At 36.2% G+C, this 72,089-nt stretch overlaps 1 protein-coding gene across 1 annotated transcript; it reads left to right on the forward strand.

Moving 5' to 3' along the window:
• Positions 1 to 27,060: 27,060 nt before the first annotated feature.
• LOC130812795 (uncharacterized) lies at positions 27,061 to 57,277 on the forward strand. Its single transcript, XM_057678402.1, has 6 exons — positions 27,061 to 29,011; positions 36,311 to 38,287; positions 45,210 to 47,186; positions 53,506 to 54,861; positions 54,985 to 55,097; positions 57,188 to 57,277. The coding sequence occupies exons 1-6, from the start codon at positions 27,061 to 27,063 to the stop codon at positions 57,275 to 57,277; spliced, it is 7,464 nt and encodes a 2,487-aa protein (XP_057534385.1).
• The last annotated feature ends 14,812 nt before the right edge of the window (positions 57,278 to 72,089 follow it).

Below are 72,089 nucleotides of genomic sequence, written 5' to 3' on the forward strand. Positions count from 1 at the left end.
TTAGCCAAAAGTATGAAAAGCATAGGAACTTCAAATTACTTAAACTAATCCAAGTTAAAGTAAATTGCAAATAAGAACAAGGAAAATTGCTCAAAGGGTTGTGTTTGTATTATGCAAGCTGAATGCCTTCATTACATGAACTACAAGCCTATTTATACTAAAAGGAAATCAGCCCAACAAAAAATAAATAAAAAAAAAAAAAAAAAAATTAAATTAAAAAGCAAAAAAATCAGAATGTTGCTTGTTTCTTAACGGCTAGGAATCCACTTGCAAGTCCACTTGCAAGTTGCATCTTACAATCTTCTATGGAAATAATTAGGCTATTTTGTAGTGCATAGCTATATCTTACAAAGTCTTCATAGGCTATTTTCTAGGCTGATTTGTTTTTTGTAGAAAAGATCTTCATGTAATAATGAACCAAAATCAGATTTCCCAACGGCTGAATTCTTGTATGATTTGCAAATATCTTCATATGTCCTTGGTTTATTTGCTGTCTCAAACAACTTGATTTTGCTAAATATATTTTTTTAATCTTCCACTTGCTGAACCTTCATATTTATATTCTTCATATTTCCTTGGTTTATTTGCTTGATATTTTCAGCTGCTTGCTTGCGTTTCAATCGCATAATATTCGACCCATGAGCAAAATTAAATACTAAACTCAAATAAAAGAAAAGTACAACTCGACTAACTAAGCATGAGAAATGATTAAGCTTGATCCTAAACCTGGCTTAAATCATTTCGAAGAAAACAAAAGACCCAAATACTCGAAATAAAATAAACGACTTAAATAATAAAACGACCCAAAAAAAAAAAAGAAGACTTAGTTTATGACTACGAAATTAAAGGATTTCAGTTTTGGACCTTGAATTTTAGCGTCTTCCATTTGATGCATCATTATATTGATCTTGGCTAGCTCAGCAGAACTAGATGTAGGTGATCCTACATCAACGATGAAGAATGAACAAGGATCAATGATCAATGACGAATGAACAATGAAGAATGAACAAGGATCAACGATCAATGAAGAATGAACGATGAAGAATGAACAAGGATCAATGATCAATGACGAATGAACGATGAAGAATGAACAAGGATCAATGATCAATGAAGAATGAACAAGGATCAATGATCAAAGAAGAATGAACGATGAAGAATGAACAAGGATCAATGGTCAATGAAGAATGAACGATGAAGAATGAACAAGGATCAATGATCAAAGAAGAATGAACGATGAAGAATGAACAAGGATCAATGATCAATGAAGAATGAACGATGAAGAATGAACAAGGAGTAATGGTCAATCACGAATGAACGATGAAGAATGAACAAGGATCAATGATCAATGACGAATGAACGATGAAGAATGAACAAGGATCAATGATCAATGAAGAATGAATGATGAAGAATGAACAAGGATCAATGATCAATGACGAATGAACGATGAAGAATGAACAAGGATCAATGATCAATGAAGAATGAACAAGGATCAATGATCAAAGAAGAATGAACGATGAAGAATGAACAAGGTTCAATGATCAATGAAGAATGAATGATGAAGAATGAACAAGGATTAATGGTCAATGACGAATGAACGATGAAGAATGAACAAGGATCAATGATCAATGAAGAATGAACGATGAAGAATGAACAAGGAACAATGATCAATGAAGAATGATCGATGAAGAATGAACAAGGATTAATGGTCAATGAAGAATGAACGATGAAGAATGAACAAGGATCAATGGTCAATGAAGAATGAACGATGAAGAATGAACAAGGATCAATGATCAATGAAGAATGAACAAGGATCAATGATCAAAGAAGAATGAACGATGAAGAATGAACAAGGATCAATGATCAATGAAGAATGAACGATGAAGAATGAACAAGGAGTAATGGTCAATGACGAATGAACGATGAAGAATGAACAAGGATCAATGATCAATGACGAATGAACGATGAAGAATGAACAAGGATCAACGATCAATGAAGAATGAACGATGAAGAATGAACAAGGATCAATGATCAATGACGAATGAACGATGAAGAATGAACAAGGATCAATGATCAATGAAGAATGAACAAGGATCAATGATCAAAGAAGAATGAACGATGAAGAATGAACAAGGATCAATGGTCAATGAAGAATGAACGATGAAGAATGAACAAGGATCAATGATCAAAGAAGAATGAACGATGAAGAATGAACAAGGATCAATGATCAATGAAGAATGAACGATGAAGAATGAACAAGGAGTAATGGTCAATCACGAATGAACGATGAAGAATGAACAAGGATCAATGATCAATGACGAATGAACGATGAAGAATGAACAAGGATCAATGATCAATGAAGAATGAATGATGAAGAATGAACAAGGATCAATGATCAATGACGAATGAACGATGAAGAATGAACAAGGATCAATGATCAATGAAGAATGAACAAGGATCAATGATCAAAGAAGAATGAACGATGAAGAATGAACAAGGTTCAATGATCAATGAAGAATAAATGATGAAGAATGAACAAGGATTAATGGTCAATGACGAATGAACGATGAAGAATGAACAAGGATCAATGATCAATGAAGAATGAACGATGAAGAATGAACAAGGATTAATGGTCAATGACGAATGAACGATGAAGAATGAACAAGGATTAATGATCAATGAAGAATGAACGATGAAGAATGAACAAGGATCAATGATAAATGAAAAATGAACGATGAAGAATGAATAAGGATCAATGATCAATGACGAATGAACGATGAAGAATGAACAAGGATCAATGATCAATGAAGAATGAACGATGAAGAATGAACAAGGAGTAATGGTCAATGACGAATGAACGATGAAGAATGAACAAGGATCAATGATCAATGACGAATGAACGATGAAGAATGAACAAGGATCAATGATCAATGAAGAATGAACGATGAAGAATGAACAAGGATCAATGATCAATGAAGAATGAACGATGAAGAATGAACAAGGAACAATGATCAATGAAGAATGATCGATGAAGAATGAACAAGGATCAATGATCAATGAAGAATGAACGATGAAGAATGAACAAGGATCAATGATAAATGAAAAATGAACGATGAAGAATGAATAAGGATCAATGATCAATGACGAATGAACGATGAAGAATGAACAAGGAGTAATGGTCAATGACGAATGAACGATGAAGAATGAACAAGGATCAATGATCAATGACGAATGAACGATGAAGAATGAACAAGGATCAATGATCAAAGAAGAATGAACGATGAAGAATGAACAAGGATCAATGATCAATGAAGAATGAACGATGAAGAATGAACAAGGAACAATGATCAATGAAGAATGATCGATGAAGAATGAACAAGGATCAATGATCAATGAAGAATGAACGATGAAGAATGAACAAGGATCAATGATAAATGAAAAATGAACGATGAAGAATGAATAAGGATCAATGATCAATGACGAATGAACGATGAAGAATGAACAAGGATCAATGATCAATGAAGAATGAACGATGAAGAATGAACAAGGAGTAATGGTCAATGACGAATGAACGATGAAGAATGAACAAGGATCAATGATCAATGACGAATGAACGATGAAGAATGAACAAGGATCAATGATCAATGAAGAATGAACGATGAAGAATGAACAAGGATCAATGATAAATGAAAAATGAACGATGAAGAATGAATAAGGATCAATGATCAATGACGAATGAACGATGAAGAATGAACATGGATCAATGATCAATGAAGAATGAACGATGAAGAATGAACAAGGAGTAATGGTCAATGACGAATGAACGATGAAGAATGAACAAGGATCAATGATCAATGACGAATGAACGATGAAGAATGAACAAGGATCAATGATCAATGAAGAATGAACGATGAAGAATGAACAAGGATCAATGATCAATGAAGAATGAACGATGAAGAATGAACAAGGAACAATGATCAATGAAGAATGATCGATGAAGAATGAACAAGGATCAATGATCAATGAAGAATGAACGATGAAGAATGAACAAGGATCAATGATAAATGAAAAATGAACGATGAAGAATGAATAAGGATCAATGATCAATGACGAATGAACGATGAAGAATGAACAAGGATCAATGATCAATGAAGAATGAACGATGAAGAATGAACAAGGAGTAATGGTCAATGACGAATGAACGATGAAGAATGAACAAGGATCAATGATCAATGACGAATGAACGATGAAGAATGAACAAGGATCAATGATCAATGAAGAATGAACGATGAAGAATGAACAAGGATCAATGATCAATGAAGAATGAACGATGAAGAATGAACAAGGAACAATGATCAATGAAGAATGATCGATGAAGAATGAACAAGGATTAATGGTCAATGAAGAATGAACGATGAAGAATGAACAAGGATCAATGGTCAATGAAGAATGAACGATGAAGAATGAACAAGGATCAATGATCAATGAAGAATGAACAAGGATCAATGATCAAAGAAGAATGAACGATGAAGAATGAACAAGGATCAATGATCAATGAAGAATGAACGTTGAAGAATGAACAAGGAGTAATGGTCAATGACGAATGAACGATGAAGAATGAACAAGGATCAATGATCAATGACGAATGAACAATGAAGAATGAACAAGGATCAACGATCAATGAAGAATGAACGATGAAGAATGAACAAGGATCAATGATCAATGACGAATGAACGATGAAGAATGAACAAGGATCAATGATCAATGAAGAATGAACAAGGATCAATGATCAAAGAAGAATGAACGATGAAGAATGAACAAGGATCAATGGTCAATGAAGAATGAACGATGAAGAATGAACAAGGATCAATGATAAAAGAAGAATGAACGATGAAGAATGAACAAGGATCAATGATCAATGAAGAATGAACGATGAAGAATGAACAAGGAGTAATGGTCAATGACGAATGAACGATGAAGAATGAACAAGGATCAATGATCAATGACGAATGAACGATGAAGAATGAACAAGGATCAATGATCAATGAAGAATGAACGATGAAGAATGAACAAGGATCAATGATCAATGACGAATGAACGATGAAGAATGAACAAGGATCAATGATCAATGAAGAATGAACAAGGATCAATGATCAAAGAAGAATGAACGATGAAGAATGAACAAGGTTCAATGATCAAGGAAGAATGAACGATGAAGAATGAACAAGGATTAATGGTCAATGACGAATGAACGATGAAGAATGAACAAGGATCAATGATCAATGAAGAATGAACGATGAAGAATGAACAAAAATTAATGGTCAATGACAAATGAACGATGAAGAATGAACAAGGATCAATGATCAATGAAGAATGAACGATGAAGAATGAACAAGGATCAATGATAAATGAAAAATGAACGATGAAGAATGAATAAGGATCAATGATCAATGACGAATGAACGATGAAGAATGAACAAGGATCAATGATCAATGAAGAATGAACGATGAAGAATGAACAAGGAGTAATGGTCAATGACGAATGAACGATGAAGAATGAACAAGGATCAATGATCAATGACGAATGAACGATGAAGAATGAACAAGGATCAATGATCAATGAAGAATGAACGATGAAGAATGAACAAGGATCAATGATCAATGAAGAATGAACGATGAAGAATGAACAAGGAACAATGATCAATGAAGAATGATCGATGAAGAATGAACAAGGATTAATGGTCAATGAAGAATGAACGATGAAGAATGAACAAGGATCAATGGTCAATGAAGAATGAACGATGAAGAATGAACAAGGATCAATGATCAATGAAGAATGAACAAGGATTAATGATCAAAGAAGAATGAACGATGAAGAATGAACAAGGATCAATGATCAATGAAGAATGAACGATGAAGAATGAACAAGGAGTAATGGTCAATGACGAATGAACGATGAAGAATGAACAAGGATCAATGATCAATGACGAATGAACGATGAAGAATGAACAAGGATCAACGATCAATGAAGAATGAACGATGAAGAATGAACAAGGATCAATGATCAATGACGAATGAACGATGAAGAATGAACAAGGATCAATGATCAATGAAGAATGAACAAGGATCAATGATCAAAGAAGAATGAACGATGAAGAATGAACAAGGATCAATGGTCAATGAAGAATGAACGATGAAGAATGAACAAGGATCAATGATCAAAGAAGAATGAACGATGAAGAATGAACAAGGATCAATGATCAATGAAGAATGAACGATGAAGAATGAACAAGGAGTAATGGTCAATGACGAATGAACGATGAAGAATGAACAAGGATCAATGATCAATGACGAATGAACGATGAAGAATGAACAAGGATCAATGATCAATGAAGAATGAATGATGAAGAATGAACAAGGATCAATGATCAATGACGAATGAACGATGAAGAATGAACAAGGATCAATGATCAATGAAGAATGAACAAGGATCAATGATCAAAGAAGAATGAACGATGAAGAATGAACAAGGTTCAATGATCAATGAAGAATGAATGATGAAGAATGAACAAGGATTAATGGTCAATGACGAATGAACGATGAAGAATGAACAAGGATCAATGATCAATGAAGAATGAACGATGAAGAATGAACAAGGATTAATGGTCAATGACGAATGAACGATGAAGAATGAACAAGGATCAATGATCAATGAAGAATGAACGATGAAGAATGAACAAGGATCAATGATAAATGAAAAATGAACGATGAAGAATGAATAAGGATCAATGATCAATGACGAATGAACGATGAAGAATGAACAAGGATCAATGATCAATGAAGAATGAACGATGAAGAATGAACAAGGAGTAATGGTCAATGACGAATGAACGATGAAGAATGAACAAGGATCAATGATCAATGACGAATGAACGATGAAGAATGAATAAGGATCAATGATCAATGACGAATGAACGATGAAGAATGAACAAGGATCAATGATCAATGAAGAATGAACGATGAAGAATGAACAAGGAGTAATGGTCAATGACGAATGAACGATGAAGAATGAACAAGGATCAATGATCAATGACGAATGAACGATGAAGAATGAACAAGGATCAATGATCAATGAAGAATGAACAAGGATTAATGGTCAATGACGAATGAACGATGAAGAATGAACAAGGATCAATGATCAATGAAGAATGAACGATGAAGAATGAACAAGGATCAATGATAAATGAAAAATGAACGATGAAGAATGAATAAGGATCAATGATCAATGACGATTGAACGATGAAGAATGAACAAGGATCAATGATCAATGAAGAATGAACGATGAAGAATGAACAAGGAGTAATGGTCAATGACGAATGAACGATGAAGAATGAACAAGGATCAATGATCAATGACGAATGAACGATGAAGAATGAACAAGGATCAATGATCAATGAAGAATGAACGATGAAGAATGAACAAGGATCAATGATCAATGAAGAATGAACGATGAAGAATGAACAAGGAACAATGATCAATGAAGAATGATCGATGAAGAATGAACAAGGATCAATGATCAATGAAGAATGAACGATGAAGAATGAACAAGGATCAATGATAAATGAAAAATGAACGATGAAGAATGAATAAGGATCAATGATCAATGACGAATGAACGATGAAGAATGAACAAGGATCAATGATCAATGAAGAATGAACGATGAAGAATGAACAAGGAGTAATGGTCAATGACGAATGAACGATGAAGAATGAACAAGGATCAATGATCAATGACGAATGAACGATGAAGAATGAACAAGGATCAATGATCAATGAAGAATGAACGATGAAGAATGAACAAGGATCAATGATCAATGAAGAATGAACGATGAAGAATGAACAAGGAACAATGATCAATGAAGAATGATCGATGAAGAATGAACAAGGATTAATGGTCAATGAAGAATGAACGATGAAGAATGAACAAGGATCAATGGTCAATGAAGAATGAACGATGAAGAATGAACAAGGATCAATGATCAATGAAGAATGAACAAGGATCAATGATCAAAGAAGAATGAACGATGAAGAATGAACAAGGATCAATGATCAATGAAGAATGAACGTTGAAGAATGAACAAGGAGTAATGGTCAATGACGAATGAACGATTGATATAGATTGGTATGCCTCAAAACAAAACCAAGCTATAAGCACACGTAGTTTGCTGTTTTCGTTTAATGAATTTGTTTTTGTGATTTTTGTGGTTTTATAACAAGGGAAAAATGAAATGTATGTGTTGATTTTTCAAACTGAAAATGGCTTGCCAAAGGTTGCTTCGATACAGATACACCACGAAACAAATCTAAGGGCTCCTAAGAACACATTCAAACTTTAGCCAAAAGTATGAAAAGCATAGGAACTTCAAATTACTTAAACTAATCCAAGTTAAAGTAAATTGCAAATAAGAACAAGGAAAATTGCTCAAAGGGTTGTGTTTGTATTATGCAAGCTGAATGCCTTCATTACATGAACTACAAGCCTATTTATACTAAAAGGAAATCAGCCCAACAAAAAATAAATAAAAAAAAAAAAAAAAAATTAAATTAAAAAGCAAAAAAATCAGAATGTTGCTTGTTTCTTAACGGCTAGGAATCCACTTGCAAGTCCACTTGCAAGTTGCATCTTACAATCTTCTATGGAAATAATTAGGCTATTTTGTAGTGCATAGCTATATCTTACAAAGTCTTCATAGGCTATTTTCTAGGCTGATTTGTTTTTTGTAGAAAAGATCTTCATGTAATAATGAACCAAAATCAGATTTCCCAACGGCTGAATTCTTGTATGATTTGCAAATATCTTCATATGTCCTTGGTTTATTTGCTGTCTCAAACAACTTGATTTTGCTAAATATATTTTTTTAATCTTCCACTTGCTGAACCTTCATATTTATATTCTTCATATTTCCTTGGTTTATTTGCTTGATATTTTCAGCTGCTTGCTTGCGTTTCAATCGCATAATATTCGACCCATGAGCAAAATTAAATACTAAACTCAAATAAAAGAAAAGTACAACTCGACTAACTAAGCATGAGAAATGATTAAGCTTGATCCTAAACCTGGCTTAAATCATTTCGAAGAAAACAAAAGACCCAAATACTCGAAATAAAATAAACGACTTAAATAATAAAACGACCCAAAAAAAAAAAAAGAAGACTTAGTTTATGACTACGAAATTAAAGGATTTCAGTTTTGGACCTTGAATTTTAGCGTCTTCCATTTGATGCATCATTATATTGATCTTGGCTAGCTCAGCAGAACTAGATGTAGGTGATCCTACATCATCCTCCCCTTCTTTGGAAAAGCTTGACCTCAAGCTTGGTAACATGTCCTCCTCATGAAATGTAATCAAATCTGCAACATTGAAAGTAGAAGACACACCATAGCTACTAGGTAGCTCTAGTTTGTAAGCATTGTCATTTACTTTTTCCAAAATTTCGAACGGTCCATCAATTCTAGCACTTAACTTTGATTTCCTTTGTGTGGGAAACCTATCCTTTCTCAAGTAAATCCATACTAAGTCACCTTCTTTGAAAATCACTTCTTTTCTCTTTTGGTCCACTTTCTCTTTAACCTTATTATTCATTTTCTCAATCTTTTCCACAACTTGTTTATGCAACTTTTGGATCTCATTAGCTCTAGTCTCGGCATCATGGCTAAACTTCAAAGGTGTAGGAAAAGGCGTAAGATCTATAGGGGTTAAAGGATTAAGGCCATAAACTATAAAGAAAGGAGAAAAACCGGTGGTCTTGCTAGGAACTCGATTATAAGCAAATTCAGCATGTGGTAGCAATTGTTCCCATTGTTTAGGATTCTTAGTAATGAGGGCACGCAACAAGGTTCCTAAGGTCCTATTGGTTACTTCGGTTTGTCCATCAGTCTGAGGGTGGCTAGAACTACTAAAGTTAAGCTTGGTTCCCATCTTTTTCCACAAAGTAAGCCAAAAATGACTAAGAAACTTTGAGTCTCTATCACTTACCATACTTCTTGCTATCCCATGTAGTCTTACTATTTCTTTAAAATAAAGATTAGCAATGTTAACAGCATCATGTGTAGTATGACAAGGAATGAAATGGGCCATCTTAGAAAACCTATCAACAACAACCATAATGGAATCCTTATTGTTAGAGGTTCTAGGTAGTCCGGTTATGAAGTCTAAGCTCACATCTTCCCATGGATTTTGTGGTGTAGGAAGAGGTTGGTAAAGACCTTGAGACGTTTTGTGGGCTTTGGCTTTTAGGCATTGCACACACCTCTTAATAATATGAATGACATCTTTAGCAAGTTTCGGCCAAAAGAAGGTCTCACTCACTAGAGCTATGGTCTTTTCTTCCCCAAAATGTCCTCCAAGTCCTCCCTCATGATATTCCTTAATTAAGGTCTCCCTAACACTATGTCTGGGCACACATAATTGATTACCTCGAAAGAGATATCCTTGAAAGAGGTAAAAAAGTCCTTGAGGTTTGTTATGACATTTTTCAAATATTTCTCCAAAATCAACATCATCAATATAACATTCTTTTAACAATTCCATCCCAACAACCTTAGTATTCAAAGTACTCAAAAGCAAGTATCTCCTAGATAAAGCATCAGCTCCGGTGTTTAATTTACCCGCTTTGTGTTTAATGGTGAAATGAAAGGTTTGTAGGAACTCGACCCACTTAGCATGTCTAGATTGAAGTTTGTGTTGGCTTTGAATGAATTTTAAGGCCTCATGGTCAGAATGTAACACAAATTCTTTTGCAATCAAATAATGTCTCCAATGTTCTAAACATCTAATAATAGCATAAAACTCTTTATCATAAGTAGAATACTTCCTTTTAGCATCATTGAGTTTTTCACTAAAGTAAGCAAGGGGTTTGTTGTTTTGAGTAAGAACACCTCCAATACCTACCCCAGATGCGTCACATTCTACTTCAAAGATATCCTCAAAATTAGGCAAAGCTAGAACAGGTGCGGTGGTAAGTTTGTCTTTGATGGTGTCAAAGGCTGCTTGTGCTTTGGAATTCCATTCTATGGTCTTATGTTTTGTGAGTTCGGTGATAGGGGCCATGATTGAACTAAAGTTTGGGACAAACCTCCTATAAAAAGAAGCTAAACCATGAAATGATCTAACTTGGTGAATGGTGGTAGGAACAGGCCAGTCTCTAATAGCTTCAACTTTCTTTTCATCCGCTTTTATCCCCTCAATTGACACAATAAACCCAAGAAATTTTACTGATTCCGAAAAGAATTGACACTTTTCCAAATTACCATACAATTTTTCTTTAGCCAATACACTAAAAACTTGATGCAAATGTTTAACATGCTCGTCTTCACTTTGTGATCCAAATACGCTTGGTAATTGCAACAAAAACGTATGATTATAAAGTGACGAAGGATATTCCAAGATTGTTCTCACAATGCCTTGCCAAGAGTTGGACTACCAAGCCTCTTGTCACTGCAACAATGATAAATTCCGTTGATAAATCAAGGGAATGATCAATTGTTCTTGGATAAGTGCAGCGTGGCCTTGAAGACTGATCAAGGTTCACACACACACCAAGGGCAAAACTGGCCCTAGTAACCCCAATTGCAACGCAATTGTAAAAATTCAAACACTGAATTTTTGAGAAGAAAACTTTCATTAAGCATCAATAATGTTCAATACAATGATGATCACTACTATATATAATGCTAGGAATCAAGGCTAAGTCCAATACAAGGAGGTCTTAACGGTTATAACGGTCATAATCAGGCGCGTGTGCATACTTACGCCTTAATTAACACAAAACAGAATACTCAGCAGCTGGTATGATGCTGCTGGTTTGTTCTTGCGTCTGGGCGACCTTGGGCTTGGATTTCAGCCCTTCTTTGATGACTTCCAATAATGTTCTTGGACCATGGCAGCTGGGTCCATGTGTGGAGATTCCATTTATGCCCTCCACGTCATCACACCGGTTCAGCTTGCATCTGTGGACGTCCATCAAGGTGGCCTGGTCAGCGGGTTCATGGAGTAGCTGCTGATTGTCTGATTTGTCTTGGTCAGTGGCGTATGCTGTGCCTTTTGGGCTTGTTGTTGATATAATTAGTTGCCTTTGATCTTCCTTAATTATTGTATCACTTCCTTGGGTATTGATTTGGAAGTCTTTACTTGATGTTGAAGCTGAATCAGTAAGTGCAGGTGATGATTCAAACACTTCAAGTGTGTTGCTCATGATGTTGCTTGGGTGTTCTTGGCCTGCGTTGTTGCCCTCTGAGCCTGAGTCTTGACTTGGCTCAATCCCCCCTTCTTGAAAACGAATTGTCCTCAATTCGGAGTCTTCATAGTAAGGTGCTAGATCACCGATATTGAATGTGGGTGATACACCATAAGCAGCTGGCAGATCCAATGTATAAGCATTGTCACCTGCTTTGGCTATTATCTGAAATGGACCATCTGCTTTTGGTTTCAACTTGTTGCTTCTTTGTTTGGGAAATCTCTCTTTGCGTAGATGTACCCAGACATAGTCTCCAACTTTGAAATGCCGTTTCTCTTTGAAGGCCCTGTCTGTTTTCCTCTTGTATTGGTCATTAGCATGCATGATGTTCTGCTGTACTTGCGTGTGTATATGCTGTGCTGCAGTGATTTGTTTCTCAGCGTTCCATGCTCCTCTGTCCTGCAATGGCAAATGAACTAAGGTAGTAGGAGTCAAAGGGTTAAAGCCATACACGCATTCAAAAGGTGAGTATTTGGTAGTCAAGCTTGGACATCTATTATATGCAAACTCAGCGTGTGGCAACTTGTCATCCCAATCCTTTGTGTTTTTTTTAACTAATGTGCGTAGTATGTTTCCTAATGTCCTATTCGTTACCTCGGTTTGCCCATCCGTTTGAGGATGGTATGCGGTGCTAAACAACAACTTGGTGCCCATCATATGCCATAAACTAGTCCAAAAAGTGCTCAAGAATTTTGAGTCCCTATCACTAACAATACTTTGAGGTATGCCATGTAATCTAATGATCTCATTAAAGTACAATTTGGCGATATGTCTAGCATCACTAGTCTTGGTGCAAGGTATGAAGTGTGCCATTTTCGAAAATCGATCTACTACAACCATGATGGCATCTTTGCCCCTTGCGGTTCGAGGTAGGGCTACAATAAAATCCATACTTACGTGTTCCCATGGATGATTAGCAACAGGGAGGGGTCTATATTCGCCTTTGTGAAAAGTCAGTTTAGCTCTCACGCAAACCTCACATCTCAATATGTGCTTGCCCACTGTGCCTAGCATTTTAGGCCAAAAGAAATGTTGTGCGAGCATGTCTAATGTTTTTTGAATGCCAAAATGGCCTGCTAATGTGCCCTCATGTACTTCTTTGACCAAGATGTGCCTCAATGGTGATCTAGGTATGCACAACCTATTGTTTTTAAATAGGAATCCATCTTGTATGTAGAAAGGTCCATGTGGCCCCTGTGTGCACTCAACATATAAATCTCTTAACTCAGGGTCCTCGAGGTATAAGGGCTTAATCATCTCGAAGCCTAAAATTTTGGCTTCCAATATAGCTAATAAATGATATCTTCTACTTAGAGCATCAGCTACAATATTTGCCTTCCCTGCCTTATACTTAGCTGAAAATGTGAAAGATTGAAGGAACTCTACCCACTTGCCATGTCTAGAATTTAACTTACTTTGGCCATTGATGTGCTTAAGTGATTCGTGGTCTGAGTGTAGGATAAAGGGTTGAACCTTTAGGTAGTGTGACCATGTTTCTAGTGCCCTTACTATAGCATAAAACTCTCTGTCGTAGGTAGAATAGTTAAGTCTACTCCCATTTAGTTTTTCACTAAAATAAGCGACAGGTCTCCCTTCTTGGAGTAATACAGCCCCTATCCCTTTCCCACTAGCGTCACACTCAACCTCGAAAGGTTTGGTGAAATCGGGTAGTCTCAAAATGGGTGCTTTACACATCAACTCCTTAATATGCTCAAAAGCGGCCTGTGCCTCAGTAGTCCACACAAAGGTACCTTGTTTGGTACATTCAGTTAAGGGTGACATGATGGTGCTAAAATTTTTGATGAATCGTCTATAGAATGATGCTAACCCGTGAAAAGATCTCACTTGTGTAATGGATGTAGGTGTGGGCCAGGTGCTAATTGCCTCTATCTTCACAGGGTCTACCTTAACTCCGTCCTTCCCAATTATAAATCCTAGAAAATTAACCTCAGGCATCATGAAAGCACATTTCTCTAATTTTCCATAAAGTTTTTGTTTCCTCAAAACGTCAAACAATCGCCGAAGGTGCTCAAAGTGTTTGTTGACAGTTACACTATAAATCAAGATATCATCCAAGTATACAACCACAAATTTCCCAAGAAAAGGTCTTAACACCTCGTTCATCAGCCGCATAAATGTGCTTGGGGCTCCGGTTAACCCAAAGGGCATTACCAACCACTCATATAGTCCATATTTGGTTTTAAATGCCGTTTTCCACTCATCACCTTCTCTCATCCGTATCTGGTGATAGCCACTCCTAAGATCGATCTTGCTAAACCAGCATGCTCCTGCTAATTCATCTAGCATGTCATCTAGTCTAGGCATAGGGAATCTATACTTGACAGTAATGTTATTCACACTCCTGCTATCTACACACATTCGCCATGATCCATCTTTTTTTGGGACTAAGAGTGTAGGTACGGCACATGGACTCAGACTTTCCCTTACATATCCCCTGGCTAACAACTCTTCTACTTGTCTTTGTAACTCTGTAGCCTCAGTAGGGTTTGTCCTGTAAGCTGGTCTATTGGGTATAGGTGCCCCGGGTATTAGATCTATTTGATGCTCAATGCCCCTGATAGGTGGTAAACCTTGGGGTAGGTCATCTGGAAACACATCCTTGAACTCCTCTATCAATCTTTGCACAGTTGGATGAACAGATGTGTGTTCAGAAGTGGATTCCTTAGTAAACATTATAAACACTATGTTTCCTGATCGTAGCTCTCTGTCACACTCTTTCCTACCTATCAAGTGTGTAGGTGATGGTTTGGTTTTGGTAGGGGGTATGGCTTTGTGAGGTGGTAGTGGCATTAATTCCTTAGTCTTACCCTCGTGTCGTAGGGAATACACATTGGTGAAGCCATTATGTATAGTTTTCCTATCATGTTGCCATGGTCTTCCGAGCAGAACATGACAAGCGTCCATGGCTAAAACATCGCAAAGCACTTGGTCGTGGTATGTGCCTATGCTAAAACTCACCAAACATTGTTTACTAACCGCATTCCCCTTACTATCATCTAACCACCTTAGCTTGTAAGGTCGAGGGTGAGATCTAGTGGTTAAGCCTAAGGTTTTGACTAGCTCTTTGCTTACACAGTTGGATTCACTGCCTCCATCGATGATCAAATCACACAGTTTATTCCCGATCTTACATTTTGTTTGAAAAATGTTTTCTCTTTGGTCTGAATTCTTGACCTGTGGGACTGTGTGAAGGTTTCTCCTGATCAATAGATTGTGAAGCTCTTCCTCCGGGTAAACATGCTCTATGTCCTCCTCTTCCTCACTTCCCTCAGTGGTATCCTCCAGTCTTTCCATGTATCCATAGCTATTTACTCTAAAGGAGCCCTCATACTCATCCTCAGGTGTGGGTGGTAATATGACTTCCTCCCCTTTGCCTTCTATGTGCACTAGCATAGCCCTTGGTCCTTTCCTACTATTAATTGCTTCCCAATCTCTTTGTGTAAAGGCGCGTGCGTTGGGACAATTTCTCTTATAGTGACCGTGCCCATGACACTTAAAACATATGACATCTCTAGGGTTTACGTCTTTATCCTTGGCATTGGTTGGTCTTTCTATGTGAGAACTAGCTGGAGCAAAATGGGATTGTGTACTCTTACTGTCAGGCAGCTTCTGTGCAGTAGACCTACTGTTAGTAATGGGTGTATATTGTTGTGCTCCCTTATGGTCAGAAAAGTGCTGTGCAGGCTGCCTAAAGCCACTGATTTCCTTGTTTTTGTGGAATGTCTGTGTAGATTGCATATGCTTTCTGCTTGCTGCCTTCTCGAACATCAAAGCACTGTTGCAGGCACTCTCATAGGTCAAGTTTGGCATAACCTCGACTTTCTCCTTAAGGTCTGTTCTCAAGCCACCTAAAAACCTTCCCAACCTTAATTCTGCAGGTTCATCAATATTGCATAGCACTGTTAACCGTTCACCCTCCTGTATGTACTCTGCTACAGACCTAATCCCTTGCCTTAAGGTGCTCCATTTGGTGTACAGTTGCTGTTTGTAATTGGTTGGAATGTATTTCCTTCGAAGGGACTTCCTAAGTTTCTCCCATGTACGGATTTTAGGTCTTTCCTCACGTGTTCTTTGCCTTTGCACACCGTCCAGCCAGGTTGCAGCTAGCTTAGTTAGTTTGACCTTTGCTATCTTATATTGGTGCTCTGGATGTGTGTCCTTAAATTCAAAATAACGTTCCACTCCCCTTTCCCATTCAATATACACCTCTGGATCATGTGTAGTGCCATCAAATTCAGGTACATCAATACGTATGGTTTTATCTTCTCTCCCATGCTCACTGTCAAGGTGTGAATATGCATGTAATGGTTGTGGTGATGTATTATTTTGTATCTCTGTGACAGCCATTTTTAATTGGGATACCATGTTGAACAATGCATCAAATTTTTCCTCGTTATTCATGATGATTATATGAATGTAACACACACAAATATACAAATATGCAAAAGAATGTAGTGCAGCACAACTGTACTGATCACAACAAGCAACTGTTGTGTTCTGAATCTGTACACAAAAGTTCTTTGAATGTCAAGGTAGTAATGTTCTTGCAAAGATAATGAGTTGTGGATTTTTCAACCAACATGCAAAGAAAGAATTGGTGCAGCAATTGATGTATGTAAATGGAATGAAAAATTAATGCAGTAAGCTGGTTCTGTTTTGCAACAGAACTCAGATTGAACAACTTGTTTTGTGCACAACTTGCTCTAAAATGAAACAATATCAATCGCTTTGCCCTTTAGATGAATTTGCTAATGTGAATTCCTTAGTTATTTGTGGATTACAGCCAATTATGCATGAGAAAGAAGAAAAAAAATCAATTATGAACAGCAATGTCACAAAATCAGAATTTGAAGAACTGTTCTGTGATTTGTTATCCAATGCACAGCCACAATCATAAACAATTCGAAATCAAAGATGGGAAGATGATGTAAAATGCAAATCTATTTTAACTAATTCAGAATGAAATTTTAACAGATATGCAAAGAAAAATCGCCAATTTCAGAAACTCCTTCAAGAACTGAGTTCTTTAGGGTTTCAGAACCAATTTCGTGAAATTCAAATGATGTATGCAATGATGATCAATCAAATGTAATGGTAATGCAACGAATTATATGCAGAAACACTAATTCACAAAGTAATTAAACAACAAGGAAGAAAACAACCAGGATTTGGAGAATTGACCACTGAATCGAACACGAACATGAAAATCGCCCTTTTCTCTGAAATTGATTTCTCTGATCATTCAGTCATGATATTGAGAATTCTTCTTTGTGAATGAAACAAGGATGAAATTCAAGCCCTACACGTCCTTGCTCTGATACCAATTGATCCAAATACGCTTGGTAATTGCAACAAAAACGTATGATTATAAAGTGACGAAGGATATTCCAAGATTGTTCTCACAATGCCTTGCCAAGAGTTGGACTACCAAGCCTCTTGTCACTGCAACAATGATAAATTCCGTTGATAAATCAAGGGAATGATCAATTGTTCTTGGATAAGTGCAGCGTGGCCTTGAAGACTGATCAAGGTTCACACACACACCAAGGGCAAAACTGGCCCTAGTAACCCCAATTGCAACGCAATTGTAAAAATTCAAACACTGAATTTTTGAGAAGAAAACTTTCATTAAGCATCAATAATGTTCAATACAATGATGATCACTACTATATATAATGCTAGGAATCAAGGCTAAGTCCAATACAAGGAGGTCTTAACGGTTATAACGGTCATAATCAGGCGCGTGTGCATACTTACGCCTTAATTAACACAAAACAGAATACTCAGCAGCTGGTATGATGCTGCTGGTTTGTTCTTGCGTCTGGGCGACCTTGGGCTTGGATTTCAGCCCTTCTTTGATGACTTCCAATAATGTTCTTGGACCATGGCAGCTGGGTCCATGTGTGGAGATTCCATTTATGCCCTCCACGTCATCACACCGGTTCAGCTTGCATCTGTGGACGTCCATCAAGGTGGCCTGGTCAGCGGGTTCATGGAGTAGCTGCTGATTGTCTGATTTGTCTTGGTCAGTGGCGTATGCTGTGCCTTTTGGGCTTGTTGTTGATATAATTAGTTGCCTTTGATCTTCCTTAATTATTGTATCACTTCCTTGGGTATTGATTTGGAAGTCTTTACTTGATGTTGAAGCTGAATCAGTAAGTGCAGGTGATGATTCAAACACTTCAAGTGTGTTGCTCATGATGTTGCTTGGGTGTTCTTGGCCTGCGTTGTTGCCCTCTGAGCCTGAGTCTTGACTTGGCTCACTTTGACTATACACCAAGATATCATCAAAATAAACCACAACAAATTGACCCAAGAAAGGCTTTAAAGTTTGGTTCATAAGTCTCATAAAGGTAGAAGGTGCATTAGACAACCCAAAGGGCATGACTAACCATTCATAAAGTCCTTCTTTAGTTTTAAATGCGGTTTTCCATTCATCCCCTTCATAAATTCTAACTTGGTGATATCCACTCCTAAGGTCGATTTTAGAAAAAACTTTCGAACCATATAAATCATCTAACAAGTCATTGAGTCTAGGTATTGGAAATCTATACTTGATGGTGATTCTATTAATGGCTCTACTGTCCACACACATCCTCATTTCTCCAGTTTTCTTAGGCACAAGTAAGGTAGGGACGGCACAAGGACTTATGGACTCTCTAATCAAACCTTTAGCTAACAATTCATCAACTTGTCTCCTAATTTCTTCGGTCTCTTTAGGATTAGTTCTATAGGCTGGTTTGTTAGGTAATGTGGAACCGGGAATGAAATCAATCTTATGTTGTATGTCCCTTTTTGGTGGAAGTCCATTAGGTATCTCAATAGGAAAAACATGCGCAAATTCATCAAGTAAAGGCACAAGCAAAGGGTGATCATGCAAAACAGATTCGGTTTCATCATTTAGCAATAACAATTCTTTTCGTTCCACAAATTCATGTTGTTCACTTTTAAGTATAGGAATCAAAGAATGAAAATTTGTTAAAGTTGCTTGTAATTTAGAATTATGGCCAGGTGCATATGGAGCTAACGTGATCTTTTTCTTATTTAAAACAAAAGTATGTGTATTTTTAAAGCCATCATGCATAACTTTTCTATCATATTGCCAAGGTCTTCCTAATAAAACATGACATGCATCCATAGGTATAACATCACATAAAAGACTCTCCTTATAACTATTGCCTATTGAAAACGATAGTAAAACTTGAGAGTTTACAGGAATACCTTTGTTTTGATTCAACCATTGAATCATGTATGGCTCGGGGTGTGGAGTGGCGGTGAGATTAAGCTTGTCCACCATGGTCTTTGAAGCGACATTAGTGCAACTTCCTCCATCAATGATAAGCGAACAGATCTTACCTTTAACCGTACATTTTGTGTGGAATATTGCTTCCCTTTGTGGGTTTGGATCTTTGGCTTTGACCCCACTAAGAGCTCTTCGCATAACCAATAATTCTCCTTCATCTGGATATATCATTTCCTCATCAAGTTCAGCATTGTCACAGAAATCCTCCTCGTTTTCCTCTTGATGATCATCAAATTCAACCAAGTTCACCATTTTTCGGTTTGGGCATTCGGATGAGATATGTCCTAAGCCTTGACACTTAAAACATCTCCTAGGTGTGAATGAATTGGTGTTTGCTTTGGGTGTATTGGGTACGCTTACGGGCTGCTTTAAATGATTATTTTGCAAAGCTTTTGAATCTTGCGAATGGGCTTTAGAATAGGGATGGGGAGTGTTCTTTTGGTAGGAATTGAAATTGGTCGTTCTTGCTGAAGTGAAACGTGAGGTTTCCTTCATTTTAGTTCTTTGTTGTTTTTCCACTTTATGTGCAAGGTTAATTAAATCATCAAGGCAAGCATAAGGTTGTAATTCAACAATGTTTCTGATTTTTGAATCTAAACCATTTAAAAATCTTACCAAAGTTTGATGATCATCCTCCTTAAGGTCGCACCTCATTATCATTGTCTCGAACTCTCGACCATACTCTTCTACACTCCTGCCATCTTGTTGTAGATGTTGAAGTTTGGTGAAATTCTCTTGCATGTAGTATGAAGGCAGAAACTTTTCCTTCATTTGCTTCTTCATCTTTTCCCATGATCTAATCTTGTCTTTCCCTTCTCTTTCTCGTTTTGCACATTTGCTAGCCCACCAAGTAGAAGCATATTTGCGCAATTTTAATGCTACTATCTTTACCTTCTTTTCTTCATCCGTATTCTTGTAATCAAATACTCTTTCAACGGTTCTTACCCATTCAAGGAACTCATCTCCATCTAATCTTCCTTCAAATTCTGGAATGTCGACTCTAAGATCATCTCCACGGCTTGTTTGCCTACTAACTTTAGGACTTTCAGACTCATAATCCCCACCTTCCCTTAAGGTGCGTTTTAGGTCTAGATACTCTTTAAGTTGGGTTTGTAGGTATTTAATGGTGGCATTTTGCTCTTCAACAATTCTGCTCAAATCACTTGTTTCTCCTTCACCACTTTGAGACATGGTGTTATGCTTTGTGAATGAACGAAATTAAGGCTCGGAGCGTAGCCTTGGCTCTGATACCAAGATGATATAGATTGGTATGCCTCAAAACAAAACCAAGCTATAAGCACACGTAGTTTGCTGTTTTCGTTTAATGAATTTGTTTTTGTGATTTTTGTGGTTTTATAACAAGGGAAAAATGAAATGTATGTGTTGATTTTTCAAACTGAAAATGGCTTGCCAAAGGTTGCTTCGATACAGATACACCACGAAACAAATCTAAGGGCTCCTAAGAACACATTCAAACTTTAGCCAAAAGTATGAAAAGCATAGGAACTTCAAATTACTTAAACTAATCCAAGTTAAAGTAAATTGCAAATAAGAACAAGGAAAATTGCTCAAAGGGTTGTGTTTGTATTATGCAAGCTGAATGCCTTCATTACATGAACTACAAGCCTATTTATACTAAAAGGAAATCAGCCCAACAAAAAATAAATAAAAAAAAAAAAAAAAAAATTAAATTAAAAAGCAAAAAAATCAGAATGTTGCTTGTTTCTTAACGGCTAGGAATCCACTTGCAAGTCCACTTGCAAGTTGCATCTTACAATCTTCTATGGAAATAATTAGGCTATTTTGTAGTGCATAGCTATATCTTACAAAGTCTTCATAGGCTATTTTCTAGGCTGATTTGTTTTTTGTAGAAAAGATCTTCATGTAATAATGAACCAAAATCAGATTTCCCAACGGCTGAATTCTTGTATGATTTGCAAATATCTTCATATGTCCTTGGTTTATTTGCTGTCTCAAACAACTTGATTTTGCTAAATATATTTTTTTAATCTTCCACTTGCTGAACCTTCATATTTATATTCTTCATATTTCCTTGGTTTATTTGCTTGATATTTTCAGCTGCTTGCTTGCGTTTCAATCGCATAATATTCGACCCATGAGCAAAATTAAATACTAAACTCAAATAAAAGAAAAGTACAACTCGACTAACTAAGCATGAGAAATGATTAAGCTTGATCCTAAACCTGGCTTAAATCATTTCGAAGAAAACAAAAGACCCAAATACTCGAAATAAAATAAACGACTTAAATAATAAAACGACCCAAAAAAAAAAAAGAAGACTTAGTTTATGACTACGAAATTAAAGGATTTCAGTTTTGGACCTTGAATTTTAGCGTCTTCCATTTGATGCATCATTATATTGATCTTGGCTAGCTCAGCAGAACTAGATGTAGGTGATCCTACATCAACGATGAAGAATGAACAAGGATCAATGATCAATGACGAATGAACAATGAAGAATGAACAAGGATCAACGATCAATGAAGAATGAACGATGAAGAATGAACAAGGATCAATGATCAATGACGAATGAACGATGAAGAATGAACAAGGATCAATGATCAATGAAGAATGAACAAGGATCAATGATCAAAGAAGAATGAACGATGAAGAATGAACAAGGATCAATGGTCAATGAAGAATGAACGATGAAGAATGAACAAGGATCAATGATCAAAGAAGAATGAACGATGAAGAATGAACAAGGATCAATGATCAATGAAGAATGAACGATGAAGAATGAACAAGGAGTAATGGTCAATGACGAATGAACGATGAAGAATGAACAAGGATCAATGATCAATGACGAATGAACGATGAAGAATGAACAAGGATCAATGATCAATGAAGAATGAACGATGAAGAATGAACAAGGATCAATGATCAATGACAAATGAACGATGAAGAATGAACAAGGATCAATGATCATTGAAGAATGAACAAGGATCAATGATCAAAGAAGAATGAACGATGAAGAATGAACAAGGTTCAATGATCAAGGAAGAATGAACGATGAAGAATGAACAAGGATTAATGGTCAATGACGAATGAACGATGAAGAATGAACAAGGATCAATGATCAATGAAGAATGAACGATGAAGAATGAACAAGGGGTCAATGACGAATGAACGATGAAGAATGAACAAGGATCAATGATCAATGAAGAATGAACGATGAAGAATGAACAAGGATCAATGATAAATGAAAAATGAACGATGAAGAATGAATAAGGATCCATGATCAATGACGAATGAACGATGAAGAATGAACAAGGATCAATGATCAATGAAGAATGAACGATGAAGAATGAACAAGGAGTAATGGTCAATGACGAATGAACGATGAAGAATGAACAAGGATCAATGATCAATGACGAATGAACGATGAAGAATGAACAAGGATCAATGATCAATGAAGAATGAACGATGAAGAATGAACAAGGATCAATGATCAATGAAGAATGAACGATGAAGAATGAACAAGGAACAATGATCAATGAAGAATGATCGATGAAGAATGAACAAGGATTAATGGTCAATGAAGAATGAACGATGAAGAATGAACAAGGATCAATGGTCAATGAAGAATGAACGATGAAGAATGAACAAGGATCAATGATCAATGAAGAATGAACAAGGATCAATGATCAAAGAAGAATGAACGATGAAGAATGAACAAGGATCAATGATCAATGAAGAATGAACGATGAAGAATGAACAAGGAGTAATGGTCAATGACGAATGAACGATGAAGAATGAACAAGGATCAATGATAATTGACGAATGAACGATGAAGAATGAACAAGGATCAACGATCAATGAAGAATGAACGATGAAGAATGAACAAGGATCAATGATCAATGACGAATGAACGATGAAGAATGAACAAGGATCAATGATCAATGAAGAATGAACAAGGATCAATGATCAAAGAAGAATGAACGATGAAGAATGAACAAGGATCAATGGTCAATGAAGAATGAACGATGAAGAATGAACAAGGATCAATGATCAAAGAAGAATGAACGATGAAGAATGAACAAGGATCAATGATCAATGAAGAATGAACGATGAAGAATGAACAAGGAGTAATGGTCAATGACGAATGAACGATGAAGAATGAACAAGGATCAATGATCAATGACGAATGAACGATGAAGAATGAACAAGGATCAATGATCAATGAAGAATGAATGATGAAGAATGAACAAGGATCAATGATCAATGACGAATGAACGATGAAGAATGAACAAGGATCAATGATCAATGAAGAATGAACAAGGATCAATGATCAAAGAAGAATGAACGATGAAGAATGAACAAGGTTCAATGATCAATGAAGAATGAATGATGAAGAATGAACAAGGATTAATGGTCAATGACGAATGAACGATGAAGAATGAAAAAGGATCAATGATCAATGAAGAATGAACGATGAAGAATGAACAAGGATTAATGGTCAATGACGAATGAACGATGAAGAATGAACAAGGATCAATGATCAATGAAGAATGAACGATGAAGAATGAACAAGGATCAATGATAAATGAAAAATGAACGATGAAGAATGAATAAGGATCAATGATCAATGACGAATGAACGATGAAGAATGAACAAGGATCAATGATCAATGAAGAATGAACGATGAAGAATGAACAAGGAGTAATGGTCAATGACGAATGAACGATGAAGAATGAACAAGGATCAATGATCAATGATCCAAGATCAAATACGTTATCTCATGAGCCGATTGCTTTAGTTCTTGAAGTACTTGGTTTTAATCCTTTTAAATCTGAATTTGTTACATGTCTAACTTGGGTTGAAGATTAAGTGAAGCTACATATATATTGGTTGGACGTCACTTTGATAGGTCCAAGTTTAGTTATGTTTTTTAATGTCTTTTTACCACTTAAATCTGATTAATTAGCTACTGCATGCTTAGGGAACAACTTAAATCAGCCTAATGCATGCTTTGGAGGCTATTTAATGTTGTTTTGTGAGTTCCAATGCTTGTTCCCCATGCTTGGACGTCCCACCTTAATTTCTCTTGCTTTTTAGCTTCCTTTTGCTGTTGTAACTCTATTTAAAGAGAGCTATTCATGAATGAAAGTTCAGACTTGTTTTATGAATCAACCTTTGTGTTTTCTTCTTGCCTATCTTTGTGTTTGTCCAAGGTTAACAAGAGTTCTTTAATACTTTGAGTGTGTTCTTGAGTATTAAACTAGGGGAGATTGAGTTTGTCTTGTCTCTAGCCTAAATACTATTGCATTGAGTTTGTTCTTGTGCTTTGGTTGTCCTATTTTCATTCAAATATACATTCTGCCCAAATTACTTCTTCTTTCTTTTCTTTTGTCCTTCTCCTTCCTTAATCATTTAGGAAGTCTTGAGTTAGCATTTACATCATTTGGTATCAGAGCTTTGGTATTTTAAAGAGTGTTTCAAAGTGTTAATTCATTCAAAATAAACACAAAAAAAAAAAAAAAAAACTATGGCTGAAGAAAACCTCGCTGAGCTATTGAGATCAATCAATTTGAGGTTAGAAAGAATGGAGAAAAAAAATGAAGAGCGTGAGATTGAAAAACAAAAGCAAGATACAAGAATGGATGCTATGGCTGATATACTTTTAAAAGCTACAAGAAAAATTGGTGAGATTGAAAATGAGGATTCTAGTAGTGGAAATAATTATAAATCTTTTGATGAAGATAGGGGGCTTAGAATTGATCTTCCAGAATTTGATGGAGGTCATGATAGCGAATCATTTCTTGATTGGCTAAGGCAAATTGAAACCGTGTTTGAATATAAGGAGTATGATGATAAAAAGAAGTTTAAGCTTGCTGTTCTTAAACTCACTAAACTTGCTGCCTTATGGTACGAAAATGTTAAAGCAAATAGAAGAAGAGAAGGAAAAAATAAAATGGACTCTTGGGAAAAATTTAAAAAAAAGATGAGGGATAAATGGGTGAGTAAGGAGTATGAGCAGGAGCAATACTTGAAACTTACACATCTTTCACAAGAAAATGAGATGAGTGTGGAAGAATACATTAGAGAGTTTGAAAAACTATGTTTGATTTGTGATTTGCAAGAGAAGGAAGCCTTTAAAATTGCTCGTTTCATTAAAGGGCTGTCCAAAAATATTTGTAGAAAAGTGGAAGTTACTCATTATGCTTCTTTTAGTGATGTTTGCAAATTGGCTTTGAAATATGAAGCACAATCCAAGGAAGAGAAAGAGAAGGAAAAGCCTAAGTTTCCTTACAAAGGTACTTCGAAGTTTACTCCTTCCAACTCAAAAGGGAGTACTTTTCAAAGTAAGGCTTTCCCATCTAGTTTTATAAGCGAAAAATCAAAAGAAGAGGCTGTTGTGTCGCCTAGTGAACTTGCAACAAGGAGGAAATGTTTTAAATGTCATGGAAGAGGACATATTGCTAGTGAATGTCCTAGCAAGGCTGTTTTAACATCTACTCAGTGTGCTATTATGGATGAAGAGGAAAAAATGTATAATTTTGTGGCAAATGAAGTGGAAGATTTGGAGGATGATTATGAGGAGGAAATACAACCAGAAGATGAGTACAATATGATGGTGGTTCGAAAAGTGCTATTTAGTGAGCCACAAGCTGATTTGAAGCAACGCCACAATTTGTTTCATACTAGATGCAAAATTGGAGAGAAGACTTGCAATGTTATAGTTGATAGTGGTGCACAAACTGATGTAGTATCATCTGAAGTTGTGAGTAAGCTGAAGTTAGCTACTAGAGATCATGAAGAACCTTACAAGTTGAATTGGTTGAATGATAGCACTGGAATAAGGGTGAGGAAGCAAGCTTTGGTTTCTTATTCTATTGGAGGCTTTGAAGATGAAAGATGGTGCGATGTAATTCCCATGGATGCTTGTCACTTGCTGCTTGGAAGACCATGGCAATTTGATCACAATTCGGAGCATAGAGGAAAAAGTAATGAGTATATTGTAACAAAAAAAGATGGTAGAAAAGTCAAATTAATTCCCTTACCCCCTAAAGTTGCTAAGAAAGAAAAAGACAAAAGCAACTATCTTGTAACATGTAATGAGTTTGAAAAAATAGTGGATGAATATGGTGGTGGTTATGCTTTGGTTCTAAGGACCAAAGATCAGATTAGTACTTCTTGTGATAACTCATCTTCTTTAAATGAGTTATTAGAAGAGTACAAAGATGTATTTCCAAATGACTTGCCCAAGGGCCTCCCACCAATAAGAGGCATTGAGCACGCCATTGACTTGATTCCTGGAGCACCTTTGCCAAATAAAGCTGCTTATAGATGTAACCCCGAGGAAAGTAAAGAGCTTGAGAGGCAAGTGAGTGAGTTGATTGAAAGGGGCTACGTGAGAGAAAGTCTTAGTCCTTGTGCTGTCCCTGCCCTTTTAGTGCCTAAAAAAGATGGCACTTGGAGAATGTGTGTAGATAGTAGATCCATAAATAACATAACCATCAAATACCGTTTTCCTATGCCTAGGTTGCAAGATATGCTTGATGAATTAAGTGGAGCCTTAGTCTTTTCAAAAATAGATTTAAGGAGTGGTTATCATCAAATGAGAATAAGGGAAGGGGATGAATGGAAAACTGCTTTTAAAACAAAACAAGGGTTATATGAGTGGTTAGTGATGCCATTTGGGCTTTGCAATGCTCCAAGTTCTTTCATGAGGTTAATGAATGAGGTTCTCCGTCCTTTTCTTAATAATTTTGTTGTTGTTTACTTGGATGATATTCTAGTGTATAGTAAAAACAATGAAGACCATATGGTGCATTTGAAGAGGTTGTTTGAAAAATTGAGGGAAGTAAAGTTGTATGGAAAGCTTGAGAAGTGTTTTTTTATGACCCCTAGTGTGTCATTTTTGGGATACATTGTGACTAGAGAAGGAGTGCAAGTAGATCCAGAAAAGGTTAAGGCAGTTAAGTCTTGGTTGGCTCCAACCAATGTGCATGAGGTAAGGAGTTTTCATGGGCTTGCTTCTTTCTATAGGCGGTTCATTAGAAACTTCTCTTCTATTATGGCTCCCATTACCGAGTTAACAAAAAAGGGTGAATTTGAATGGACTGAAAATGCTCAAAGGGCTTTTGATAAAGTCAAATACATGCTTTGCAATGCACCTATACTTGTTCTCCCTGATTTTAACAACGTGTTTGAAGTAGAGTGTGATGCAAGTGGGGTTGGAATAGGGGCTGTCCTTATTCAAGAAAAGAAGCCAGTAAGTTTCTTTAGTGAGAAGTTAAGTGAGGCTAAATTGAATTACTCTACTTATGATCGTGAATTTTATGCCATCGTTAGAGCTCTTGATCATTGGTCTCATTACCTTAGACCAAAACCCTTTGTTCTTCATTCTGATCATGAAGCTTTAAAATTCATAAATGGGCAACAAAAACTTAATAAAAGACATGCAAAGTGGGTAGAATTTCTTCAATCATTTACCTTTAGCTCCAAATATAAAGATGGAAAAAGTAATATTGTAGCTGATGCTTTATCTCGAAGAGCATACTTGCTTTCTATGGTGGATGCTAAGGTTTTGGGTTTTGAACAACTCAAGGAGTATTACAAAGATGATCCTGATTTTGCTAATGAATTTCCAAAGCCATCGAAAGATTACGTTGATCAAGATGGTTATCTTTTTAAAGGTAACAAGTTGTGTGTTCCTAAAAGTGGCATTCGTGAATTATTGGTAAGAGAAGTTCATAGTGGTGGATTGGCTGGTCATTTTGGCATTCAAAAGACTCTTGATATTCTTGGTGAGCATTTCTATTGGCCAAGGATGATCAGGGATGTTACTTTAGTTGTGGAGAGATGTGCTACATGTCAAAAGTCAAAAGGGCATTTCACAAAAGGGCTTTATACTCCATTACCTGTTCCAGATTCTCCTTGGGAAAGTGTTAGCATGGATTTCATTGTTGGGCTACCACGGACTCAAAGGGGTAGAGATAGCATTATGGTGGTGGTAGATAGATTTTCCAAAATGGCTCATTTTGTAGCTTGTAATAAAACAGATGATGCAGTAAAAGTGGCTGAATTGTACTTCAAGGAAATTGTCAAACTACATGGCATTCCTCGAAGTATAGTTTCGGATAGGGACTCCAAGTTTTTAAGTCACTTTTGGAGGACCCTATGGAAGTTGGTTGGTACCAAGTTACTATTTAGCACCTCTCATCATCCCCAAACTGATGGACAAACAGAGGTGACAAATAGAACTTTGGGTGCTTTGTTACGTGGTCTTGTGAGCAAAACGCAGAAAGATTGGGACATGAAACTAGCCCATGCGGAGTTTGCTTACAATAGGGCTCATTCTTTAACTACTTCTCGTTCTCCTTTTGAAGTAGTGTATGGAGTGAATCCATTTGTGCCTGTTGATTTGATTCCCTTGCTGAAAACTAATATAGTAGAAAAAGATGCAAAAAAGAGGGTGGAAACCTTTCAAAAAAACCTGTGAGCAAGTAAAGAAAAGAATTGAGGAGATGAATAAAAAATACCAAGAGAGAGCAAACAAAAAAAGGAAACAACCCATATTTAACCCTGGGGATTTGGTTTGGCTTCATTTGAGAAAAGAGAGATTTCCGAAGCTTCGCAAAAACAAGCTCATGCCTCGTTCTGATGGTCCGTTTAAAGTACTTGAGAGGGTAAATGATAATGCATACAAGATTGAACTTCCTGATGAGTTGATGGGTGTTAGTGCTACTTTTAATGTGGGCGATTTGTCACCGTACTTGGATGATTCAAGTTTGGGGACAAACTCTTCAAAAGAAGGAGAGAATGATCCAAGATCAAATACGTTATCTCATGAGCCGATTGCTTTAGTTCTTGAAGTACTTGGTTTTAATCCTTTTAAATCTGAATTTGTTACATGTCTAACTTGGGTTGAAGATTAAGTGAAGCTACATATATATTGGTTGGACGTCACTTTGATAGGTCCAAGTTTAGTTATGTTTTTTAAAGTCTTTTTACCACTTAAATCTGATTAATTAGCTACTGCATGCTTAGGGAACAACTTAAATCAGCCTAATGCATGCTTTGGAGGCTATTTAATGTTGTTTTGTGAGTTCCAATGCTTGTTCCCCATGCTTGGACGTCCCACCTTAATTTCTCTTGCTTTTTAGCTTCCTTTTGCTGTTGTAACTCTATTTAAAGAGAGCTATTCATGAATGAAAGTTCAGACTTGTTTTATGAATCAACCTTTGTGTTTTCTTCTTGCCTATCTTTGTGTTTGTCCAAGGTTAACAAGAGTTCTTTAATACTTTGAGTGTGTTCTTGAGTATTAAACTAGGGGAGATTGAGTTTGTCTTGTCTCTAGCCTAAATACTATTGCATTGAGTTTGTTCTTGTGCTTTGGTTGTCCTATTTTCATTCAAATATACATTCTGCCCAAATTACTTCTTCTTTCTTTTCTTTTGTCCTTCTCCTTCCTTAATCATTTAGGAAGTCTTGAGTTAGCATTTACATCAATCAATGACGAATGAACGATGAAGAATGAACAAGGATCAATGATCAATGAAGAATGAACGATGAAGAATGAACAAGGATCAATGATCAATGAAGAATGAACGATGAAGAATGAACAAGGAACAATGATCAATGAAGAATGATCGATGAAGAATAAACAAGGATTAATGGTCAATGAAGAATGAACGATGAAGAATGAACAAGGATCAATGGTCAATGAAGAATGAACGATGAAGAATGAACAAGGATCAATGATCAATGAAGAATGAACAAGGATCAATGATCAAAGAAGAATGAACGATGAAGAATGAACAAGGATCAATGATCAATGAAGAATGAACGATGAAGAATGAACAAGGAGTAATGGTCAATGACGAATGAACGATGAAGAATGAACAAGGATCAATGATCAATGACGAATGAACGATGAAGAATGAACAAGGATCAACGATCAATGAAGAATGAACGATGAAGAATGAACAAGGATCAATGATCAATGACGAATGAACGATGAAGAATGAACAAGGATCAATGATCAATGAAGAATAAACAAGGATCAATGATCAAAGAAGAATGAACGATGAAGAATGAACAAGGATCAATGGTCAATGAAGAATGAACGATGAAGAATGAACAAGGATCAATGATCAAAGAAGAATGAACGATGAAGAATGAACAAGGATCAATGATCAATGAAGAATGAACGATGAAGAATGAACAAGGAGTAATGGTCAATGACGAATGAACGATGAAGAATGAACAAGGATCAATGATCAATGACGAATGAACGATGAAGAATGAACAAGGATCAATGATCAATGAAGAATGAACGATGAAGAATGAACAAGGATCAATGATCAATGACGAATGAACGATGAAGAATGAACAAGGATCAATGATCAATGAAGAATGAACAAGGATCAATGATCAAAGAAGAATGAACGATGAAGAATGAACAAGGTTCAATGATCAATGAAGAATGAATGATGAAGAATGAACAAGGATTAATGGTCAATGACGAATGAACGATGAAGAATGAACAAGGATCAATGATCAATGAAGAATGAACGATGAAGAATGAACAAGGATTAATGGTCAATGACGAATGAACGATGAAGAATGAACAAGGATCAATGATCAATGAAGAATGAACGATGAAGAATGAACAAGGATTAATGGTCAATGACGAATGAACGATGAAGAATGAACAAGGATCAATGATCAATGAAGAATGAACGATGAAGAATGAACAAGGATCAATGATAAATGAAAAATGAACGATGAAGAATGAATAAGGATCAATGATCAAAGAAGAATGAACGATGAAGAATGAACAAGGTTCAATGATCAATGAAGAAAGAATGATGAAGAATGAACAAGGATTAATGGTCAATGACGAATGAACGATGAAGAATGAACAAGGATCAATGATCAATGAAGAATGAACGATGAAGAATGAACAAGGATTAATGGTCAATGACGAATGAACGATGAAGAATGAACAAGGATCAATGATCAATGAAGAATGAACGATGAAGAATGAACAAGGATCAATGATAAATGAAAAATGAACGATGAAGAATGAATAAGGATCAATGATCAATGACGAATGAACGATGAAGAATGAACAAGGATCAATGATCAATGAAGAATGAACGATGAAGAATGAACAAGGAGTAATGGTCAATGACGAATGAACGATGAAGAATGAACAAGGATCAATGATCAATGACGAATGAACGATGAAGAATGAACAAGGATCAATGATCAATGAAGAATGAACGATGAAGAATGAACAAGGATCAATGATCAATGAAGAATGAACGATGCAGAATGAACAAGGAACAATGATCAATGAAGAATGATCGATGAAGAATGAACAAGGATTAATGGTCAATGAAGAATGAACGATGAAGAATGAACAAGGATCAATGGTCAATGAAGAATGAACGATGAAGAATGAACAAGGATCAATGATCAATGAAGAATGAACAAGGATCAATGATCAAAGAAGAATGAACGATGAAGAATGAACAAGGATCAATGATCAATGAAGAATGAACGATGAAGAATGAACAAGGAGTAATGGTCAATGACGAATGAACGATGAAGAATGAACAAGGATCAATGATCAATGACGAATGAACGATGAAGAATGAACAAGGATCAATGATCAATGAAGAATGAACGATGAAGAATGAACAAGGATCAATGATCAATGACGAATGAACGATGACGAATGAACAAGGATCAATGATCAATGAAGAATGAACAAGGATCAATGATCAAAGAAGAATGAACGATGAAGAATGAACAAGGTTCAATGATCAATGAAGAATGAACGATGAAGAATGAACAAGCATTAATGGTCAATGACGAATGAACGATGAAGAATGAACAAGGATCAATGATCAATGAAGAATGAACGATGAAGAATGAACAAGGATTAATGGTCAATGACGAATGAACGATGAAGAATGAACAAGGATCAATGATCAATGAAGAATGAACGATGAAGAATGAACAAGGATCAATGATAAATGAAAAATGAACGATGAAGAATGAATAAGGATCAATGATCAATGACGAATGAACGATGAAGAATGAACAAGGATCAATGATCAATGAAGAATGAACGATGAAGAATGAACAAGGAGTAATGGTCAATGACGAATGAACGATGAAAAATGAACAAGGATCAATGATCAATGACGAATGAACGATGAAGAATGAACAAGGATCAATGATCAATGAAGAATGAACGATGAAGAATGAACAAGGATCAATGGTCAATGAAGAATGAACGATGAAGAATGAACAAGGATCAATGATCAAAGAAGAATGAACGATGAAGAATGAACAAGGATCAATGATCAATGAAGAATGAACGATGAAGAATGAACAAGGAGTAATGGTCAATGACGAATGAACGATGAAGAATGAACAAGGATCAATGATCAATGACGAATGAACGATGAAGAATGAACAAGGATCAATGATCAATGAAGAATGAATGATGAAGAATGAACAAGGATCAATGATCAATGACGAATGAACGATGAAGAATGAACAAGGATCAATGATCAATGAAGAATGAACAAGGATCAATGATCAAAGAAGAATGAACGATGAAGAATGAACAAGGTTCAATGATCAATGAAGAATGAATGATGAAGAATGAACAAGGATTAATGGTCAATGACGAATGAACGATGAAGAATGAACAAGGATCAATGATCAATGAAGAATGAACGATGAAGAATGAACAAGGATTAATGGTCAATGACGAATGAACGATGAAGAATGAACAAGGATCAATGATCAATGAAGAATGAACGATGAAGAATGAACAAGGATCAATGATAAATGAAAAATGAACGATGAAGAATGAATAAGGATCAATGATCAATGACGAATGAACGATGAAGAATGAACAAGGATCAATGATCAATGAAGAATGAACGATGAAGAATGAACAAGGAGTAATGGTCAATGACGAATGAACGATGAAGAATGAACAAGGATCAATGATCAATGATCCAAGATCAAATACGTTATCTCATGAGCCGATTGCTTTAGTTCTTGAAGTACTTGGTTTTAATCCTTTTAAATCTGAATTTGTTACATGTCTAACTTGGGTTGAAGATTAAGTGAAGCTACATATATATTGGTTGGACGTCACTTTGATAGGTCCAAGTTTAGTTATGTTTTTTAATGTCTTTTTACCACTTAAATCTGATTAATTAGCTACTGCATGCTTAGGGAACAACTTAAATCAGCCTAATGCATGCTTTGGAGGCTATTTAATGTTGTTTTGTGAGTTCCAATGCTTGTTCCCCATGCTTGGACGTCCCACCTTAATTTCTCTTGCTTTTTAGCTTCCTTTTGCTGTTGTAACTCTATTTAAAGAGAGCTATTCATGAATGAAAGTTCAGACTTGTTTTATGAATCAACCTTTGTGTTTTCTTCTTGCCTATCTTTGTGTTTGTCCAAGGTTAACAAGAGTTCTTTAATACTTTGAGTGTGTTCTTGAGTATTAAACTAGGGGAGATTGAGTTTGTCTTGTCTCTAGCCTAAATACTATTGCATTGAGTTTGTTCTTGTGCTTTGGTTGTCCTATTTTCATTCAAATATACATTCTGCCCAAATTACTTCTTCTTTCTTTTCTTTTGTCCTTCTCCTTCCTTAATCATTTAGGAAGTCTTGAGTTAGCATTTACATCATTTGGTATCAGAGCTTTGGTATTTTAAAGAGTGTTTCAAAGTGTTAATTCATTCAAAATAAACACAAAAAAAAAAAAAAAAAAACTATGGCTGAAGAAAACCTCGCTGAGCTATTGAGATCAATCAATTTGAGGTTAGAAAGAATGGAGAAAAAAAATGAAGAGCGTGAGATTGAAAAACAAAAGCAAGATACAAGAATGGATGCTATGGCTGATATACTTTTAAAAGCTACAAGAAAAATTGGTGAGATTGAAAATGAGGATTCTAGTAGTGGAAATAATTATAAATCTTTTGATGAAGATAGGGGGCTTAGAATTGATCTTCCAGAATTTGATGGAGGTCATGATAGCGAATCATTTCTTGATTGGCTAAGGCAAATTGAAACCGTGTTTGAATATAAGGAGTATGATGATAAAAAGAAGTTTAAGCTTGCTGTTCTTAAACTCACTAAACTTGCTGCCTTATGGTACGAAAATGTTAAAGCAAATAGAAGAAGAGAAGGAAAAAATAAAATGGACTCTTGGGAAAAATTTAAAAAAAAGATGAGGGATAAATGGGTGAGTAAGGAGTATGAGCAGGAGCAATACTTGAAACTTACACATCTTTCACAAGAAAATGAGATGAGTGTGGAAGAATACATTAGAGAGTTTGAAAAACTATGTTTGATTTGTGATTTGCAAGAGAAGGAAGCCTTTAAAATTGCTCGTTTCATTAAAGGGCTGTCCAAAAATATTTGTAGAAAAGTGGAAGTTACTCATTATGCTTCTTTTAGTGATGTTTGCAAATTGGCTTTGAAATATGAAGCACAATCCAAGGAAGAGAAAGAGAAGGAAAAGCCTAAGTTTCCTTACAAAGGTACTTCGAAGTTTACTCCTTCCAACTCAAAAGGGAGTACTTTTCAAAGTAAGGCTTTCCCATCTAGTTTTATAAGCGAAAAATCAAAAGAAAAGGCTGTTGTGTCGCCTAGTGAACTTGCAACAAGGAGGAAATGTTTTAAATGTCATGGAAGAGGACATATTGCTAGTGAATGTCCTAGCAAGGCTGTTTTAACATCTACTCAGTGTGCTATTATGGATGAAGAGGAAAAAATGTATAATTTTGTGGCAAATGAAGTGGAAGATTTGGAGGATGATTATGAGGAGGAAATACAACCAGAAGATGAGTACAATATGATGGTGGTTCGAAAAGTGCTATTTAGTGAGCCACAAGCTGATTTGAAGCAACGCCACAATTTGTTTCATACTAGATGCAAAATTGGAGAGAAGACTTGCAATGTTATAGTTGATAGTGGTGCACAAACTGATGTAGTATCATCTGAAGTTGTGAGTAAGCTGAAGTTAGCTACTAGAGATCATGAAGAACCTTACAAGTTGAATTGGTTGAATGATAGCACTGGAATAAGGGTGAGGAAGCAAGCTTTGGTTTCTTATTCTATTGGAGGCTTTGAAGATGAAAGATGGTGCGATGTAATTCCCATGGATGCTTGTCACTTGCTGCTTGGAAGACCATGGCAATTTGATCACAATTCGGAGCATAGAGGAAAAAGTAATGAGTATATTGTAACAAAAAAAGATGGTAGAAAAGTCAAATTAATTCCCTTACCCCCTAAAGTTGCTAAGAAAGAAAAAGACAAAAGCAACTATCTTGTAACATGTAATGAGTTTGAAAAAATAGTGGATGAATATGGTGGTGGTTATGCTTTGGTTCTAAGGACCAAAGATCAGATTAGTACTTCTTGTGATAACTCATCTTCTTTAAATGAGTTATTAGAAGAGTACAAAGATGTATTTCCAAATGACTTGCCCAAGGGCCTCCCACCAATAAGAGGCATTGAGCACGCCATTGACTTGATTCCTGGAGCACCTTTGCCAAATAAAGCTGCTTATAGATGTAACCCCGAGGAAAGTAAAGAGCTTGAGAGGCAAGTGAGTGAGTTGATTGAAAGGGGCTACGTGAGAGAAAGTCTTAGTCCTTGTGCTGTCCCTGCCCTTTTAGTGCCTAAAAAAGATGGCACTTGGAGAATGTGTGTAGATAGTAGATCCATAAATAACATAACCATCAAATACCGTTTTCCTATGCCTAGGTTGCAAGATATGCTTGATGAATTAAGTGGAGCCTTAGTCTTTTCAAAAATAGATTTAAGGAGTGGTTATCATCAAATGAGAATAAGGGAAGGGGATGAATGGAAAACTGCTTTTAAAACAAAACAAGGGTTATATGAGTGGTTAGTGATGCCATTTGGGCTTTGCAATGCTCCAAGTTCTTTCATGAGGTTAATGAATGAGGTTCTCCGTCCTTTTCTTAATAATTTTGTTGTTGTTTACTTGGATGATATTCTAGTGTATAGTAAAAACAATGAAGACCATATGGTGCATTTGAAGAGGTTGTTTGAAAAATTGAGGGAAGTAAAGTTGTATGGAAAGCTTGAGAAGTGTTTTTTTATGACCCCTAGTGTGTCATTTTTGGGATACATTGTGACTAGAGAAGGAGTGCAAGTAGATCCAGAAAAGGTTAAGGCAGTTAAGTCTTGGTTGGCTCCAACCAATGTGCATGAGGTAAGGAGTTTTCATGGGCTTGCTTCTTTCTATAGGCGGTTCATTAGAAACTTCTCTTCTATTATGGCTCCCATTACCGAGTTAACAAAAAAGGGTGAATTTGAATGGACTGAAAATGCTCAAAGGGCTTTTGATAAAGTCAAATACATGCTTTGCAATGCACCTATACTTGTTCTCCCTGATTTTAACAACGTGTTTGAAGTAGAGTGTGATGCAAGTGGGGTTGGAATAGGGGCTGTCCTTATTCAAGAAAAGAAGCCAGTAAGTTTCTTTAGTGAGAAGTTAAGTGAGGCTAAATTGAATTACTCTACTTATGATCGTGAATTTTATGCCATCGTTAGAGCTCTTGATCATTGGTCTCATTACCTTAGACCAAAACCCTTTGTTCTTCATTCTGATCATGAAGCTTTAAAATTCATAAATGGGCAACAAAAACTTAATAAAAGACATGCAAAGTGGGTAGAATTTCTTCAATCATTTACCTTTAGCTCCAAATATAAAGATGGAAAAAGTAATATTGTAGCTGATGCTTTATCTCGAAGAGCATACTTGCTTTCTATGGTGGATGCTAAGGTTTTGGGTTTTGAACAACTCAAGGAGTATTACAAAGATGATCCTGATTTTGCTAATGAATTTCCAAAGCCATCGAAAGATTACGTTGATCAAGATGGTTATCTTTTTAAAGGTAACAAGTTGTGTGTTCCTAAAAGTGGCATTCGTGAATTATTGGTAAGAGAAGTTCATAGTGGTGGATTGGCTGGTCATTTTGGCATTCAAAAGACTCTTGATATTCTTGGTGAGCATTTCTATTGGCCAAGGATGATCAGGGATGTTACTTTAGTTGTGGAGAGATGTGCTACATGTCAAAAGTCAAAAGGGCATTTCACAAAAGGGCTTTATACTCCATTACCTGTTCCAGATTCTCCTTGGGAAAGTGTTAGCATGGATTTCATTGTTGGGCTACCACGGACTCAAAGGGGTAGAGATAGCATTATGGTGGTGGTAGATAGATTTTCCAAAATGGCTCATTTTGTAGCTTGTAATAAAACAGATGATGCAGTAAAAGTGGCTGAATTGTACTTCAAGGAAATTGTCAAACTACATGGCATTCCTCGAAGTATAGTTTCGGATAGGGACTCCAAGTTTTTAAGTCACTTTTGGAGGACCCTATGGAAGTTGGTTGGTACCAAGTTACTATTTAGCACCTCTCATCATCCCCAAACTGATGGACAAACAGAGGTGACAAATAGAACTTTGGGTGCTTTGTTACGTGGTCTTGTGAGCAAAACGCAGAAAGATTGGGACATGAAACTAGCCCATGCGGAGTTTGCTTACAATAGGGCTCATTCTTTAACTACTTCTCGTTCTCCTTTTGAAGTAGTGTATGGAGTGAATCCATTTGTGCCTGTTGATTTGATTCCCTTGCTGAAAACTAATATAGTAGAAAAAGATGCAAAAAAGAGGGTGGAAACCTTTCAAAAAAACCTGTGAGCAAGTAAAGAAAAGAATTGAGGAGATGAATAAAAAATACCAAGAGAGAGCAAACAAAAAAAGGAAACAACCCATATTTAACCCTGGGGATTTGGTTTGGCTTCATTTGAGAAAAGAGAGATTTCCGAAGCTTCGCAAAAACAAGCTCATGCCTCGTTCTGATGGTCCGTTTAAAGTACTTGAGAGGGTAAATGATAATGCATACAAGATTGAACTTCCTGATGAGTTGATGGGTGTTAGTGCTACTTTTAATGTGGGCGATTTGTCACCGTACTTGGATGATTCAAGTTTGGGGACAAACTCTTCAAAAGAAGGAGAGAATGATCCAAGATCAAATACGTTATCTCATGAGCCGATTGCTTTAGTTCTTGAAGTACTTGGTTTTAATCCTTTTAAATCTGAATTTGTTACATGTCTAACTTGGGTTGAAGATTAAGTGAAGCTACATATATATTGGTTGGACCTCACTTTGATAGGTCCAAGTTTAGTTATGTTTTTTAAAGTCTTTTTACCACTTAAATCTGATTAATTAGCTACTGCATGCTTAGGGAACAACTTAAATCAGCCTAATGCATGCTTTGGAGGCTATTTAATGTTGTTTTGTGAGTTCCAATGCTTGTTCCCCATGCTTGGACGTCCCACCTTAATTTCTCTTGCTTTTTAGCTTCCTTTTGCTGTTGTAACTCTATTTAAAGAGAGCTATTCATGAATGAAAGTTCAGACTTGTTTTATGAATCAACCTTTGTGTTTTCTTCTTGCCTATCTTTGTGTTTGTCCAAGGTTAACAAGAGTTCTTTAATACTTTGAGTGTGTTCTTGAGTATTAAACTAGGGGAGATTGAGTTTGTCTTGTCTCTAGCCTAAATACTATTGCATTGAGTTTGTTCTTGTGCTTTGGTTGTCCTATTTTCATTCAAATATACATTCTGCCCAAATTACTTCTTCTTTCTTTTCTTTTGTCCTTCTCCTTCCTTAATCATTTAGGAAGTCTTGAGTTAGCATTTACATCAATCAATGACGAATGAACGATGAAGAATGAACAAGGATCAATGATCAATGAAGAATGAACGATGAAGAATGAACAAGGATCAATGATCAATGAAGAATGAACGATGAAGAATGAACAAGGAACAATGATCAATGAAGAATGATCGATGAAGAATAAACAAGGATTAATGGTCAATGAAGAATGAACGATGAAGAATGAACAAGGATCAATGGTCAATGAAGAATGAACGATGAAGAATGAACAAGGATCAATGATCAATGAAGAATGAACAAGGATCAATGATCAAAGAAGAATGAACGATGAAGAATGAACAAGGATCAATGATCAATGAAGAATGAACGATGAAGAATGAACAAGGAGTAATGGTCAATGACGAATGAACGATGAAGAATGAACAAGGATCAATGATCAATGACGAATGAACGATGAAGAATGAACAAGGATCAACGATCAATGAAGAATGAACGATGAAGAATGAACAAGGATCAATGATCAATGACGAATGAACGATGAAGAATGAACAAGGATCAATGATCAATGAAGAATAAACAAGGATCAATGATCAAAGAAGAATGAACGATGAAGAATGAACAAGGATCAATGGTCAATGAAGAATGAACGATGAAGAATGAACAAGGATCAATGATCAAAGAAGAATGAACGATGAAGAATGAACAAGGATCAATGATCAATGAAGAATGAACGATGAAGAATGAACAAGGAGTAATGGTCAATGACGAATGAACGATGAAGAATGAACAAGGATCAATGATCAATGACGAATGAACGATGAAGAATGAACAAGGATCAATGATCAATGAAGAATGAACGATGAAGAATGAACAAGGATCAATGATCAATGACGAATGAACGATGAAGAATGAACAAGGATCAATGATCAATGAAGAATGAACAAGGATCAATGATCAAAGAAGAATGAACGATGAAGAATGAACAAGGTTCAATGATCAATGAAGAATGAATGATGAAGAATGAACAAGGATTAATGGTCAATGACGAATGAACGATGAAGAATGAACAAGGATCAATGATCAATGAAGAATGAACGATGAAGAATGAACAAGGATTAATGGTCAATGACGAATGAACGATGAAGAATGAACAAGGATCAATGATCAATGAAGAATGAACGATGAAGAATGAACAAGGATCAATGATAAATGAAAAATGAACGATGAAGAATGAATAAGGATCAATGATCAATGACGAATGAACGATGAAGAATGAACAAGGATCAATGATCAATGAAGAATGAACGATGAAGAATGAACAAGGAGTAATGGTCAATGACGAATGAACGATGAAGAATGAACAAGGATCAATGATCAATGACGAATGAACGATGAAGAATGAACAAGGATCAATGATCAATGAAGAATGAACGATGAAGAATGAACAAGGATCAATGATCAATGAAGAATGAACGATGCAGAATGAACAAGGAACAATGATCAATGAAGAATGATCGATGAAGAATGAACAAGGATTAATGGTCAATGAAGAATGAACGATGAAGAATGAACAAGGATCAATGGTCAATGAAGAATGAACGATGAAGAATGAACAAGGATCAATGATCAATGAAGAATGAACAAGGATCAATGATCAAAGAAGAATGAACGATGAAGAATGAACAAGGATCAATGATCAATGAAGAATGAACGATGAAGAATGAACAAGGAGTAATGGTCAATGACGAATGAACGATGAAGAATGAACAAGGATCAATGATCAATGACGAATGAACGATGAAGAATGAACAAGGATCAATGATCAATGAAGAATGAACGATGAAGAATGAACAAGGATCAATGATCAATGACGAATGAACGATGACGAATGAACAAGGATCAATGATCAATGAAGAATGAACAAGGATCAATGATCAAAGAAGAATGAACGATGAAGAATGAACAAGGTTCAATGATCAATGAAGAATGAACGATGAAGAATGAACAAGCATTAATGGTCAATGACGAATGAACGATGAAGAATGAACAAGGATCAATGATCAATGAAGAATGAACGATGAAGAATGAACAAGGATTAATGGTCAATGACGAATGAACGATGAAGAATGAACAAGGATCAATGATCAATGAAGAATGAACGATGAAGAATGAACAAGGATCAATGATAAATGAAAAATGAACGATGAAGAATGAATAAGGATCAATGATCAATGACGAATGAACGATGAAGAATGAACAAGGATCAATGATCAATGAAGAATGAACGATGAAGAATGAACAAGGAGTAATGGTCAATGACGAATGAACGATGAAAAATGAACAAGGATCAATGATCAATGACGAATGAACGATGAAGAATGAACAAGGATCAATGATCAATGAAGAATGAACGATGAAGAATGAACAAGGATCAATGGTCAATGAAGAATGAACGATGAAGAATGAACAAGGATCAATGATCAAAGAAGAATGAACGATGAAGAATGAACAAGGATCAATGATCAATGAAGAATGAACGATGAAGAATGAACAAGGAGTAATGGTCAATGACGAATGAACGATGAAGAATGAACAAGGATCAATGATCAATGACGAATGAACGATGAAGAATGAACAAGGATCAATGATCAATGAAGAATGAATGATGAAGAATGAACAAGGATCAATGATCAATGACGAATGAACGATGAAGAATGAACAAGGATCAATGATCAATGAAGAATGAACAAGGATCAATGATCAAAGAAGAATGAACGATGAAGAATGAACAAGGTTCAATGATCAATGAAGAATGAATGATGAAGAATGAACAAGGATTAATGGTCAATGACGAATGAACGATGAAGAATGAACAAGGATCAATGATCAATGAAGAATGAACGATGAAGAATGAACAAGGATTAATGGTCAATGACGAATGAACGATGAAGAATGAACAAGGATCAATGATCAATGAAGAATGAACGATGAAGAATGAACAAGGATCAATGATAAATGAAAAATGAACGATGAAGAATGAATAAGGATCAATGATCAATGACGAATGAACGATGAAGAATGAACAAGGATCAATGATCAATGAAGAATGAACGATGAAGAATGAACAAGGAGTAATGGTCAATGACGAATGAACGATGAAGAATGAACAAGGATCAATGATCAATGATCCAAGATCAAATACGTTATCTCATGAGCCGATTGCTTTAGTTCTTGAAGTACTTGGTTTTAATCCTTTTAAATCTGAATTTGTTACATGTCTAACTTGGGTTGAAGATTAAGTGAAGCTACATATATATTGGTTGGACGTCACTTTGATAGGTCCAAGTTTAGTTATGTTTTTTAATGTCTTTTTACCACTTAAATCTGATTAATTAGCTACTGCATGCTTAGGGAACAACTTAAATCAGCCTAATGCATGCTTTGGAGGCTATTTAATGTTGTTTTGTGAGTTCCAATGCTTGTTCCCCATGCTTGGACGTCCCACCTTAATTTCTCTTGCTTTTTAGCTTCCTTTTGCTGTTGTAACTCTATTTAAAGAGAGCTATTCATGAATGAAAGTTCAGACTTGTTTTATGAATCAACCTTTGTGTTTTCTTCTTGCCTATCTTTGTGTTTGTCCAAGGTTAACAAGAGTTCTTTAATACTTTGAGTGTGTTCTTGAGTATTAAACTAGGGGAGATTGAGTTTGTCTTGTCTCTAGCCTAAATACTATTGCATTGAGTTTGTTCTTGTGCTTTGGTTGTCCTATTTTCATTCAAATATACATTCTGCCCAAATTACTTCTTCTTTCTTTTCTTTTGTCCTTCTCCTTCCTTAATCATTTAGGAAGTCTTGAGTTAGCATTTACATCATTTGGTATCAGAGCTTTGGTATTTTAAAGAGTGTTTCAAAGTGTTAATTCATTCAAAATAAACACAAAAAAAAAAAAAAAAAAAACTATGGCTGAAGAAAACCTCGCTGAGCTATTGAGATCAATCAATTTGAGGTTAGAAAGAATGGAGAAAAAAAATGAAGAGCGTGAGATTGAAAAACAAAAGCAAGATACAAGAATGGATGCTATGGCTGATATACTTTTAAAAGCTACAAGAAAAATTGGTGAGATTGAAAATGAGGATTCTAGTAGTGGAAATAATTATAAATCTTTTGATGAAGATAGGGGGCTTAGAATTGATCTTCCAGAATTTGATGGAGGTCATGATAGCGAATCATTTCTTGATTGGCTAAGGCAAATTGAAACCGTGTTTGAATATAAGGAGTATGATGATAAAAAGAAGTTTAAGCTTGCTGTTCTTAAACTCACTAAACTTGCTGCCTTATGGTACGAAAATGTTAAAGCAAATAGAAGAAGAGAAGGAAAAAATAAAATGGACTCTTGGGAAAAATTTAAAAAAAAGATGAGGGATAAATGGGTGAGTAAGGAGTATGAGCAGGAGCAATACTTGAAACTTACACATCTTTCACAAGAAAATGAGATGAGTGTGGAAGAATACATTAGAGAGTTTGAAAAACTATGTTTGATTTGTGATTTGCAAGAGAAGGAAGCCTTTAAAATTGCTCGTTTCATTAAAGGGCTGTCCAAAAATATTTGTAGAAAAGTGGAAGTTACTCATTATGCTTCTTTTAGTGATGTTTGCAAATTGGCTTTGAAATATGAAGCACAATCCAAGGAAGAGAAAGAGAAGGAAAAGCCTAAGTTTCCTTACAAAGGTACTTCGAAGTTTACTCCTTCCAACTCAAAAGGGAGTACTTTTCAAAGTAAGGCTTTCCCATCTAGTTTTATAAGCGAAAAATCAAAAGAAAAGGCTGTTGTGTCGCCTAGTGAACTTGCAACAAGGAGGAAATGTTTTAAATGTCATGGAAGAGGACATATTGCTAGTGAATGTCCTAGCAAGGCTGTTTTAACATCTACTCAGTGTGCTATTATGGATGAAGAGGAAAAAATGTATAATTTTGTGGCAAATGAAGTGGAAGATTTGGAGGATGATTATGAGGAGGAAATACAACCAGAAGATGAGTACAATATGATGGTGGTTCGAAAAGTGCTATTTAGTGAGCCACAAGCTGATTTGAAGCAACGCCACAATTTGTTTCATACTAGATGCAAAATTGGAGAGAAGACTTGCAATGTTATAGTTGATAGTGGTGCACAAACTGATGTAGTATCATCTGAAGTTGTGAGTAAGCTGAAGTTAGCTACTAGAGATCATGAAGAACCTTACAAGTTGAATTGGTTGAATGATAGCACTGGAATAAGGGTGAGGAAGCAAGCTTTGGTTTCTTATTCTATTGGAGGCTTTGAAGATGAAAGATGGTGCGATGTAATTCCCATGGATGCTTGTCACTTGCTGCTTGGAAGACCATGGCAATTTGATCACAATTCGGAGCATAGAGGAAAAAGTAATGAGTATATTGTAACAAAAAAAGATGGTAGAAAAGTCAAATTAATTCCCTTACCCCCTAAAGTTGCTAAGAAAGAAAAAGACAAAAGCAACTATCTTGTAACATGTAATGAGTTTGAAAAAATAGTGGATGAATATGGTGGTGGTTATGCTTTGGTTCTAAGGACCAAAGATCAGATTAGTACTTCTTGTGATAACTCATCTTCTTTAAATGAGTTATTAGAAGAGTACAAAGATGTATTTCCAAATGACTTGCCCAAGGGCCTCCCACCAATAAGAGGCATTGAGCACGCCATTGACTTGATTCCTGGAGCACCTTTGCCAAATAAAGCTGCTTATAGATGTAACCCCGAGGAAAGTAAAGAGCTTGAGAGGCAAGTGAGTGAGTTGATTGAAAGGGGCTACGTGAGAGAAAGTCTTAGTCCTTGTGCTGTCCCTGCCCTTTTAGTGCCTAAAAAAGATGGCACTTGGAGAATGTGTGTAGATAGTAGATCCATAAATAACATAACCATCAAATACCGTTTTCCTATGCCTAGGTTGCAAGATATGCTTGATGAATTAAGTGGAGCCTTAGTCTTTTCAAAAATAGATTTAAGGAGTGGTTATCATCAAATGAGAATAAGGGAAGGGGATGAATGGAAAACTGCTTTTAAAACAAAACAAGGGTTATATGAGTGGTTAGTGATGCCATTTGGGCTTTGCAATGCTCCAAGTTCTTTCATGAGGTTAATGAATGAGGTTCTCCGTCCTTTTCTTAATAATTTTGTTGTTGTTTACTTGGATGATATTCTAGTGTATAGTAAAAACAATGAAGACCATATGGTGCATTTGAAGAGGTTGTTTGAAAAATTGAGGGAAGTAAAGTTGTATGGAAAGCTTGAGAAGTGTTTTTTTATGACCCCTAGTGTGTCATTTTTGGGATACATTGTGACTAGAGAAGGAGTGCAAGTAGATCCAGAAAAGGTTAAGGCAGTTAAGTCTTGGTTGGCTCCAACCAATGTGCATGAGGTAAGGAGTTTTCATGGGCTTGCTTCTTTCTATAGGCGGTTCATTAGAAACTTCTCTTCTATTATGGCTCCCATTACCGAGTTAACAAAAAAGGGTGAATTTGAATGGACTGAAAATGCTCAAAGGGCTTTTGATAAAGTCAAATACATGCTTTGCAATGCACCTATACTTGTTCTCCCTGATTTTAACAACGTGTTTGAAGTAGAGTGTGATGCAAGTGGGGTTGGAATAGGGGCTGTCCTTATTCAAGAAAAGAAGCCAGTAAGTTTCTTTAGTGAGAAGTTAAGTGAGGCTAAATTGAATTACTCTACTTATGATCGTGAATTTTATGCCATCGTTAGAGCTCTTGATCATTGGTCTCATTACCTTAGACCAAAACCCTTTGTTCTTCATTCTGATCATGAAGCTTTAAAATTCATAAATGGGCAACAAAAACTTAATAAAAGACATGCAAAGTGGGTAGAATTTCTTCAATCATTTACCTTTAGCTCCAAATATAAAGATGGAAAAAGTAATATTGTAGCTGATGCTTTATCTCGAAGAGCATACTTGCTTTCTATGGTGGATGCTAAGGTTTTGGGTTTTGAACAACTCAAGGAGTATTACAAAGATGATCCTGATTTTGCTAATGAATTTCCAAAGCCATCGAAAGATTACGTTGATCAAGATGGTTATCTTTTTAAAGGTAACAAGTTGTGTGTTCCTAAAAGTGGCATTCGTGAATTATTGGTAAGAGAAGTTCATAGTGGTGGATTGGCTGGTCATTTTGGCATTCAAAAGACTCTTGATATTCTTGGTGAGCATTTCTATTGGCCAAGGATGATCAGGGATGTTACTTTAGTTGTGGAGAGATGTGCTACATGTCAAAAGTCAAAAGGGCATTTCACAAAAGGGCTTTATACTCCATTACCTGTTCCAGATTCTCCTTGGGAAAGTGTTAGCATGGATTTCATTGTTGGGCTACCACGGACTCAAAGGGGTAGAGATAGCATTATGGTGGTGGTAGATAGATTTTCCAAAATGGCTCATTTTGTAGCTTGTAATAAAACAGATGATGCAGTAAAAGTGGCTGAATTGTACTTCAAGGAAATTGTCAAACTACATGGCATTCCTCGAAGTATAGTTTCGGATAGGGACTCCAAGTTTTTAAGTCACTTTTGGAGGACCCTATGGAAGTTGGTTGGTACCAAGTTACTATTTAGCACCTCTCATCATCCCCAAACTGATGGACAAACAGAGGTGACAAATAGAACTTTGGGTGCTTTGTTACGTGGTCTTGTGAGCAAAACGCAGAAAGATTGGGACATGAAACTAGCCCATGCGGAGTTTGCTTACAATAGGGCTCATTCTTTAACTACTTCTCGTTCTCCTTTTGAAGTAGTGTATGGAGTGAATCCATTTGTGCCTGTTGATTTGATTCCCTTGCTGAAAACTAATATAGTAGAAAAAGATGCAAAAAAGAGGGTGGAAACCTTTCAAAAAAACCTGTGAGCAAGTAAAGAAAAGAATTGAGGAGATGAATAAAAAATACCAAGAGAGAGCAAACAAAAAAAGGAAACAACCCATATTTAACCCTGGGGATTTGGTTTGGCTTCATTTGAGAAAAGAGAGATTTCCGAAGCTTCGCAAAAACAAGCTCATGCCTCGTTCTGATGGTCCGTTTAAAGTACTTGAGAGGGTAAATGATAATGCATACAAGATTGAACTTCCTGATGAGTTGATGGGTGTTAGTGCTACTTTTAATGTGGGCGATTTGTCACCGTACTTGGATGATTCAAGTTTGGGGACAAACTCTTCAAAAGAAGGAGAGAATGATCCAAGATCAAATACGTTATCTCATGAGCCGATTGCTTTAGTTCTTGAAGTACTTGGTTTTAATCCTTTTAAATCTGAATTTGTTACATGTCTAACTTGGGTTGAAGATTAAGTGAAGCTACATATATATTGGTTGGACGTCACTTTGATAGGTCCAAGTTTAGTTATGTTTTTTAAAGTCTTTTTACCACTTAAATCTGATTAATTAGCTACTGCATGCTTAGGGAACAACTTAAATCAGCCTAATGCATGCTTTGGAGGCTATTTAATGTTGTTTTGTGAGTTCCAATGCTTGTTCCCCATGCTTGGACGTCCCACCCTAATTTCTCTTGCTTTTTAGCTTCCTTTTGCTGTTGTAACTCTATTTAAAGAGAGCTATTCATGAATGAAAGTTCAGACTTGTTTTATGAATCAACCTTTGTGTTTTCTTCTTGCCTATCTTTGTGTTTGTCCAAGGTTAACAAGAGTTCTTTAATACTTTGAGTGTGTTCTTGAGTATTAAACTAGGGGAGATTGAGTTTGTCTTGTCTCTAGCCTAAATACTATTGCATTGAGTTTGTTCTTGTGCTTTGGTTGTCCTATTTTCATTCAAATATACATTCTGCCCAAATTACTTCTTCTTTCTTTTCTTTTGTCCTTCTCCTTCCTTAATCATTTAGGAAGTCTTGAGTTAGCATTTACATCAATCAATGACGAATGAACGATGAAGAATGAACAAGGATCAATGATCAATGAAGAATGAACGATGAAGAATGAACAAGGATCAATGATCAATGAAGAATGAACGATGAAGAATGAACAAGGAACAATGATCAATGAAGAATGATCGATGAAGAATAAACAAGGATTAATGGTCAATGAAGAATGAACGATGAAGAATGAACAAGGATCAATGGTCAATGAAGAATGAACGATGAAGAATGAACAAGGATCAATGATCAATGAAGAATGAACAAGGATCAATGATCAAAGAAGAATGAACGATGAAGAATGAACAAGGATCAATGATCAATGAAGAATGAACGATGAAGAATGAACAAGGAGTAATGGTCAATGACGAATGAACGATGAAGAATGAACAAGGATCAATGATCAATGACGAATGAACGATGAAGAATGAACAAGGATCAACGATCAATGAAGAATGAACGATGAAGAATGAACAAGGATCAATGATCAATGACGAATGAACGATGAAGAATGAACAAGGATCAATGATCAATGAAGAATGAACGATGAAGAATGAACAAGGATCAATGATAAATGAAAAATGAACGATGAAGAATGAATAAGGATCAATGATCAATGACGAATGAACGATGAAGAATGAACAAGGATCAATGATCAATGAAGAATGAACGATGAAGAATGAACAAGGAGTAATGGTCAATGACGAATGAACGATGAAGAATGAACAAGGATCAATGATCAATGACGAATGAACGATGAAGAATGAACAAGGATCAATGATCAATGAAGAATGAACGATGAAGAATGAACAAGGATCAATGATCAATGAAGAATGAACGATGCAGAATGAACAAGGAACAATGATCAATGAAGAATGATCGATGAAGAATGAACAAGGATTAATGGTCAATGAAGAATGAACGATGAAGAATGAACAAGGATCAATGGTCAATGAAGAATGAACGATGAAGAATGAACAAGGATCAATGATCAATGAAGAATGAACAAGGATCAATGATCAAAGAAGAATGAACGATGAAGAATGAACAAGGATCAATGATCAATGAAGAATGAACGATGAAGAATGAACAAGGAGTAATGGTCAATGACGAATGAACGATGAAGAATGAACAAGGATCAATGATCAATGACGAATGAACGATGAAGAATGAACAAGGATCAATGATCAATGAAGAATGAACGATGAAGAATGAACAAGGATCAATGATCAATGACGAATGAACGATGACGAATGAACAAGGATCAATGATCAATGAAGAATGAACAAGGATCAATGATCAAAGAAGAATGAACGATGAAGAATGAACAAGGTTCAATGATCAATGAAGAATGAACGATGAAGAATGAACAAGCATTAATGGTCAATGACGAATGAACGATGAAGAATGAACAAGGATCAATGATCAATGAAGAATGAACGATGAAGAATGAACAAGGATTAATGGTCAATGACGAATGAACGATGAAGAATGAACAAGGATCAATGATCAATGAAGAATGAACGATGAAGAATGAACAAGGATCAATGATAAATGAAAAATGAACGATGAAGAATGAATAAGGATCAATGATCAATGACGAATGAACGATGAAGAATGAACAAGGATCAATGATCAATGAAGAATGAACGATGAAGAATGAACAAGGAGTAATGGTCAATGACGAATGAACGATGAAAAATGAACAAGGATCAATGATCAATGACGAATGAACGATGAAGAATGAACAAGGATCAATGATCAATGAAGAATGAACGATGAAGAATGAACAAGGATCAATGGTCAATGAAGAATGAACGATGAAGAATGAACAAGGATCAATGATCAAAGAAGAATGAACGATGAAGAATGAACAAGGATCAATGATCAATGAAGAATGAACGATGAAGAATGAACAAGGAGTAATGGTCAATGACGAATGAACGATGAAGAATGAACAAGGATCAATGATCAATGACGAATGAACGATGAAGAATGAACAAGGATCAATGATCAATGAAGAATGAATGATGAAGAATGAACAAGGATCAATGATCAATGACGAATGAACGATGAAGAATGAACAAGGATCAATGATCAATGAAGAATGAACAAGGATCAATGATCAAAGAAGAATGAACGATGAAGAATGAACAAGGTTCAATGATCAATGAAGAATGAATGATGAAGAATGAACAAGGATTAATGGTCAATGACGAATGAACGATGAAGAATGAACAAGGATCAATGATCAATGAAGAATGAACGATGAAGAATGAACAAGGATTAATGGTCAATGACGAATGAACGATGAAGAATGAACAAGGATCAATGATCAATGAAGAATGAACGATGAAGAATGAACAAGGATCAATGATAAATGAAAAATGAACGATGAAGAATGAATAAGGATCAATGATCAATGACGAATGAACGATGAAGAATGAACAAGGATCAATGATCAATGAAGAATGAACGATGAAGAATGAACAAGGAGTAATGGTCAATGACGAATGAACGATGAAGAATGAACAAGGATCAATGATCAATGATCCAAGATCAAATACGTTATCTCATGAGCCGATTGCTTTAGTTCTTGAAGTACTTGGTTTTAATCCTTTTAAATCTGAATTTGTTACATGTCTAACTTGGGTTGAAGATTAAGTGAAGCTACATATATATTGGTTGGACGTCACTTTGATAGGTCCAAGTTTAGTTATGTTTTTTAATGTCTTTTTACCACTTAAATCTGATTAATTAGCTACTGCATGCTTAGGGAACAACTTAAATCAGCCTAATGCATGCTTTGGAGGCTATTTAATGTTGTTTTGTGAGTTCCAATGCTTGTTCCCCATGCTTGGACGTCCCACCTTAATTTCTCTTGCTTTTTAGCTTCCTTTTGCTGTTGTAACTCTATTTAAAGAGAGCTATTCATGAATGAAAGTTCAGACTTGTTTTATGAATCAACCTTTGTGTTTTCTTCTTGCCTATCTTTGTGTTTGTCCAAGGTTAACAAGAGTTCTTTAATACTTTGAGTGTGTTCTTGAGTATTAAACTAGGGGAGATTGAGTTTGTCTTGTCTCTAGCCTAAATACTATTGCATTGAGTTTGTTCTTGTGCTTTGGTTGTCCTATTTTCATTCAAATATACATTCTGCCCAAATTACTTCTTCTTTCTTTTCTTTTGTCCTTCTCCTTCCTTAATCATTTAGGAAGTCTTGAGTTAGCATTTACATCATTTGGTATCAGAGCTTTGGTATTTTAAAGAGTGTTTCAAAGTGTTAATTCATTCAAAATAAACACAAAAAAAAAAAAAAAAAAACTATGGCTGAAGAAAACCTCGCTGAGCTATTGAGATCAATCAATTTGAGGTTAGAAAGAATGGAGAAAAAAAATGAAGAGCGTGAGATTGAAAAACAAAAGCAAGATACAAGAATGGATGCTATGGCTGATATACTTTTAAAAGCTACAAGAAAAATTGGTGAGATTGAAAATGAGGATTCTAGTAGTGGAAATAATTATAAATCTTTTGATGAAGATAGGGGGCTTAGAATTGATCTTCCAGAATTTGATGGAGGTCATGATAGCGAATCATTTCTTGATTGGCTAAGGCAAATTGAAACCGTGTTTGAATATAAGGAGTATGATGATAAAAAGAAGTTTAAGCTTGCTGTTCTTAAACTCACTAAACTTGCTGCCTTATGGTACGAAAATGTTAAAGCAAATAGAAGAAGAGAAGGAAAAAATAAAATGGACTCTTGGGAAAAATTTAAAAAAAAGATGAGGGATAAATGGGTGAGTAAGGAGTATGAGCAGGAGCAATACTTGAAACTTACACATCTTTCACAAGAAAATGAGATGAGTGTGGAAGAATACATTAGAGAGTTTGAAAAACTATGTTTGATTTGTGATTTGCAAGAGAAGGAAGCCTTTAAAATTGCTCGTTTCATTAAAGGGCTGTCCAAAAATATTTGTAGAAAAGTGGAAGTTACTCATTATGCTTCTTTTAGTGATGTTTGCAAATTGGCTTTGAAATATGAAGCACAATCCAAGGAAGAGAAAGAGAAGGAAAAGCCTAAGTTTCCTTACAAAGGTACTTCGAAGTTTACTCCTTCCAACTCAAAAGGGAGTACTTTTCAAAGTAAGGCTTTCCCATCTAGTTTTATAAGCGAAAAATCAAAAGAAAAGGCTGTTGTGTCGCCTAGTGAACTTGCAACAAGGAGGAAATGTTTTAAATGTCATGGAAGAGGACATATTGCTAGTGAATGTCCTAGCAAGGCTGTTTTAACATCTACTCAGTGTGCTATTATGGATGAAGAGGAAAAAATGTATAATTTTGTGGCAAATGAAGTGGAAGATTTGGAGGATGATTATGAGGAGGAAATACAACCAGAAGATGAGTACAATATGATGGTGGTTCGAAAAGTGCTATTTAGTGAGCCACAAGCTGATTTGAAGCAACGCCACAATTTGTTTCATACTAGATGCAAAATTGGAGAGAAGACTTGCAATGTTATAGTTGATAGTGGTGCACAAACTGATGTAGTATCATCTGAAGTTGTGAGTAAGCTGAAGTTAGCTACTAGAGATCATGAAGAACCTTACAAGTTGAATTGGTTGAATGATAGCACTGGAATAAGGGTGAGGAAGCAAGCTTTGGTTTCTTATTCTATTGGAGGCTTTGAAGATGAAAGATGGTGCGATGTAATTCCCATGGATGCTTGTCACTTGCTGCTTGGAAGACCATGGCAATTTGATCACAATTCGGAGCATAGAGGAAAAAGTAATGAGTATATTGTAACAAAAAAAGATGGTAGAAAAGTCAAATTAATTCCCTTACCCCCTAAAGTTGCTAAGAAAGAAAAAGACAAAAGCAACTATCTTGTAACATGTAATGAGTTTGAAAAAATAGTGGATGAATATGGTGGTGGTTATGCTTTGGTTCTAAGGACCAAAGATCAGATTAGTACTTCTTGTGATAACTCATCTTCTTTAAATGAGTTATTAGAAGAGTACAAAGATGTATTTCCAAATGACTTGCCCAAGGGCCTCCCACCAATAAGAGGCATTGAGCACGCCATTGACTTGATTCCTGGAGCACCTTTGCCAAATAAAGCTGCTTATAGATGTAACCCCGAGGAAAGTAAAGAGCTTGAGAGGCAAGTGAGTGAGTTGATTGAAAGGGGCTACGTGAGAGAAAGTCTTAGTCCTTGTGCTGTCCCTGCCCTTTTAGTGCCTAAAAAAGATGGCACTTGGAGAATGTGTGTAGATAGTAGATCCATAAATAACATAACCATCAAATACCGTTTTCCTATGCCTAGGTTGCAAGATATGCTTGATGAATTAAGTGGAGCCTTAGTCTTTTCAAAAATAGATTTAAGGAGTGGTTATCATCAAATGAGAATAAGGGAAGGGGATGAATGGAAAACTGCTTTTAAAACAAAACAAGGGTTATATGAGTGGTTAGTGATGCCATTTGGGCTTTGCAATGCTCCAAGTTCTTTCATGAGGTTAATGAATGAGGTTCTCCGTCCTTTTCTTAATAATTTTGTTGTTGTTTACTTGGATGATATTCTAGTGTATAGTAAAAACAATGAAGACCATATGGTGCATTTGAAGAGGTTGTTTGAAAAATTGAGGGAAGTAAAGTTGTATGGAAAGCTTGAGAAGTGTTTTTTTATGACCCCTAGTGTGTCATTTTTGGGATACATTGTGACTAGAGAAGGAGTGCAAGTAGATCCAGAAAAGGTTAAGGCAGTTAAGTCTTGGTTGGCTCCAACCAATGTGCATGAGGTAAGGAGTTTTCATGGGCTTGCTTCTTTCTATAGGCGGTTCATTAGAAACTTCTCTTCTATTATGGCTCCCATTACCGAGTTAACAAAAAAGGGTGAATTTGAATGGACTGAAAATGCTCAAAGGGCTTTTGATAAAGTCAAATACATGCTTTGCAATGCACCTATACTTGTTCTCCCTGATTTTAACAACGTGTTTGAAGTAGAGTGTGATGCAAGTGGGGTTGGAATAGGGGCTGTCCTTATTCAAGAAAAGAAGCCAGTAAGTTTCTTTAGTGAGAAGTTAAGTGAGGCTAAATTGAATTACTCTACTTATGATCGTGAATTTTATGCCATCGTTAGAGCTCTTGATCATTGGTCTCATTACCTTAGACCAAAACCCTTTGTTCTTCATTCTGATCATGAAGCTTTAAAATTCATAAATGGGCAACAAAAACTTAATAAAAGACATGCAAAGTGGGTAGAATTTCTTCAATCATTTACCTTTAGCTCCAAATATAAAGATGGAAAAAGTAATATTGTAGCTGATGCTTTATCTCGAAGAGCATACTTGCTTTCTATGGTGGATGCTAAGGTTTTGGGTTTTGAACAACTCAAGGAGTATTACAAAGATGATCCTGATTTTGCTAATGAATTTCCAAAGCCATCGAAAGATTACGTTGATCAAGATGGTTATCTTTTTAAAGGTAACAAGTTGTGTGTTCCTAAAAGTGGCATTCGTGAATTATTGGTAAGAGAAGTTCATAGTGGTAGATTGGCTGGTCATTTTGGCATTCAAAAGACTCTTGATATTCTTGGTGAGCATTTCTATTGGCCAAGGATGATCAGGGATGTTACTTTAGTTGTGGAGAGATGTGCTACATGTCAAAAGTCAAAAGGGCATTTCACAAAAGGGCTTTATACTCCATTACCTGTTCCAGATTCTCCTTGGGAAAGTGTTAGCATGGATTTCATTGTTGGGCTACCACGGACTCAAAGGGGTAGAGATAGCATTATGGTGGTGGTAGATAGATTTTCCAAAATGGCTCATTTTGTAGCTTGTAATAAAACAGATGATGCAGTAAAAGTGGCTGAATTGTACTTCAAGGAAATTGTCAAACTACATGGCATTCCTCGAAGTATAGTTTCGGATAGGGACTCCAAGTTTTTAAGTCACTTTTGGAGGACCCTATGGAAGTTGGTTGGTACCAAGTTACTATTTAGCACCTCTCATCATCCCCAAACTGATGGACAAACAGAGGTGACAAATAGAACTTTGGGTGCTTTGTTACGTGGTCTTGTGAGCAAAACGCAGAAAGATTGGGACATGAAACTAGCCCATGCGGAGTTTGCTTACAATAGGGCTCATTCTTTAACTACTTCTCGTTCTCCTTTTGAAGTAGTGTATGGAGTGAATCCATTTGTGCCTGTTGATTTGATTCCCTTGCTGAAAACTAATATAGTAGAAAAAGATGCAAAAAAGAGGGTGGAAACCTTTCAAAAAAACCTGTGAGCAAGTAAAGAAAAGAATTGAGGAGATGAATAAAAAATACCAAGAGAGAGCAAACAAAAAAAGGAAACAACCCATATTTAACCCTGGGGATTTGGTTTGGCTTCATTTGAGAAAAGAGAGATTTCCGAAGCTTCGCAAAAACAAGCTCATGCCTCGTTCTGATGGTCCGTTTAAAGTACTTGAGAGGGTAAATGATAATGCATACAAGATTGAACTTCCTGATGAGTTGATGGGTGTTAGTGCTACTTTTAATGTGGGCGATTTGTCACCGTACTTGGATGATTCAAGTTTGGGGACAAACTCTTCAAAAGAAGGAGAGAATGATCCAAGATCAAATACGTTATCTCATGAGCCGATTGCTTTAGTTCTTGAAGTACTTGGTTTTAATCCTTTTAAATCTGAATTTGTTACATGTCTAACTTGGGTTGAAGATTAAGTGAAGCTACATATATATTGGTTGGACGTCACTTTGATAGGTCCAAGTTTAGTTATGTTTTTTAAAGTCTTTTTACCACTTAAATCTGATTAATTAGCTACTGCATGCTTAGGGAACAACTTAAATCAGCCTAATGCATGCTTTGGAGGCTATTTAATGTTGTTTTGTGAGTTCCAATGCTTGTTCCCCATGCTTGGACGTCCCACCCTAATTTCTCTTGCTTTTTAGCTTCCTTTTGCTGTTGTAACTCTATTTAAAGAGAGCTATTCATGAATGAAAGTTCAGACTTGTTTTATGAATCAACCTTTGTGTTTTCTTCTTGCCTATCTTTGTGTTTGTCCAAGGTTAACAAGAGTTCTTTAATACTTTGAGTGTGTTCTTGAGTATTAAACTAGGGGAGATTGAGTTTGTCTTGTCTCTAGCCTAAATACTATTGCATTGAGTTTGTTCTTGTGCTTTGGTTGTCCTATTTTCATTCAAATATACATTCTGCCCAAATTACTTCTTCTTTCTTTTCTTTTGTCCTTCTCCTTCCTTAATCATTTAGGAAGTCTTGAGTTAGCATTTACATCAATCAATGACGAATGAACGATGAAGAATGAACAAGGATCAATGATCAATGAAGAATGAACGATGAAGAATGAACAAGGATCAATGATCAATGAAGAATGAACGATGAAGAATGAACAAGGAACAATGATCAATGAAGAATGATCGATGAAGAATAAACAAGGATTAATGGTCAATGAAGAATGAACGATGAAGAATGAACAAGGATCAATGGTCAATGAAGAATGAACGATGAAGAATGAACAAGGATCAATGATCAATGAAGAATGAACAAGGATCAATGATCAAAGAAGAATGAACGATGAAGAATGAACAAGGATCAATGATCAATGAAGAATGAACGATGAAGAATGAACAAGGAGTAATGGTCAATGACGAATGAACGATGAAGAATGAACAAGGATCAATGATCAATGACGAATGAACGATGAAGAATGAACAAGGATCAACGATCAATGAAGAATGAACGATGAAGAATGAACAAGGATCAATGATCAATGACGAATGAACGATGAAGAATGAACAAGGATCAATGATCAATGAAGAATAAACAAGGATCATGATCCAAGTACGCGTGGTCAACGCATGACCTTGGATTTGATACGAAATGGGGGGATATTCCAAGGCTGACATGCAGCATATTGACAAGAGCTGGACTGCCAGACCTCCTCTCAATACAACCCCGATGCATTCCTTTGATCAATCAATGGAATGATCAACGTTCTTGGATAGGGTGTAGTGTGGCCTTGAAGGCTGATCAAGGATTCACACCAACACGAAGGGCAAACTGGCCCTAGTAACCCAATTGCAAAGGCAATTGAAAAAAAATTCAAACACTGAATTTTTTCTGAAATGTTTTCATTAAAATCAACTAACTTGTTTACAATGAATGAGCCATCTATATATAGACATATGGGAAGTGGGAAATACAATGACAAGGCTTATGACACGCCCCCAAACAAGAATAACGGCTAAAAAGTATCACGTGACTAACATGTGCACATTTTAAGGATCAAAAATCAGAAAACAGAATTCTTATTTTGCTGCACTATCCGCTGAACACTCGACCTTCAGCTCCATTTCTTTGGGTCTTCCCGTGATGGATAAGAGGCAATTAAGGTCTTGATGGAAAGATCCAAGTATAGAGATTCCATTTTTATCCTTCATGTCTCCCAAAGTGTGTGGGTTAGCTCGGGACATCCCTTGCAAGGTCACCTGGTCACCAAGTCAGAACACCAGTTCTGATCTCAGCATCGACCTGCTGACTGGAGGACCTTGTGCACGGATTTCAGAGAGCTGTGTGCACTATTAGCATGAATCTTGGACCTTTATGGCTAGGCCTATGTATAGAGATCACGTCCCCATGATTGGTTAGGTCTAAAGCTTCATGGTCAAGGCTTGGTTTGCGGCTGGTTTGCGGCTGTGCTGTTCTGCTACTGTTTTTAGTGTTCTGTGTATGTTGTTGGCTTTCCTTGTTCTTGCCTTTGTATCTATTCTTCCATGATCAATTCACCCCCCTTCCTAGCTGTCTTGGCTCTCATTACATTCAAGATCCATGGGTGAATTACTAAGTGCAGAATCAGAATAACTTGGGAGATGCATGTGCATATGGTTGAACAACACACGTCCATTCTTCCACTTATTGCCAAGCTACCAAGATCTGAACCAATATGGTTCAATCTCCCCTTCTTGGAAAAAGAATTGTCCTCAATTCTTGACCCTCTCCTTGCATGCTTTCTACACATAACCCCAAAAACACCGCAACAACTACTAGTAATATTGATGTGTGCACAAGACAGGAGGCAAATCAGAACCAAACAGCCAAATTCAGAAATCAGTATGAAATGTTTGCTATTGAAAACCCGACCAAACCAACTCCAAGTATGATGAAACTTGGTGACAACACACCTCAAGATGTCTACAAACACCCCAAATTGGAAATACTCAAATACGTGGTCTAGTTTGATCACAATTAAAAAAAATTCCTCCAAACATCCAATCTGAACTGTTTTGTGACCTTTGGTCTAAAACACTTGCGCATCTTTTTTTCCACAACTCCAATGACTACACCACAAGACTGAATAAAAAACTAGACTCAAAAATACCCAAAATGAAAAAAAGAAACAATGAAAAAGACTCAAAAATGAAAGAGACACAATGAAAATACAGAAGAAAAGTACAAATGAGACTCTACTGTACTTTGAGAAACAACAATGAAATGGGTCAATCAAGAAACCTATGAAACGTAAGAAAAAGTGCACAAATGATGTGGTTTAATGAATATAGGATAGTTATTGATAATTTGGTGAAAGATGAGAGCCAAATAAAAGAATCTTGATAGGTTTTCGAAGACAACTTACCAAGGTACCCGGATTTCATCAGTTTTGGGCAGTCAGTAAAGAAAAATTCATATCTCCTTAACCACAACACCAAATCCAAAGATTCCAAAGCCAAAAGTTTCCCAACTCAACCACAAATACCGTGTAAAAACAGTTTTGAAAACAAATCACAATACGATCCCCAAAACACCACTACTTTCGACCCCAAATGCAGTCAGTTTCTGACAGCTTCTATTCTTCTTGTTTTTGCGACTTTTATCTGTTGTTTCTCATAAAAAACCGATTGAATTATGAACCCCAAGGACTTTGAGGCTCTGATACCAATTGATCCAAGTACGCGTGGTCAACGCATGACCTTGGATTTGATACGAAATGGGGGGATATTCCAAGGCTGACATGCAGCATATTGACAAGAGCTGGACTGCCAGACCTCCTCTCAATACAACCCCGATGCATTCCTTTGATCAATCAATGGAATGATCAACGTTCTTGGATAGGGTGTAGTGTGGCCTTGAAGGCTGATCAAGGATTCACACCAACACGAAGGGCAAACTGGCCCTAGTAACCCAATTGCAAAGGCAATTGAAAAAAAATTCAAACACTGAATTTTTTCTGAAATGTTTTCATTAAAATCAACTAACTTGTTTACAATGAATGAGCCATCTATATATAGACATATGGGAAGTGGGAAATACAATGACAAGGCTTATGACACGCCCCCAAACAAGAATAACGGCTAAAAAGTATCACGTGACTAACATGTGCACATTTTAAGGATCAAAAATCAGAAAACAGAATTCTTATTTTGCTGCACTATCCGCTGAACACTCGACCTTCAGCTCCATTTCTTTGGGTCTTCCCGTGATGGATAAGAGGCAATTAAGGTCTTGATGGAAAGATCCAAGTATAGAGATTCCATTTTTATCCTTCATGTCTCCCAAAGTGTGTGGGTTAGCTCGGGACATCCCTTGCAAGGTCACCTGGTCACCAAGTCAGAACACCAGTTCTGATCTCAGCATCGACCTGCTGACTGGAGGACCTTGTGCACGGATTTCAGAGAGCTGTGTGCACTATTAGCATGAATCTTGGACCTTTATGGCTAGGCCTATGTATAGAGATCACGTCCCCATGATTGGTTAGGTCTAAAGCTTCATGGTCAAGGCTTGGTTTGCGGCTGGTTTGCGGCTGTGCTGTTCTGCTACTGTTTTTAGTGTTCTGTGTATGTTGTTGGCTTTCCTTGTTCTTGCCTTTGTATCTATTCTTCCATGATCAATTCACCCCCCTTCCTAGCTGTCTTGGCTCTCATTACATTCAAGATCCATGGGTGAATTACTAAGTGCAGAATCAGAATAACTTGGGAGATGCATGTGCATATGGTTGAACAACACACGTCCATTCTTCCACTTATTGCCAAGCTACCAAGATCTGAACCAATATGGTTCAGATCAATGATCAAAGAAGAATGAACGATGAAGAATGAACAAGGATCAATGGTCAATGAAGAATGAACGATGAAGAATGAACAAGGATCAATGATCAAAGAAGAATGAACGATGAAGAATGAACAAGGATCAATGATCAATGAAGAATGAACGATGAAGAATGAACAAGGAGTAATGGTCAATGACGAATGAACGATGAAGAATGAACAAGGATCAATGATCAATGACGAATGAACGATGAAGAATGAACAAGGATCAATGATCAATGAAGAATGAACGATGAAGAATGAACAAGGATCAATGATCAATGACGAATGAACGATGAAGAATGAACAAGGATCAATGATCAATGAAGAATGAACAAGGATCAATGATCAAAGAAGAATGAACGATGAAGAATGAACAAGGTTCAATGATCAATGAAGAATGAATGATGAAGAATGAACAAGGATTAATGGTCAATGACGAATGAACGATGAAGAATGAACAAGGATCAATGATCAATGAAGAATGAACGATGAAGAATGAACAAGGATTAATGGTCAATGACGAATGAACGATGAAGAATGAACAAGGATCAATGATCAATGAAGAATGAACGATGAAGAATGAACAAGGATCAATGATAAATGAAAAATGAACGATGAAGAATGAATAAGGATCAATGATCAATGACGAATGAACGATGAAGAATGAACAAGGATCAATGATCAATGAAGAATGAACGATGAAGAATGAACAAGGAGTAATGGTCAATGACGAATGAACGATGAAGAATGAACAAGGATCAATGATCAATGACGAATGAACGATGAAGAATGAACAAGGATCAATGATCAATGAAGAATGAACGATGAAGAATGAACAAGGATCAATGATCAATGAAGAATGAACGATGCAGAATGAACAAGGAACAATGATCAATGAAGAATGATCGATGAAGAATGAACAAGGATTAATGGTCAATGAAGAATGAACGATGAAGAATGAACAAGGATCAATGGTCAATGAAGAATGAACGATGAAGAATGAACAAGGATCAATGATCAATGAAGAATGAACAAGGATCAATGATCAAAGAAGAATGAACGATGAAGAATGAACAAGGATCAATGATCAATGAAGAATGAACGATGAAGAATGAACAAGGAGTAATGGTCAATGACGAATGAACGATGAAGAATGAACAAGGATCAATGATCAATGACGAATGAACGATGAAGAATGAACAAGGATCAATGATCAATGAAGAATGAACGATGAAGAATGAACAAGGATCAATGATCAATGACGAATGAACGATGACGAATGAACAAGGATCAATGATCAATGAAGAATGAACAAGGATCAATGATCAAAGAAGAATGAACGATGAAGAATGAACAAGGTTCAATGATCAATGAAGAATGAACGATGAAGAATGAACAAGCATTAATGGTCAATGACGAATGAACGATGAAGAATGAACAAGGATCAATGATCAATGAAGAATGAACGATGAAGAATGAACAAGGATTAATGGTCAATGACGAATGAACGATGAAGAATGAACAAGGATCAATGATCAATGAAGAATGAACGATGAAGAATGAACAAGGATCAATGATAAATGAAAAATGAACGATGAAGAATGAATAAGGATCAATGATCAATGACGAATGAACGATGAAGAATGAACAAGGATCAATGATCAATGAAGAATGAACGATGAAGAATGAACAAGGAGTAATGGTCAATGACGAATGAACGATGAAAAATGAACAAGGATCAATGATCAATGACGAATGAACGATGAAGAATGAACAAGGATCAATGATCAATGAAGAATGAACGATGAAGAATGAACAAGGATTAATGATCAATGAAGAATGAACGATGAAGAATGAACAAGGAACAATGATCAATGAAGAATGAACAAGGATTAATGGTCAATGAAGAATGAACGATGAAGAATGAACAAGGATCAATGGTCAATGAAGAATGAACGATGAAGAATGAACAAGGATCAATGATCAATGAAGAATGAACAAGGATCAATGATCAAAGAAGAATGAACGATGAAGAATGAACAAGGATCAATGATCAATGAAGAATGAACGATGAAGAATGAACAAGAAGTAATGGTCAATGACGACAGAACGATGAAGAATGAACAGGGATCAATGATCAATGACGAATGAACGATGAAGAATGAACAAGGATCAATGATCAATGAAGAATGAACGATGAAGAATGAACAAGGATCAATGATCAATGACGAATGAACGATGAAGAATGAACAAGGATCAATGATTAATGAAGAATGAACAAGGATCAATGATCAAAGAAGAATGAACGATGAAGAATGAACAAGGTTCAATGATTAATGAAGAATGAACGATGAAGAATGAACAAGGATTAATGGTCAATGACGAATGAACGATGAAGAATGAACAAGGATCAATGATCAATGAAGAATGAACGATGACGAATGAACAAGGATCAATGATAAATGAAAAATGAACGATGAAGAATGAATAAGGATCAATGATCAATGACGAATGAACGATGAAGAATGAACAAGGATCAATGATCAATGAAGAATGAACGATGAAGAATGAACAAGGAGTAATGGTCAATGACGAATGAACGATGAAGAATGAACAAGGATCAATGATCAATGACGAATGAACGATGAAGAATGAACAAGGATCAATGATCAATGAAGAATGAACAAGGATCAATGATCAAAGAAGAATGAACGATGAAGAATGAACAAGGTTCAATGATCAATGAAGAATGAATGATGAAAAATGAACAAGGATTAATGGTCAATGACGAATGAACGATGAAGAATGAACAAGGATCAATGATCAATGAAGAATGAACGATGAAGAATGAACAAGGATTAATGGTCAATGACGAATGAACGATGAAGAATGAACAAGGATCAATGATCAATGAAGAATGAACGATGAAGAATGAACAAGGATTAATGGTCAATGACGAATGAACGATGAAGAATGAACAAGGATCAATGATCAATGAAGAATGAACGATGAAGAATGAACAAGGATCAATGATAAATGAAAAATGAACGATGAAGAATGAATAAGGATCAATGATCAAAGAAGAATGAACGATGAAGAATGAACAAGGTTCAATGATCAATGAAGAAAGAATGATGAAGAATGAACAAGGATTAATGGTCAATGACGAATGAACGATGAAGAATGAACAAGGATCAATGATCAATGAAGAATGAACGATGAAGAATGAACAAGGATTAATGGTCAATGACGAATGAACGATGAAGAATGAACAAGGATCAATGATCAATGAAGAATGAACGATGAAGAATGAACAAGGATCAATGATAAATGAAAAATGAACGATGAAGAATGAATAAGGATCAATGATCAATGACGAATGAACGATGAAGAATGAACAAGGATCAATGATCAATGAAGAATGAACGATGAAGAATGAACAAGGAGTAATGGTCAATGACGAATGAACGATGAAGAATGAACAAGGATCAATGATCAATGACGAATGAACGATGAAGAATGAACAAGGATCAATGATCAATGAAGAATGAACGATGAAGAATGAACAAGGATCAATGATCAATGAAGAATGAACGATGCAGAATGAACAAGGAACAATGATCAATGAAGAATGATCGATGAAGAATGAACAAGGATTAATGGTCAATGAAGAATGAACGATGAAGAATGAACAAGGATCAATGGTCAATGAAGAATGAACGATGAAGAATGAACAAGGATCAATGATCAATGAAGAATGAACAAGGATCAATGATCAAAGAAGAATGAACGATGAAGAATGAACAAGGATCAATGATCAATGAAGAATGAACGATGAAGAATGAACAAGGAGTAATGGTCAATGACGAATGAACGATGAAGAATGAACAAGGATCAATGATCAATGACGAATGAACGATGAAGAATGAACAAGGATCAATGATCAATGAAGAATGAACGATGAAGAATGAACAAGGATCAATGATCAATGACCAAGATGGTCAAGGTACAAGTGTCCAAGATGTCCAAGTCCAATCCAATGCAAGGGAATTAATTTTGTCCAAGTCTTATTTTGATCATAGCATGCACGGTCCAAATAAGTCATCAAATGGTTGTACTTTGCTAAGTATGACTAAGTACTTTGTTGAAAGTATAAATTAAAGGGTGTCGGTTACAAGGAATTAATTCCAAACAGTTTTGGAATACGAAGGGGCATGTTTTAAGGAGATTTATGGCTGGTTTTTAATCTCATTTAAAGCTGCAGTTTTGGAATTCAAAGGGGCATGTTTTTAGGAGTATTTATGGCTGAATATTAACCTTTTTAAGTGGGGGTTACTAGGCATTATTGTAGGAGTAAAATGCAATAATAAAGAAGCTTAAATGGAGGAGTAAATGGGAGTTACCAGGCAAATGAATGGGCTGTTTTGGATGTTACTTTGCACACTTGAAGGAGCCATGTGAAGAGTTTAATTGCTGGCCATTTCTTCCCTAGTTTTAATCTTTGTTTAATTAGTCTTAAGTGTGTGTAGTGGAGATTAATGTGGACATTGATTAGCCACTTAATTCTCTTTTATTTTGTTGTCTTTTTATTTTCTTTTGTGAATTTATTTAGGCAAGTGAAAGGTTGTAATTATTTAATGTAAGAATGCTATATATAGCATACTTTGATGAATGAAAAACACATCCAGAAATTTGCCAAAAAACTTGTGTTTTGTTTATTGAACTTGACTTGTGTTTAGTCAATTTTAATTGTCCAAATTTGAGTGTTCCAAATTTGAAGAGTTAGAGTTTTAGTGAGAGTTCCTAAAACTAAAGCTTGTAGTTGACGATTTGGTGAGAGTTCCCTAATCTAAGCTACACCCAAACAAGTGAGTGAGTGTTCCTCCTTGTTATATCCTCAAGTTTAGGGTGAGAGTTCCCCTAACTAATCTGATCATACTAAAAAAATATACCAAAAAACGTGTGACCCCTTTAACTTATCATTTTGTAACAAGGTTTCTCGTCTTGTTTACACATCATTTGGCGCGTCAGGTAGGGGGAGTTTTTCCATACACTTCCAAAGGGGTCGAATACCTACATATCATGGGAGAGAATCAAGATTTGAGGGTAGCTTTGGAAGCTCTCAATCGATCCATTGCTAGTCAAGAAAGGTTGGCCGAGACTAATGCCAATCTACAAGGGAATCTTGCTGCCTTAATGGCAAGACTCTTGAACGAGCAAGATAGGAGAGATCAAGATGAAGAACCTCCACCTAGGAGGGAGGATAGGAGTCTCAAAGTAGACGTCCCTTCCTTTGATGGGTCACTTGATCCAGAGAAGTACTTGGAATGGGAGAAATCCTTGGAAAGGTACTTTGAGTACAAGGATATTCAAGAAGAAGTGCAGAAATATAAGATAGCCAAGGTGAAACTGAAGGGCTATGGTGACAGTTGGTTGCAAGGGGAACAAAGGGCACGTACCCTTAGGGGTAAAGCTCCCATATCAACTTGGAACAAGATGAAGAAACGGATGAGAGACCGTTTCATTCCTCACAATTACAAGCAAAGCCAATATGTGAAGTGGAGTACTTTGCAACAAAATGGAGATTCCGTGGAAGACTACATCAAAGAGTTTGATAGGCTTGCCATTGTGTGTGAAGTAACTGAAAATGAAGAGCTCAAAATGGGGCGTTTTGTAGCTGGGTTGGATCAAGAATTACAAGACAAGCTTGAAGGTTACACTAACCTCACGTTTGTGGAAGCTTGCAAACTTGTGACCAAGTTTGATGCTAGGAGGAAAAAGAAGAAAACGCCTACCACTACTCCAGTGGTGCGCAAACCACCCTTCACCTTGAAGGAGGGTTCTTCCTTTAGCAAGTCAAATGAAGCACTTAAGAAAGACAAGAAAGACTTCAAACTTAGCGACATTGTCTGTTACAAGTGTGGAGGTAGAGGTCATTTCAAGAAGGATTGTCCTAACTCAAGAGCTTTAACAATCCAAGAGGTTAAGCTTATGGCCACGCAAAACATTAATTGGGAGGATTTTGAAACAGAAGAAGAGGAGATCGAGAATCCCAATGAAGAGGATGGGGAAGAAGATCATTGCTTTCCGGAGATGGAGGACAAAACCAATCTGGTTGTTAGGAGGGCATTGCAAGCACGAGTGGAGGAGCCTTTGGCGCCACAAAGGCAACACATTTTCATCACCAAATGTAAAATTGGTGACGAGGTATGTGATTTAATTATTGACGGGGGTAGTGAGGCTAATACTGTGTCAAAGACTTTAGTGTCTAGACTTGGTCTTACCACCACTAATCATCCACACCCTTACAAGTTGAGTTGGTTAGATTCTAATTCTAGTACGGGAGTTAGAAAGCAATGCATGGTTAGTTTTTCTATTGGTTCCTATCATGATAGTCAATTGTGTGATGTTGTGTCAATGGATGCTTGTCATATTCTGCTCGGTAGGCCATGGCAAACGGATAGAAAATCATTTCATGATGGATACCATAATACATACACTATAACTCACCAAGGGAAACAAAAAAAATTACACCCTTTACCACCCCCACGGCTTTCACAAAAACCACACAAAGAAATTTCTTTATTGTCCTTTAAAGAATTTGAGAGGGAGTTTGAAGGTGAGGGAGAGTTGTTCTTATTATATTCCAAAGAAATCCACGAAAAATTTGTGAGTCAAAATCCTAACTTGGCACAATTGATTAAGGAGTTTGAGGATGTTTTTCCTAATGAGTTGCCTAAGGGGTTACCACCTTTGAGAGGAATTGAGCATCAAATTGATCTCATTCCAGGCGCACCATTGCCAAATAAACCTGCCTATAGATGTAATCCTTTAGAAACTAAGGAGTTACAACGTCAAATAGAAGAGTTGATGGGTATGGGTTATGTGCGTGAGTCTATGAGTCCGTGTGCTGTTCCTGCTCTTTTGGTTCCAAAAAAAGATGGTACTTGGCGTATGTGCATTGATAGTAGAGCTGTTAACAATATTACTATCAAGTACAGGTTTCCAATTCCTAGGCTTGATGACATGCTTGATGAGTTAAGTGGTTCGAAGGTGTTCTCAAAAGTTGATTTGAGAAGTGGTTACCATCAGATTCGAATGAGGGAAGGGGATGAATGGAAGACAGCTTTCAAAACGAAGCATGGGTTGTATGAATGGCTCGTGATGCCGTTTGGTCTTACAAATGCACCTAGCACTTTCATGAGATTGATGAACGAAGTGTTGAGGCCATTTCTTGGCAAGTTCGTGGTGGTATACCTTGATGACATCCTTATTTACAGTCGAGATAGGGATGAGCATTTGAAGCATTTACTTGAAGTTTTCACTGTTTTGAGAAAACAAAAATTGTATGGAAAACTTGAAAAATGTGATTTTATGTTATATGAGGTCAATTTTCTTGGTTACATAGTTTCAGGTGATGGCGTGAAGGTGGATCCTAGCAAGATTGAAGCAATTCAATCATGGCCTAGTCCTAAAACACTCACGGAGGTCCGTTCTTTTCATGGACTGGCTTCTTTCTATAGAAGGTTTATCAAGAATTTTAGCACTCTCATGGCTCCCATAACCGAGTGCACAAAGAAGGGTTCGTTTGAATGGACTCCTCAAGCTCAAAAGGCCTTTGAGGAGGTCAAAGAGAAGATGTGCAACACTCCAATCCTAGCACTTCCAGATTTCTCAAAACCATTTGAAGTTGAGTGTGATGCAAGTGGGAGGGGAATTGGTGCCGTTTTGATTCAAGAAGGGCGTCCTATTGCTTATTTTAGCGAGAAGTTGAGCCAAGGCAAGCTGAATTATTCCACCTATGATAAAGAGTTCTATGCAATGGTAAGAGCTTTAGATCATTGGTCACATTATTTGAGGCCACAACCGTTCATACTACATTCTGATCATGAGTCTTTAAGATTCATTCATGGCCAAAAGAAGCTGAATTCGAGGCATGCTAAGTGGGTGGAGTTCTTGCAAACATTTAACTTTTCCTCTAAATACAAGAGTGGGAAAGCTAATGTTGTTGCGGATGCCTTATCTAGAAGACATTCTCTACTTGGAGTGGTGGAAGCTAAGATTCTTGGTTTTGATTTGATCAAAGAGTACTACAAGGAAGATGGTGATTTTAATGGCGTCATGGAGAAATGTGTTCATGGAGTTTATGATTTATTTTCCTTACATGATGGTTTTCTTTTCAAGGGAAATAGATTATGCATTCCTAAGTGTCCAATTAGAAGTTTGTTGATTCATGAAGTTCATGGAGGAGGTCTAGCTGGTCACGTTGGGATTCAAAAGACAATGGAGCTTCTTCAAGCTCACTTTTACTGGCCAAAGATGTTAGCTACGGTTCATCATGTGGTTAGTCGTTGCTCTACTTGTCAAAGGGCAAAAATGGTGTTTCATAAGGGTCTTTACAAGCCTTTGCCAGTTCCCGAGAGACCTTGGGAAGATGTTAGTATGGATTTTATTGTAGCTTTACCTAGAACTCAAAGGGGTAAAGATTCAATAATGGTGGTTGTTGATAGGTTCTCAAAAATGGCTCACTTCATTCCATGTCATAAAACTGAAGATGCCATGAAAGTGGCTAAGCTATATTTTGAGGAAGTGGTTCGTTTTCATGGGGTGCCACGCACCATTGTGTCTGATCGTGATACAAAGTTCCTTAGTCATTTTTGGAAATCAATATGGCGCCTAATGGGAACTAAGTTGCTGTTTTCTACATCACATCATCCACAAACCGACGGTCAAACCGAGGTGGTGAATAGAGTTCTTGGTTCTTTGCTTAGAACATTGGTTAGTAAGAGCACCAAGGATTGGGATGTTAAGCTTGCTCATGCCGAGTTTGCTTACAATAGGACTCCTAGTGCTACTACAAAGTATTCACCTTTTGAAGTAGTCTACGGGGTTAATCCCTATGTTCCTATTGATCTTATTGCTCTACCTCAAGATAAGTTTGTGCATGGAGGTGCAAAAGAGCAAGCCGAGTTCATGGTCAAGATTCACAAGGAAGTGAGGAAGAATATTGAAAAGGCCAATGAGACTTACAAGAAACAAGCCAACAAAAGAGTTAGAAACGTGAAGAACTTTGAAGTTGGTGACTTAGTGTGGATTTACATGAGGAAAGAAAGATTTCCTAGTCAAAGGAAAAACAAGCTCATGCCACGAGCTGAAGGTCCATTTGAAGTAGTGGAAAAGATCAATGACAATGCATACAAGGTTGATTTGGGTGGAAGGCATGGCGTCTCAAGTACGTTCAATGTGGGTGATCTTGCACTATATTATGATGATGAAGAATTGAGGGCAATTCCCTTTGAAGAAGAGGAGGATGACCAAGATGGTCAAGGTACAAGTGTCCAAGATGTCCAAGTCCAATCCAATGCAAGGGAATTAATTTTGTCCAAGTCTTATTTTGATCATAGCATGCACGGTCCAAATAAGTCATCAAATGGTTGTACTTTGCTAAGTATGACTAAGTACTTTGTTGAAAGTATAAATTAAAGGGTGTCGGTTACAAGGAATTAATTCCAAACAGTTTTGGAATACGAAGGGGCATGTTTTAAGGAGATTTATGGCTGGTTTTTAATCTCATTTAAAGCTGCAGTTTTGGAATTCAAAGGGGCATGTTTTTAGGAGTATTTATGGCTGAATATTAACCTTTTTAAGTGGGGGTTACTAGGCATTATTGTAGGAGTAAAATGCAATAATAAAGAAGCTTAAATGGAGGAGTAAATGGGAGTTACCAGGCAAATGAATGGGCTGTTTTGGATGTTACTTTGCACACTTGAAGGAGCCATGTGAAGAGTTTAATTGCTGGCCATTTCTTCCCTAGTTTTAATCTTTGTTTAATTAGTCTTAAGTGTGTGTAGTGGAGATTAATGTGGACATTGATTAGCCACTTAATTCTCTTTTATTTTGTTGTCTTTTTATTTTCTTTTGTGAATTTATTTAGGCAAGTGAAAGGTTGTAATTATTTAATGTAAGAATGCTATATATAGCATACTTTGATGAATGAAAAACACATCCAGAAATTTGCCAAAAAACTTGTGTTTTGTTTATTGAACTTGACTTGTGTTTAGTCAATTTTAATTGTCCAAATTTGAGTGTTCCAAATTTGAAGAGTTAGAGTTTTAGTGAGAGTTCCTAAAACTAAAGCTTGTAGTTGACGATTTGGTGAGAGTTCCCTAATCTAAGCTACACCCAAACAAGTGAGTGAGTGTTCCTCCTTGTTATATCCTCAAGTTTAGGGTGAGAGTTCCCCTAACTAATCTGATCATACTAAAAAAATATACCAAAAAACGTGTGACCCCTTTAACTTATCATTTTGTAACAAGGTTTCTCGTCTTGTTTACACATCAATCAATGACGAATGAACGATGACGAATGAACAAGGATCAATGATCAATGAAGAATGAACAAGGATCAATGATCAAAGAAGAATGAACGATGAAGAATGAACAAGGTTCAATGATCAATGAAGAATGAACGATGAAGAATGAACAAGCATTAATGGTCAATGACGAATGAACGATGAAGAATGAACAAGGATCAATGATCAATGAAGAATGAACGATGAAGAATGAACAAGGATTAATGGTCAATGACGAATGAACGATGAAGAATGAACAAGGATCAATGATCAATGAAGAATGAACGATGAAGAATGAACAAGGATCAATGATAAATGAAAAATGAACGATGAAGAATGAATAAGGATCAATGATCAATGACGAATGAACGATGAAGAATGAACAAGGATCAATGATCAATGAAGAATGAACGATGAAGAATGAACAAGGAGTAATGGTCAATGACGAATGAACGATGAAAAATGAACAAGGATCAATGATCAATGACGAATGAACGATGAAGAATGAACAAGGATCAATGATCAATGAAGAATGAACGATGAAGAATGAACAAGGATTAATGATCAATGAAGAATGAACGATGAAGAATGAACAAGGAACAATGATCAATGAAGAATGAACAAGGATTAATGGTCAATGAAGAATGAACGATGAAGAATGAACAAGGATCAATGGTCAATGAAGAATGAACGATGAAGAATGAACAAGGATCAATGATCAATGAAGAATGAACAAGGATCAATGATCAAAGAAGAATGAACGATGAAGAATGAACAAGGATCAATGATCAATGAAGAATGAACGATGAAGAATGAACAAGGAGTAATGGTCAATGACGAATGAACGATGAAGAATGAACAAGGATCAATGATCAATGAAGAATGAACGATGAAGAATGAACAAGGAGTAATGGTCAATGACGAATGAACGATGAAGAATGAACAAGGATCAATGATCAATGACGAATGAACGATGAAGAATGAACAAGGATCAATGATCAATGTAGAATGAACAAGGATCAATGATCAATGACGAATGAACGATGAAGAATGAACAAGGAGTAATGGTCAATGAAGAATGAACAAGGATCAATGGTCAATGACGAATGAACGATGAAGAATGAACAAGGATCAATGATCAATGACGAATGAACGATGAAGAATGAACAAGGATCAATGATCAATGACGAATGAACGATGAAGAATGAACAAGGATCAATGATCAATGAAGAATGAACAAGGATCAATGATCAAAGAAGAATGAACGATGAAGAATGAACAAGGATCAATGATCAATGAAGAATGAACGATGCAGAATGAACAAGGAACAATGATCAATGAAGAATGATCGATGAAGAATGAACAA

This window comes from Amaranthus tricolor, chromosome 5 (genome assembly GCF_026212465.1).
Source record: "Amaranthus tricolor cultivar Red isolate AtriRed21 chromosome 5, ASM2621246v1, whole genome shotgun sequence".
NCBI lineage: Eukaryota > Viridiplantae > Streptophyta > Magnoliopsida > Caryophyllales > Amaranthaceae > Amaranthus > Amaranthus tricolor.

Coding starts and splice junctions, on each gene's coding strand:
- LOC130812795 (XM_057678402.1), top strand. CDS start 27,061: ATGTGTGTAGATAGTAGATCCATAAATAACATAACCATCAAATACCGT. Junction 47,187..53,505: donor ATTTGTGCCTGTTGATTTGA/TTCCCTTGCTGA, acceptor CTGCCCTTTTAG/TGCCTAAAAAAGATGGCACT. Junction 54,862..54,984: donor AAAGACTCTTGATATTCTTG/GTGAGCATTTCT, acceptor TACCTGTTCCAG/ATTCTCCTTGGGAAAGTGTT.